At 43.5% G+C, this 72,089-nt stretch overlaps 1 long non-coding RNA gene across 1 annotated transcript; it reads left to right on the forward strand.

Annotated features, from left to right (window-relative positions):
* Positions 1–38,821: 38,821 nt before the first annotated feature.
* LOC109027707 (uncharacterized) lies at positions 38,822–51,105 on the forward strand. Its single transcript, XR_002006732.2, has 6 exons — positions 38,822–38,909; positions 42,169–42,217; positions 43,055–43,124; positions 44,702–44,775; positions 49,958–50,086; positions 51,006–51,105. It is a non-coding gene; the product is annotated as an uncharacterized lncRNA (long non-coding RNA).
* Positions 51,106–72,089: the final 20,984 nt, after the last annotated feature.

Below are 72,089 nucleotides of genomic sequence, written 5' to 3' on the forward strand. Positions count from 1 at the left end.
AAAGCCATAAAATGTTTCAGGAAGTTGACATCTGCATCTCATTATAATAACTAATGCTATGATTTAAAATTTCTACAGAATGCCAGACCTGATGCATGATTTGACACATCAGAACACTTACAAAAATCAATCTTGGCTGGGCTTAGTGGCTCACACCTGCAATCCCAGCACTTTGAGGGAGGAAGGAGGGAGGATAGCTTAAGTTCGTGAGTTTGAGACAAGCCTGGGCAACACAGTGAGACCCTATCTCTAAAACAACAACAACAACAACAACAACAACAAAATCCAAGTGTGCCTGTCTGTAGTCCCAGCTACTCAGGAGGCTGAGGTGGGAGGATTGTTTGAGCCCTGGAGTTCGAGGCTGCCATGAGCTATGATTGCACCATCGCACCCCAGCCTGGGTAACAGAGCAAGATCCCGTCTCTAAACAAACAAACAAACAAATAAAATAAAATAAAATAAATCCTTTTGGTAATCTTAATTCTGGGGTTGCAAAAATTGAAATACTGCCCAGTACAATCTTGTAGACATTGTACAAAAGTGGATCACTTAAGGTTATCAATAATTGTTTCCACTATAAATATCATTCCTTGGAGAAATACAATTTATTAGAGCTAGTGGATTTAAGTGTTTGTTAATTTATTGAGGTTGAGGAAAGAACTGGTTTAATTCTACTCAAAAATTAAAAAGCATAAAACACTCATGTAGTTTTGAGTGGCCGAGAATCCTGTTGAGAGAAAAAGAAGGAAGCCAACCCAATTTATGATTTTATAAAATCTGCTCTTGGTGATTCAGAATAAAGGCAGCCAAGCTGCTTCCAGCCAGTTGAGTCCCTAATCCAAGGACATTGCGTTTTGTTTCTAAAAATTAGCAATTGTTTCTATTAAGAAAATACTAGTTGGAAGGTCCATGCTAAGCACATTGTGAAGTGCAAACAGGGGTGACATAGGGGATTGCGTTCAAGGACTTAGCAGTCTTGGAGGATATCAGGCCCACAGAGAGTGAGGTGGGTCACGGGAGCTCAGTGCATTACGAGGATTTTAAGAGCAAGAATTTCCCGTATGCTTTTGGAGTGGAAGAGAAGGTTTTAATTAATGAAGTGACAATTGAGTGGCCTGTAAAGGAGGAGTGGGGTTTTAGGATGAAGAGGCATGTAAAGGAGAAACAACTAACATTTATTGAGCATCTACTATCTACCGGGTAACATGCTAAGGATTTGACACTTTATAGAAAGACCCTTGGATAGGTCTGAAGCAGGAGTTTCCAGGGTTTGCTGGAGGAGGCTACAATGTTAGAATTGTTACAATGACTCTGTTACATAATAATGTGGTTGATAAAAAGAGTTTGTTGACCCAGTTATATTAATAGATACAAAGTTACTTTAAAGCCTGGGTGTAGTGGCTCACACCTGTAATCCCAGCAATTTGGGAGGCTAAGGTGGGAGGATTGCTTGAGGCCAGGAGTTTGAGACCAGCCTGGGCAACATAGCAAGACCTTGTCTCTACGAAAAATTAAAAAATTGGTGAGGTGTGGTGGCACATGCCTATAATCCCAACTACTCAGATACACCTGGGAAATTGCCTTGTGCTTCATTCATTCTCACAGTAATTACTTAACAATGGGTTGGAGTTGCTGTTTATTGCTTACCTGCATGGGTTAGACAGGCACACCTACAGGTGCATAAGCAGAGTCAGGTGATCAGATGGGTAGAAGTCAGGCGTGATTCCCACCTAGGGAATCCACCCGCTGAGTGACTGCTGTGGTCTACAGGCCTAGATTCCCATGGAAATGCTAGAGGTGCAGGACATGGTATTTCTACCTGGGAATACTGTGTCCATATCTGCACATTCCCATGTTTTTGCCACTAAAGAAATCTTATTTTATTTTTTTAGAGACAGGGTCTCACTCTGTCACCCAGGCTAAAGTGCAGCAGTGCCATCATAGCTCACTGCAGCCTCGACCTCATGGGCTCAAGCAATCCACCCACCTCAGCCTCCCGAGCAGTTGGGACTACAGGCATGTGCCACCATGCCTGGCTCATTATTAAAATTTTTTGTAGAGGCAGGGTCTCGCTATGTTGCCTAGGCTTCTCTCAAACTCCTGACCTCAAGTGATCCTCCTGCCTCAGCCTCCAAAAGTGCTGAGATTACAGATGTGAGCCCGCAGCTTTAAAGTAACCTTATATCTATTAATATAACTGGGTCAACAGACTCTTTTTATCAACCTATAGATTTTATCAAAATCTATAATATACTATAAGGGTGTAAGGTTACTATATGCCCAGGTTTTAAAGTAACCTTATATCTACTAATATAACTGGGTCAACAGACTCTCTTTCTCTCTCTCTCTTTTTTTTTTTTTTTTTTTGAGATGGAATCTCACTCTGTTGCCCAGGTTGGAGTGCAGTGGCATGATCTTAGCTCACTGCACGCTGCAATCTCTGCTGCCCAGGTTCAAGTGATTCTCCTGCCTCGGTCTCCAGAGTAGTTGGGATTATTGGTGCCTGCCACCATGCACTGCTAGTTTTTGTAGTTTTAGTAGAGATAGGGTTTTACCATCTTGGCCAGGCTGGTCTTGAACTCCTGACCTCGTGATCTGCTGGCCTCAGCCTTTGAAAGTGCTGAGATTACAGGCGTGAGCCACCACGCCTGGCCCCACAAACTCTTTTTTTCAACCACATTATCATGTAACAGAGCCATTGTAACAATCACGAATCTGAATTATTTTATTAAATGTACACAAAAATAATTCTACCTACTGCTGTTGGCCAACAGCCAAAGACCACCAAGAACACAGAACAAAGTTAGATTTATTACTTGCAGCAGCAAAGAAGGCAGCACAGCATGGAAAACCATGAGGTGTCTCAAAAGTTGGGTGGATCACCTGAGGTCAGGAGTTCGAGACCAGCCTGACCAACATGATGAAACACCATCTCTACTAAAAATACAAAAATTAGCTGGGCATGGTGGCACGTGCCTGTAATTTCAGATACTTGGGAGGCAGAGACAGGAGAATTGCGTGAACCCAGGAGGCGAAGGGTGCAGTGAGCTGAGATCGCACCACTGCACTCCAGCCTGGGCGGCAGAGGGAAACTCCGTCTCAAAAAAGAAAAAAGTACGGTGTTAAGGAAGGCAGCCTCTTCAGTACAGTCAGCCGCCTCATCCTGAAGACATGTGAGTCCATACAACGTTTGTCTGTGGCTTTATTTTGGAACGTACAGATCATAGTAAGCAGGTGTTCATAGAGTTTATGTTTGGATAGGTTATGATAGACATCACAGTTTGGGCTTGGTACAGTTCTATTTGGTCTGCGAGTCACAGAGTGATCTGTTGTGAAAAACTGTAGTTTGTTTCTTCTTCTTTTTTTTTTTTTTTTTTTTTTTTTTTTTTTTTTTTTTTTTTTTTTTTTTTGAGATGGAGTCTCGCTTCTTCACCCGGCTGGAGTGCAATGGCATGATCTCAGCTCACTGCAACCTCTGCCTCCCGGATTCAAGCAATTTTCCTGCCTTAGCACCCCCAGTAGCTGGGATTATAGGCATGCGCCACTACGACTGACTGATTTTTGTGTTTTTAGTAGAGACAGGGTTTCACCATGTTGGCCAGGCTGGTCTCAAACTCCCGACCTCAGGTGATCCATCCGCCTTGGCTTCCCAAAGTGCTGGGATTATAGGCATGAGCCACCGTGCCTGGCCGATCTTATTCTTTTTAATGGTATGCAGTATTCCATGGTGTATGTATGCCACATTTTCATTATCTAACCCACCGTTGATGGACATTTAGGCTGATTTCATGTCTTTGCTATGGTGAATAGTGCTGCAATGAACATATATGTGGATGTGTCTTTATGGTAGAAGGATTTATCTTCCATTGGGTATATACCCAATAATAAGATTGCTGGGTTTGCGGTAGGTCTGTTTTGAGTTCTTTGAGAAATCTCTGAACTGTTTTCCACAGTGGCTGAACTAATTTCCATTACTATCAACACTGTATAAGTGTTCCCTTTAATCTGCAACCTAGCTGGTGTGATGGCTGACACCTGTAATCTCAGCAGTTTGGGAGGCTGAGGTGGGAGGATCAGTTGAGCCCAGGAGTTCAAGACCAGCTTGGACAACATAGTGAGACCAAATCTTTACTAAAAATAAAGAAAATTAGCCGGGCGTGGTGGGGTATACTTGTAGCCCCAGCTACTTGAGAGGCTGAGGTGAGAGGATCACTTGCACCCAAAACTTTGAGGCTACAAAGAGCTATGATCGCACCACTGCACTCCAGCCTGGGTGACAGAGTGAGATCCCATCTTTTCTTTTGTTTTTTTTTTTTGAGTCAGGGTCTCACTGTGTCTCCCAGGCTGGAGTGCAGTGGCACGATCTCAGCTCACTGTAACCTCCACTTCCCAAGTTCAAGCAATTCTCCACCCTTAGCCTCCTGAGTAGCTGGGACCACAGGTACACACCACTACACCTGGCTAATTTTTGTATTTTTTGTAGAGACAGGGTTTCGCCATGTCGCCCAGGCTGGTCTCAAACTCCTGAGCTCAAAGTGGTCTGCCTGCCTCAGCCTCCTAAAGTGCTAGGATTACAGGTGTGAGCCACTGTGCCCTGCCCTGTCTGTGATTCTTAATGTGGGAACAGTAGTTGTGAAAGTGAAGCCCTGGGATCAGCAGCCTCAGCGTCACCTGGGAGCTTATAAGAAATGCAGATGCCCAGGCCCCACCCAAACCTACTGACTTGGAAATGCTAGGAGTAGGGCCCAGTAATCTGTTTTAACAAGTTCTCCAGGTATTCCAATGCATGCTTGCTCAAGTTGGAGAACCACTGCGTTTGTGTGATGTCTGCAGGTCCAGCAGATATTGAGTATGTATAGCTTTTTTTTTTTCTTTTTTTTTGAGATGTAATTTTACTCTTGTTGCCCAGGCTGGATTATAATGGGACGATCTCAGCTCACTGCAACCTCCGCTTCCCAGGTTCAAGTGATTCTCCTGCCTCAACCTCCCGAGTAGCTGGGATTACAGGTGCCTGCCATCATGCCTGGCTAAATTTTTGAATTTTTAGTAGAGACAGGGTTTTGCCATGTTGGCCGGGCTGGTCTTGAACTCCTGACCTCAGGTGATCCACCAGCCTCGGCCTCCCAAAGTGCTGGGATTACAGGCGTGAGCCACAGCGCCCTGCCAAGTATGCATAGCTCTTGACAAGTGTTAAGCTGTTTAAATAAAATAAAATCCCTTCACAGCTTAACAAACTCAGTAGCAGTCATGGCCGGGAATTTAGTGCTATCGTTGCAGATTAGTCCAGCCTTGTCTTATATTAAAATATGTTTCCTTGTGTCTTTGGAAATATTGAAAGCCACTATGTACAATTAGAAAATATCAGTTTAGAAATGTACAAATCACAGTGAACTTTTTTTCTTGTATGAGACACAAGGGACAGAGGAGGGAGGCACCTTGAGAAATTGCATGCATGCTAATTGTGGCCTGTAGCTTCCTGGTGACAATGTTTTATTTTGCAGTCCTTTACAACTTTTATTAGAAACAAGACCTTTTTGTTACTGTTTGTTGCCCTGGGAGTTTTAAAAGAACTGATTTTCTGTCAGAAAAGATTGGAATCAATGGCAGTCTTCCCTTCTAGATAGTGCTAAAACATTTATTTAAGAGTTTAGCTGCTTGCCTGGCCTTATCTGTATTCTGAACAGCTTGTCCAATGAAATAAAATTCATTCATGCCTCTCCTCCCTGTGTTATTGACAAAGCACACACTTTATGTGACTCAAAGCCGGAATCCTGTCTTTTGGGAAAACTTCTCTCTAAAGTTGTCTGAAAGAATTATTTTATTACACTTTTTTCGTGCTAGCTCAAGAAGACCTGAATGAGAAATTCCAGGGGCAAAGGGAAAGCAGGGGCCAGGCCTGCTCTGGTGGTTTGAGAAAGGCCAGTGGGGCTGGGCATGGTGGGTGGCTCATGCCTGTAATTCCAGTGCTTTGGGAGGCTGAGGCGTGGAAATCACTTGAACCCAGGAGCTTGAGACCAGCATGGGCAACATAGCAAGTCCCCATTGCTCAAAAAAAAAAAAAAAAAAAATAGCTGGGCATGGTGGTGCACAGCTGTAGCCCAGCTACTCAGGAGGCTGAGGCAGGAGGATTGTTTGAGCCCAGGAGTCTGAGGCTGCACTCAGCTGTGATTGCACCACCGCACTCCAGCCTGGGCTACATAGCAAGACCCATCTCTATAGAAACAAACAAACAAAAAAAGCTGGGCATGGTGGTACATGCCTGTGATCCCAGCTACTAGGGAGGCTGAGGCAGGAGGATTGCTGCAATTGCACCACTGCCCTCCGTCTCCTCTCTGACCTGAGTTTTTCTTCAGAATATAGGGGTTGAGTAAACTGCTTTCCAGAATAATGAACTCTGTGTTTCACCCCTCCTAGAAAGCTTAGAGGCTTGTTTGCATTTCTAGATACAACAGCATTTTTAATAGATCCATATAAAAGAATAGAGCTTGCTTTCTTGATGACATCTGTTCTTCATTAGGTGGTAATAGCGTTGACTTCATTTGTTGTATCTTTACTGGGTGCCAAGAACTTTATACCGTTTCTAATCCTGAAAACCACCTCCCAAAGCAAATAATGCTGTTTTTACAATTTAGGAAAAACAAGGGAGGCTTAAGAGAATGAGGGATTGACTCAACACGACATCCTTAGTAAGAGCAGATACAGGGTTTGACCCTAATTCTGGCGGGTTGAGGAAAGGGTCTTTGAATAAAAAACATTCTAACTGCAGCAAATTATGAATGAAGCAAGCTGTTACACATAGCTACAGCAAATTATCAGGCAGTCTGCTTGTCCAATAATTGTGCTGTTTATAAATTAAACCATGATATGGTTTGGCTGTGTCCCCACCCAAATCTCAAATTGTAGCTTCCACAATTCCCATATGTCATGGGAGGGACCTGGTGGGAGGTAATTGAATCATGAGCCTGGGTCTTTCCCATGCTGTTCTCATGATACTGAATAAGTTTGATGAGACCTGATGGTCTTATAAAGGGCAGTTTCCCTGCACAAGTTCTCTTGCCTGCCACCATGTAAGACGTGTCTTCCTTCCCCTTTGCCTTCCACCATGATTGTGAGGCCTCCCTAGCCATGTGGAACTGTGAGTCCATTAAACCTCTTTTTCTTTATAAATTACCCAGTCTTGTATATGTCTTTATTAGCAGCATGAGAACAGACTAATACACTCCAAGAAGGCCCCTTCTAACATACCATCCTGGGTGATACAGTTTGGGTATTTGTCCCTTCCAAATCTCATATTGAAATTGATCCCCAGTGTTGGAGGTAGGGCCTGGTGGGAGGCCTTTGGATCATGGGGTTGGCTTGCTTATGAATGGCTTGGTGCCATCCTTATGGTAATGAGTGAGTTCTTGCTCTATTAGTTCCCAGGAGAGCTGGTAGTTAAAAAGCACCTGACACCTTTCTCCTGTCTCTCTTTCTTCCTCTCTTGCCATGTGATTGATCTCTGCACACGCCAGTTCCCCTTCACTTTCTGCCACAAGTGGGAAGCAGCCTAAATTCCTCACCAGCAGCAGATGCTGGAGCCATGCTACCTATACAGGCTACAGAACCATCAGCCAAACAAATAAACCTCTTTCCCTTTTTTTTTTTTTTTTGAGATGGAGTTTCACTCTTGTTGCCCAGGCTGGAGTGCAATGGCACGATCTCGGCTCACCGCAACCTCTGCCACCTGGGAGCAGGGGCCATTCTCCTGCCTCAGCCTCCCAAGTAGCTGGGATTACAGGCACGCACCACCACACCCAACTAATTTTGTATTTTTAGTAGAGAGAGGGTTTCTCCATGTTGGTCAGGCTGGTCTCAAACTCCTGACCTCAGGTGATCCGTCTGCCTCGGCCTCCCAATGTGCTGGGATTACAGGCGTGAGCCACCACGCCCAGCCCAAATAAACTTCTTTTCTTTATAAATTACCCAGCCTCAGGGGATTCCTTTATAGCAACGCAAAATGGACGAACACACTGGGAAAACACCATCTTTATGTCTGTAAGGAAAGCTAGTCCCTGCTCTCTTGCAGATGTCTGGAATACAAAGTTGCTTAGTCACCTTGAGGAAATGGATCACAGAGTGTGCTGCAGGGGAGGGCGGCTGAGGTGCAGCTGGAAGTGCCTGACTCATCAGTGAGAACATCCTTAACATTAGGCAGAAAAGACTCCCAGAGTCTTCAGAATTCTTTGTTAGAAAACAAACAAAGGCTGGGCACGATGGCTCATACCTGTAATCCCAGCACTTTGGGAGGCTGAGGTGGGTGGATGGCTTGAGACCAGGAGTTCAAGACCAGTCTGGCCAACGTGGTGAAGCCCCCTCTACTAAAAATACAGAAATTAGCGAGGTGTGGTGGCAGGTGCCTGTAATCCCAGCTACTCCGGAGGCTGAGGCAGGAAAATGGCTTGAACCCGGGTGGTGGAGGTTGCAGTGAGCCAAGATCATGCCACTGCATTCCAGCCTGGGTGACAGAGCAGGACTCTTTCTCAAAAAAAAAAAAAAAAAAAGAAAGAAAGAAAAGAAAAGAAAATGAACCAAAAAACAGGTACAATTTAAAAAATCAAAGTTAGTGATTTTTTTGAAACTAAACCTCTAGACAAAGATATTTTCTCATAGTTTGGATCAAAATTTCCTGTACCTGTACAAGTATTTTTTGAACAAACAAATGATGCCAGTATACTAAAGTGTGTGAACTGTTCATGAGACAAAAGATAGGAGCATTAGAGACGACCAAGCTGATGGATAACTTATGTTTGCCATGTGTATGGAGGACATTGGCATGTTGAGGAAAGGGTCTTTGAATAAAAAGCATTCTAAGTACAGCAAATTATGAATGAAGCAAGCTGCTAAACATAGCTATAGCAAGTTATCAGGCAGTCTGCTTGTCCAATAATTGTGCTGTTTAGAAATTAAGTTAAGCAAGCGGCACCTAGCTAACGATCTGGAAGAGTCAAAGAGTGAGGCAGGCCGGGTGCAGTGGCTCACGCTTGTAATCCCAGCACTTTGGGAGGCTGAGGCGGGCAGATCATGAGGTCAGGAGATTGAGACTCGCCTGGCCAACACAGTGAAACCCCATCTCTACTAAAAATACAAAAATCAGCTGGGCATGGTGGCGGACATCTGTAATCTCAGCTACTCAGGAGGGTGATGAACCCGGGAGCCAAAGGTTGCAGTGAGCTGAGATTGTGCCACTGCACACCAGCCTGGGCAACAGAGCTAGACTCCATCTCCAAAACAACAACAACAAAAAACAAAGAGGCAGAACTTACTTTCCCATGATTTAGAAGAAAACAGATGTGTCCAGCCCAGCCTCCTCCCCTTTGTGAGTCTATGGCTCAGCCAGGAAAGGAGGCTGGGATGACCCAGCCAGGGTTGAGGGTTGAGTCCATAGATTATTCTGAGCCATCTGCTTCTCTCTGACATTGCTTTTGTCTGAGTGTTTCCTTGATGTGGAGCTTAACCAATACCTTGGTTCTTTTCTCTGCCTGATATCTCTTGCTGACACCAGAATATTTTATTCTCAGCTCCCAACAGCCAGGACTGTTCTTCAGACTTTCTTATTGGAGTGACTGTTTTTTGTTGTTGTTTTTTTTTTTTAATGAGGTAGTCTCACTTGGTCGCCCAGGCTGGAGTGTGCAGTGGTGTGATCTTGGCTCACTGCAACCTCTGCCTCCCGGGTTCAAGAGATTCTTCTGCCTCAGCCTCCCAAGTAGCTGGGACTACAGGCGTGCGCCATCACACACAGCTAATTTTTGTATTTTTAGTAGAAACGGGGTTTCACCATATTGGCCAGGTAGCTCTCAAATTCCTGACATCAGGTGATCTACCCACCTTGGCCTCCCAAAGTGCTGGGATTATAGGCGTGAGCCACCGTGCCCAGCATGAGGTGACTCTTTCTTGGAGAACAAGTGTGGCAACTCCTCCCCTTTTAAGTCTATTCTCAGCTCCCCAGCCTCCTGCACTATCTTTTTTTTTTTTTTTTTGAGACGGAGTTTCTCTCTTGTTGCCCAAGCTGGAGTGCATTCTTGGCTCACTGCAACCTCCACCTCCTGGGTTCAAGCAAGTCTTTTGCATCAGCCTCCTGAGTAGCTGGGATTTCAGGCATGCACCACCATGCTCAGCTGATTCTTATATTTTTAGTAGAGACAGGGTTTTACCATGTTGACCAGGCTGGCCTTGAGCTCCTGACCTCAGGTGATCCACCCACCTCAGCCTCCCAAAGTGCTGGGATTACAGGCGTGAGCCACCGCTCCCAGCCTCCTGCACTGTCTTGACAGAACACCACTGCTGGTCATGGTCCAGCCTCTGCCCAGATCAACAGCAGGCCCTGGTGATGTCTAGGAAGCTCTCTGCCTCTTACCTGCAGCTTCAGAGACTCTCAGTTAGGAAATGATGAGGAATTTAGAGTCTAGTGGGCTAATAAGTCAGAAAGGGGAGACCAAGCAGATCCCTAAAACAAACGGGGTCCAAGCAGGTCTCAAATGGCAGGAATCAGAACAGTAAACAGAGGAGCTGCTGCTTGATAGGAATTGGGAAGCAGGTCTGGAATTTGTCTGAAATAAGAAGTGCTTATTCCTGGCCGGGCGCAGTGGCTCACGTGTGTAATCCCAGCACTTTGAGAGGCCAAGGCGTGCAGATCACTTGAAGTCAGGAATTTGAGACCAGCCTGGCCCACATGGTGAAAACTTGTCTCTACAAAAATGAGCCAGGTGTGGTGGTGGGCGCCTGCAATCCCAGCTGGTTGGAAGGCTGAGGCAGGAGAATCGCTGGAACCTGGGAGGCAGAGGTTGCAATAAGCTGAGATCGTGCCACTACACTCCAGCTGGGGTAACAGAGCGAGACTCTGTCTCAAAGAAAAATAAAATAAAATAAAATAAAATAATAAAATAAAATAAAATAAAATAAAATAAAATAAGGAAGAGCTTATTCCAGTGACCTGGCAGTTGCATGGGTTTGAAAAACCAAATGTGAACGCAAATGCACCAGGTGTATAGCCAATGACCTCAACCTACAGACGCCTTATAAAACCACGATGTTCCTTTTTCTTCATACCAGGTGATGGGATAAAACAAAAACAAAACAAACAAACAAAATCCACAAAAACCAGAACTAATAGCAAGCTTCTGGCCAGGGAGACATAACACTGCTATTTTCCTCTGGCAATTCTTATTGTTTTCCTGGTGTTCCCAACAGAGAGCTCCTTATTTCTACCTGCTCAGAAATAAGTAGCTGGAGGCACTTTGATGTCAAACTAGCCTAAAGACAAGAAAAAGAGCTTTCGAATCCAAGTGAAAGTAAATCCGGTGATTTTAAAATAAATGTTCTAATCAGGGACTATGTGTAGGGCTATGCTTTGAATAATGCAGAAAAGGTAAAAGCTGGTGAAAGAGGAATTACTGTTGTAACTTGGATTTAGTTTACGTTGTGTTATTCTAAAGGAAAAATTTATATACTATAAAAATTATAAATATATATATTTTAAAAACTAGGAAACTTCACAAGCACCAGAGTTATAGTTTATTTAATTTAATTTAATTAATTTTAATTAATCCAGCTCTGTCACCCAGGCTGGAGTACAGTGGAGCAATCTTTGCTCACTGCAACCTCTGCCTCCTGGGTTCAAGCAGTTCTTCTGCCTCAGCCTCCCAAGTAGCTGGGACTACAGGCACCTGCCACCTATTTTTTGCCTGGCTACTTTTTGTATTTTTAGTAGAGACAGGGTTTCACCATGTTGACCAGGCTTGTCTCGAACTCCTGACCTCAAGTGATCCGTCCACCTCAACCTCCCAAAGTGCTGAGGTTACAGGTGTGAGCCACTGCACCTGGCCAGATAGGGTTTAAATCTTGGTTTTGCCACTTACGAAATGGGTAATTTTGGAAAAATCCTTCTCTACTGTAAGCTGCAGTTTCATTTCTTGGAGAAAATATACACTTCGTGTATTTCAGATAACAAAGATGAAATAAGATAAGCAGACATCTCTGACTTAGCATGTCACTTGAAGTAGGTATTGGTTTTTCTGATGGCAGCCTTTATAAGTAAAGCTTGTTGCATCTGATTCTTTTGTTAGGCCAAAGGGTTAGGGATGCTTGGGGAATAAATATGCCAGTGTTCTTGAGCAGGAAAACAAGGTTTTAGCTTATCCTTGTGTAGCATCAGGCAACAAATGACAAAAGAGACAAAGAGAGAGAGAGTGTGTGTCCTCATTGACCCATGAGCCATTTTTTGGCTCATGGGTCAAAGTCAGCTGACTCCTGCTTTGTATGTAAGAAATGTCTTCTGTAGGGAATCAATTTCAAAAGTTTCTTTTTTTTTTTCTTTTGAGACAGAATCTCTCTCTGTCACCCAGGCTGGAGTGTAGTGGCACAGTCTCGGCTCACTGCAACCTCCACCTCCTGGGTTCAACCGATTCTCCTGCCTCAGCCTCCCGAGTAGCTGGGACTAAGGTGCAGGTCACCGCACCGAGCTAATTTTTGCATTTTTAGTAGAGACAGGGTTTCACCGTGTTGGCCAGGATGGTCTCGATCTCCTGATCTCGTGATCTGCCCACCTGGGCCTCCCAAAGCACTGGGATTACAGGCGTGAGCCACTGCACCCGGCCCACTTTAAAAGTTTTAATAAAATCTCATATTTGTAAATGGCTAGATTGATTATGAGAAGAAAAGATCATTGAAATTCATGGCTGTGTGTATGTTTTAGAATCTAATTTCATGGACTTCCCTCCTTGGGAGCAGTGTACTGAAACTGCCAAAGACCCCTTTAAGGAAAATCCTGTGTCTCAGTGCTTCAAAAACGTTATCTCTGTTACGTGCAACAGTGCCATAAAGTTATCCTTACCTCCATTTCTCAGGGCATTTAAAGGACTTGCCTAAAGTTCTGCAGCTAGTAAGTGGCAAAGTTCTGATGAAACATAAGTTATCTAACCCACAGTGGACTGAGTTAACCTGCTTTTTTTGTTGCTGTCTTTGTTGAGATGGAGTCTTGTTCTATCACCCAGTCTGGAGTGTAGTAGTGTGATCTCGGCTCACTGCAAAGCTGCCTGTTTTTGAAAGGAGCATGTTAGAGAGGCATGGGGCTTAGGGGAGAGGTGAGTTCCTAAAAGAAGGGGGACACAAGACTGGATCCCTGGAGGCCAGTGATCAGCTGAGTCTACCAGGCACATTATTTAGTAATATAAATACAGCTAGCCCTTGGGGGAAGTGATTGATTCCAGGGCTGGAGCAAGAAACTTACAAGAGAAACTTACAACATCACGTTCTACAGGAGAATACAAAATTTTTCAAAAAGGCAGGCGGACACATAAAAAGATATAAGTACCAGCTTAGAGGAATTCCCACTGGCCGAATCTGGAACAATGTGAGCATCAAATTGAGTAACATCAGAATTCATGCATCCACAATGACAATATACAAGCAAACAGGCTGGGCACAGTGGCTCACCCCTGTAATCCCAGCAATTTGGGAGGCTGAGGTGGGAGGATTGCTTGAGGCCAGGAGTTTGAGACCAGCCTGGACAACATGGGGAAACCCCATCTCTACAAAAAATTAAAAAAAAAAAAGGCAAGCATGGTGGTGCATGCCTATAGTCTCAGCTACTCAGGAGGCTGATGTGGGAGGATTGCTTGAGCCTGGGAGGTTGAGACTGCAGTGAGCTATGAATCTGTCATGGCACTCCAGCATGGGTGACAGAGAGAGATTTTGTCTCAAAAACCAAAACAAAACAAAAAAGATGAGCAAACAAACAAGAAGATAAAACTCTTTCTTGGGTGGATGCGGTGGCTCACACCTATAATCCCAGCACTTTGGAAGGCTGAGGCGGGTGGATCACGAGGTCAGGAGATCGAGACCATCCTGGCTAACACAGGGAAACCCCTTCTCTAGTAAAAATACAAAAAAATTAGCCTGGCATGGTGGTGGGTGCCTGTAGTCCCAGCTACTTGAGAGGCTGAGGCAGGAGAATGGCGTGAACCCGGGAAGCAGAGCTTACAGTGAGCCGAGATTGTGCCACTGTACTCCAGCCTGGGTGACAGAGGGAGACTCAGTCTCAAAACAAACAAACAAACAAACAAACAAACATACATACAAAAAAACTCTTTCTTATAGTAGGAAGCCACTAACAAACGGAGAGAGAATTAAGGTAGAAAATCATCAGAGTAGTAACTGGCTGAGTTACAAAGTAACAATAGATGCTAAAACTAGGCTGAACATTTAATGATGAATGAGATATTTACATAGTGTCAAAGTATCCCTTCACCAAGTCTCTATGTATTACAATGAAAAAATAACTTGGGGGAAACCTGAAGGATGCCACCTTAAACCAAGTGCTTCAAGTTCACATCACAAATAAAGGGAGAACCTAGGCTCCCCAGTGGGATTAGGGAACACAAATCTACCGGGGGAACTAGACTCTTACTTGGGGGATATTTTCAAATGCCCAAGGTCACGTGGCTAGCAGATAGTAATATAAGATTTTAATTCAGATTTGTTTAGCTTCAAAGCAGAAGTCATCTCTGCTTTGTGATTTCCCCTACGTCCTGGATCCAAAGGGTCTTGCTGGCCCATAACCAACTCATCGTTGTAGAGGGACTCATGTTGGTGGAGGGAGAGACCGGGAAGCAAAGACAGATATAGTTAGAAGTCACTGGCCAGGTGTGGTGGCTCACATCTGTAATTCCAGTAGTTTGGGAGGCTGAGGCAGGTGGATCACGAGGTCAGGAGTTCGAGACTAGCCTGGCCAACATGGGGAAACCCTGTCTCTACTAAAAATACAAAAATTAGCCATGTGTGGTGGCGGGTGCCTGTGATCTCAGCTACTTGGGAGGCTGAGGCAGGAGAATCACTTGAACCTGGGAGGCAGAGATTGCAGTGAGCTGAGATGGTGCCATTGCACTCCAGCCTGGGTGACGAGAGCAAGACTCCATTTCAAAAAAAAAAAAAAAAAAATGTCACTGAAATGCCTGGAAGGAAGTGAGCTGCCACATGGTTTGAGAGATGGCACAATGGTGTCCTAGCTCCTTGGGTATGGAGATGCCCTCTTCCATCATGTTCATGTCCTGATGACTTTTTGAATTTCAAAAAAATGTTAAAGGATCATCCTAAAAATTCCTTGCTTGTCGTACAATGTACTGCGTTAAGATATGGATTTACTGACAGACACACTAAGAAACAAACTAGATGTAGCAGAAAGAATGGGTAGTTAATTACATGGTCAATTGCTCATCCATATTTACACAGTGATATTACAGGATTGTTTTCACCTTGCAAAACAAATCCATTTGGATAAATCAATATTATTTCCCCATACAGCCCTTAATCTCCACTCAGGGAAAAAGGTACTAAGAGACAGGCAAATCTTGGACTCTTGTTAAAATGATTGGTGATAATCATATCCAAGAACAGCCTTTTAAGAAAAAGTCTGGTTAATAATTATTTGACAGCAATTGGAAAATACTACTAAAGATTTTTAAAAGGCCCCTGAAGAAGGTATATTAATATTCTTAATAAAATGTGATTTTTTTTGTTTTTTTTTTTGTTGTTGTTTTGTTTTGCTACATAGAGAGCTTTTTTGACTAAAACTTCTTCCATCTTTTAGTTGCAAATTAAGCCATTCTTTGCACTTGGGTTCAACTCAGCAGAAATGCCTAGAGAAAATAAATGTCCTCTACACGGGAAAAGCCAGTGACTTTACAAATTATTCAAATGCTTGGTACCTGCGTACATTTTTTTCCCAAACTATAGAGGCATGTCATTTATTTTAGGTGGCCATGGGAAGACATATTCCACCCAACTGAATTAGATAACTAAAGTGTAAATTTTGAAAACCATTTGAATATAAATCTTCCTAAAATATGTTATGCATTTCATTAGATTCTTCGATGGAGTTTGCAGATCACAATTCAACTTTCTTTCTCTTCCTTCCTTTCTTTTTTCCTTCCTTCCTTCTTTCTTTCTTCTTTCCTTCTTTCTTTCTCTTTCTTTCGTTCTTTCTCTCTCTCTCCTTCCTTCCTCCATTCCTTCCTTCTTTCTTTCATTCTTTTTCTTCCTTCCTTCCTTCTTTCCTTCCTTCCTTCTTTCCTTCCTTCCTTCCTTCCTTCCTTCCTTCCTCCCTCCCTCCCTTCTTTCTTTGTCTCTCTTTCTCTCTCTCTCCTTCCTTCCTTCCTTCCAACTCTTGATCTAATAACTGGTATTTTAATAGACCATCTAAGTGGAGGATACTTGGACTAAATATGTGTCTCTCTCTGCCCCCTGATAGGCCTCCTGTGGGCCTTTGTTTACCTGTGATGATCCTGGATTCTTGCACACCAGGATAATGGAGTGGATGTGGGATACCTCTCCCTTGGAGGAGCACAGCACTGAAAATATGGCACTCAAGTGTTGGGGGAATGCCCAGGTTCAGCCCAGAGCTGGAGCCTGAGTCAAGCCAAGGCTTCAGTATGATAAGAGAAACTCCAGAAGGAGGCCATGGACTGGCAGAAACTAATTCACAGCACATAAAAAGGAAGGAGAAGTTGGAAAAGCGGCTCAGCTGGAGATTGGACCATCATCCCAGCTATGCTCATTCACAGCTAAATAAGGCAGGTAAAAATGCTTCTGCTTTTTCTTCCCCACATATCTCCACTGACTCTACTCCAATCCCAACCAAACCGTAGAAGTGTCCAAAGATGGAGGGGAAGACAGAGAGGAAGTGGGAAATAGCAGATCAGGCTACAGGTGAGAGGTGAGAAGCTTTGCACTGGATGCAAGAATGAAGGTGCTGTTTTTTCAGACAGGGTCTCTGTCATCCAGACTAGAGTGCAGTGGCAAGATCATGGCTCACTACAGTCTTGAATCCCTGGCTCAAGTAATCCTCTTGCCTCAGCCTCCCAAGTAACTGGGACTACAGGCCTGCACCATCAATCTTGGCTAAGAATGAGGTTTTAAATATGACTCAACAGGACTTTTAAGGCCTGAAGATAACTAAAAAGCGATAAAATTGACCTTCCATGTTGACAGTGATTGTAGAAAGGACACCTCATGATTATGAATACAGATAACGATTGGAGGAAATAATGAAGCATTTCCTTTTTCTGATTTCCTGAATCCAACTGCCCTCTAAACTGCATTGTGTCTCTATGCTCATACTGGTTTGATCAGTCCTTTGGACTGATCAGAAACAAAAACTACTGAAATAATAAAAAACTTGCTAAATGCTCAAGGAAAGTCCCAGGTAGCCAGACAATACTATGAAAAGAGCAAGGACTTTTGAGTCACCAACTTAGGTTCAAATTTGAATTCTGTCACTTCCCAGATATGTGACCTTGGGCAAATCTTTTAACTTAGGTTTGCCTCAGTTGCCCCATTTGTCAAAAGAAAGTAATAATGCCCATTTCACTGGTCTAACATTAAAAATCAAATGTTATCATAGGCATTGTATGCACTAGTATTCACATCTGTTCATTTATCTTCTTCCTGTTAGAAAAATCTATTCCTATTGCTAATCATTCAGTAGTTCCTTGTTATAACAAACTAAAGAATAATAGGGATTGTGTGTATCTCTATCTCTGAATTTGTATGATTTCTATTTATCTACTTATTTTTAATTGAAGTATTACAAACACTTAGAAAGTGCCTAATGTACGTATGTATATACCTGTTCTAGTTATCTGATTATCTGCTGGTAAGTAACAACAAACTCCAAAACTTAGTGGCTAAATAACTTCTTTCAAGTTCTGTGGGTTGATTGGATGTAGCCAAGTGGTTCTCTCTTGTGATCTTTCACTGAGCTACAATCAGGTAGTGGCTGGGCTAGAGGCAGCTGAACACTTCTTTACTTACATATATGGTGCTTGGGTTGGGATAGTGGAAAAACTGGAGGCTGTCATACATCTCTGTCTCCTTTTGTGTTCTCCATGGGGCTAGCTTGGGCTTCCTCACAACATGGCAGTCTCAGAATAGTCAGACTGTATTGGCATGGATTTTTCTCTGAAACAAACATTTGAAGAAACCCAGGTGGAAGTTGTAAGGTCTCCAAAGTGCCAGAATGTCAATTGCATCAAATTCTTTTGCATGAGCAAGTCATTAAGATTGTCCTTTCAATTTGTGGTCACCTTTAATCTATAGTAACGCCAGTGTAATCACCATTTAGGTCAAAATACAGAAAACTTTCAGCACCCAGAATGTTCCCTTGTACACCTTCCAACTCAATTTTTCTCTCTTCCTAGTGATACTTATTTTAACTACATATATTTATTTTTAACATTTATTATCCGAAACACATCCTTCTGAATCTAATAGATGACTTTAGAAATTTTTCTCCTGCTGATACCATGTTCAATTAATTGTGCATAAACCCAAATTAGCATTTTAAGTAGCATTTTGTGATACCACTGAACAGCTCAAAACTTTGTATTGTTTCTTAGTGAATACAAAATCAAATCCAAACTCCTTAGCATGGTTTTCAATGCCTTTCACATGTATGAAGAAAAATATTTTAAATATCAATGGACGTATTTTTGTGCATTTCCTGTACTTCTTATTATTCAATCAGGGCTATTTATTGCCTTAAAATAGGAGTGGGTACATTTTTTCTGTAAAGAGCCAGGCAGTAAATATTTTAGGGTTTGCAGGCCCCATGGTCTCTGTTACAAGTACTCACCTACCCCATTGTAATGTGAAAACAGCTGTAGATAATTCTTACATGAGTGAATGTGACTTGTTCCAACAAAATTTTATTTACTGACTCTGAAATTTGAATTTCATGTGAAGTTAACCCTTGAGCAACATGAGGTTAGGGACACCGACCCCGATACAGTAAAAAACCTGAGTGGTGGCTCACGCCTGTAATCCCAGCACTTTGGGAGGCCAAGAAGGGTGGATTACCTGAGGTCAAGGGTTCAAGACCAGCCTGGCCAACGTGGTGAAACCTCATCTCTACTAAAAATACAAAAATTAGCCGGGTGTGGTGGCGGGCGCCTATAATCCCAGTTACTTAGGAGTCAGAGGCAAGAGAATCGCTTGAACCCAGGAGGTGGAGGTTACAGTGAGCCGAGGTCACGCCATTGCACTCTAGCCTGATCAACAAGAACAAAACTCCATCAAAAAATAAAAAAAAATCTGTGTATAACTTTTGACTCCCCCCAGAACTTAACTGCTAATAGGTTACTGTTGACTGGAAGCCTTGTTGATAACATAAATTGCCAATTAACTCATATGTTATATCTTACATGTATTATATGCTGTATTCTTACAATAAAGTAAGCTAGAGAAAAGAAAATGTTATTAAGAAAATCATATGGAAGAGAAAATACGTTTACTATTTATTAAGGGGAAGTGGATCATCATAAAGGTCTTCATCCTCGTGATCTTCATGTTGAGGAGGCTGAGGAGGAGGAGGAAGGGCAGGGGTTGTTCTTGCTGTCTCAGGGGTGGCAGAGGCAGAAGAGGTGGAAGAGGTGGAAGGGGAGGCAGAAGAGGCAGTTACACTCAGTGTAGCTTTTACCAAAAAAATTCATGTATAAGAGGACCCGTGCAAATCAAACCAGTTTACTTCAAGGGCCAACTGTGATTTTCATGTGTTGTGGAATGTCTTCATTTGATTATGTATTCAACAATTTAAATATTACAAAAAACCACTGCCAACAATCTGGCTAGGTGCAGTGGCTCATGCCTGTAATCCCAGCATATTGGGAGGCTGAGTGAGGTGGGAGAATCACTTGAGGCCAGGGGTTCGAGACCAGCCTGGGCAACTTAGTGAGCCCCCCTCAGTCTCCACAAAAAAATAAACAAAATTCACTGGATGTGGTGGTGCCTATGTGTAGTCCCAGGTTCTTGGGAGGCTGAGGTGGGAGGATCTCTTGAGCTCAGGAGGTTGAGGCTGCAATGAGCTATGACTGCACCATGGCACTCCAGCCTGGGCAACAGAGCTAGACCTTGTCTCTACAAAAAGAAGAAATCTTAGCTCATGAGCCATACAAAACAGGATAAACAGCATTTGTCTGCCAAACCTGCCTTAGAAGTTAGAGAATAAGCCAGACACCCAACACTGGGACTCTTAACAATCACCGGCAGGGGAGAAGACACAATGCAAGAGGTGGCCCAGGCTCTGTCCAAGGAAGGAGCAACTGTCCTGAGTCTTGGAGAGCCCAGGAGAGCCCAGCTAATCCCATTTATTTAAGGGCACTCTAATTACTGACCACAGGGAAAAGCTACATTCACTGTCTTCATTTTTCCTTAGTAGGACGATCTATCAAGACCTGCACCTCACTTACAGACGTCAGGCAGGAATGATGCCTCTTTGTACCTCTGGATGCCTCTCTGCTTACCCAGATGGCCCTGGATAGACAACCATGCCCAGAACACACATAACATCCCAAATGGACAGTGCCGGAGAGCAACCGTGAGCCACCCCCAGGGATGCTACCTGAATGATACTAAGTGGAGACATCCAACTGTTTCTCCAAGTTGAGGTGATGTTGGAAATCATGTCCAGTTCTCATTCCCATTACCTGCTTCTTCAACTCACATTCCCTTTATTTATATTCTGTTCATGCCTAGAATAACTTCCTCTCTCCTCTCAATTTCTTCCAGCCTTTCTCTTCATTCAAGTCCTATCCAGATCTCATATTTCCCATGAGATGATTCTTGGATACCGTGGTGTTTAGGAATAGATAGCATTTGCTACAGTCATAAGCAATTGCAAATAAACTGTGCATTATCTACCTGCGGCATCTACCTTGCTGTCTTGAATGCTTATATAAATCCCTTCCTGATCACCTTATCTATGCACATGCAACTTCTTTCTCAACATTGTCCTCCAAGAAACCTCAGTAATTTACTTTGATATCTCCCTTCCCCTGCCATGCCCATGGGCAAGTTCAGTTATTTCAAAATATATCTTGAATTCCTTCATTTCTCTCCATCTCCATGATAACCTAAGCCACTCTAATCGCTTATGGAACAGTCTCCTTCCTGATCTCCCTGTGTCTACCATCTGTTCTGCCCCCACAGGCCAAGTAATCTCCTTAACATATAAAGCAGAGCAGAGTGATCTGAGCTTGGCCCATCTCTTCAGCTTCATTTACCTTACTTCCTTCTCTTATCTGGCTCCTGATGCTCTGGTCATACCAGCCCCCACTAGGTCCTCCAACAGAACAACTTTCTTTACCCTCTGTACTCTTGGGATGTGCATTTTTTCTCTGCCTGGATCCCTAAATCTTTCTGGATGTCCACCCTCTACCTCAGCAGTCTCCAACCTTTTTGGCACCAGAGAACTGTTCCCTGGAACATAATTTGTCCAAAGACTGGTGGTGGAGGGTGAGGGGGTGGGGGATGGTTTTGGGATGATTCAAGTACATTACATTTATTGTACACTTTATTTCTATTTGTATTAGTTAGGGTTCTCTAGAGGGACAGAACTAATAGGATAAATGTATATATAAAGGGGAGTTTATTAAGGAGTATTGACTCACACGATCACAAGGGGAAGTCCCACAACAGACCATCTGCAAGCTGAGGAGCGAGGAAGCCAGTCCAAGTCCTAAAGCTGAAGAACTTGGAGTCCAATGTTTGAGGGCAGGAAGCATCCAGCATGGGAGAAAGATGGAGGCCAGAAGACTAAACCAGTCTAGTCTTTCCACATAATTCTGCCTGCTTTTATGCTGGCTGTGCTGGCTGCTGATTATATGGTGCCCTCCCAGATTGAGGGTGGATCTGCTTCTCCCAGTCCACTGACGCAAATGTTGATCTCCTTTGGCGACACCCTCACACACACGTTCGGGAACAATACTTTGAATCGTTCAACCCAAACAAGTTGACACTCAATATTCGCCATCACACTGTTACTATTACATTGTATAATAATATATAATGAAATAATTCTACAGCTCACCATTATGTAGATTCAGTGGGAGCCCTGAGCTTGTTTTCCTGCAACTAGACGGTCCTGTCTGGGGGTGAGAGGAGACAGTGACAGATCATCAGGCATTAGATTCTTATAGGAGCGCACAACCTAGATCCCTCGCATGCACAGCACAATAGGGTTTATGCTTCTGTTGGAATTTAATGCTGCTGCTAATCTGACAGGAGGTGGAGCCAGGCGGGAATGTGAGGGATGGGGAGCGGCTGTACAGGCAGATGAAGCTTCACTGTCTTGCCCGCTGCTGTGTGGCCTGGTTCCTAACAGGAGTGGACAATTACTGGTTTGTGGCCTGAGAACTGGGGACCCCTGGTCTACCTGACAGGTCTCCAGTTAAATAGCTCTTCCTCAGCAAGACCTTCCCTGTCTAATTTCTTGAAAGCAGCTCTCCACCCTCTCCTTCCCCTAGGGTTTTTCCTTAGACTCCTGTTTGTCTCTTATGAACACATATATGTGTTTTTCATTTGTGATGAATTTGTGAGCTTATGTATTTACTTGCAGTGTACCTCCCCTGTCGTTCCCACTAGTCCCAAGCTTCGGGGGACAGACACATTGCCAGTCGTGTTGACCACTGAGCCCTTTGTGCAGAAATCAGACAGCTCCTAGGTGACAGCAGGTGTGCAGCAAACATTTGTTAAATGAGTGAATGGGCTAGATAAATAATGCTCTGAAGGTCAGAAGTTGTGCCTTAAACTTCCTTGATGCCTTCATCTGCCTAGTAATTGGAAATATTGCAGAGATGCTAGTTTATTGACTTTTTAGTAAAGATAACAATTATATTTCTTATTATATATTATAATTATATTAGTTATAATTATATATCATATTTAATAATTAATAATATATAATATATTTATAATAATATATAATTAATGTGTCATTATTAACATATTATATTAATTATATAACTATGTAATATAATTAATATAATACTTATTATAATATATAATATATAATTATGTGAACTATAAGTTAATTATATATTATATGTAAAGATAGTTTATATTTTCATTAAAAGATTTTATAATATACAGTAACATATATTTTATAATGTATATATTTTATATAATATTAAAATATTTGTATATTATATATTTATATATAAATATATGTTTTACAACATATATAACATATATAATTATATATGTTTATAATGTATAAACAAACATTATATATAGATATTTTATATATAGATATATAAAATGTAATATAATTAATTATATACTATATAATTATATAATATAATAATGATTATCACCATTATTATTATTTATCAGAGACAGAGTCTCACTGTTTTGCCCAGGCTGGAGCACTGTGGCATAATTCTAGCTTGCTGCAGTCTCCAATTCTTGGGCTCAAGTGATCCCTCACCTCAGCTTCCCCAGTAGCGGGGACTACAGGTATGAGCCACCATGTCTGGCTAATTTTTACATTTTTTTTCAGAGACAGGGTCTTGAATTAAATAAAGCAATGTGAATCCCTGTTTTCATACCCTCTGATTGCCTCCTTGACCCGAAGATCATGTAGTTTTACTTCAAAAGTCCTGAAATCTCTGGGAGCCTTTCAACTTTCATGACAAGAAATCTACTTTCTTTTTTCTTTTTTTTTTTTTTTGAGATGGAGTCTTGCTCTGTCACCCAGGCTGGAGTGCAGTGGTGCAATCTCAGCTCACTGCTACCTCTGCCTCCTGGGTTCAAGCAATTATCCTGCCTCAGTCTCCCGAGTAGCTGGGATTACAGGCATGCGCCACTATGCCTGGCTGATTTTTGTATTTTTAGTAGAGACAGGGTTTCACCATGTTGGCCAGGCTGGTCTCAAACTCCTGACCTCAGGTGACCTGCCCGCCTCGGTCCCCCAAAGTGCTGGGATTACATGTGTGAGCCACCGTATCCAGCCCTATTTTCTATTTTTTTCCCTTTTTTGACATTATGTCCAGGCATGGCTGACAGAGAGCCCTCCTGGTCTCTGTCTCTATACATAAAGAGGTTTAATTTAATATTTATATCTGCTTGCGGGAAAAATGAAAACTTCGGGGAAATATATAGACCTGCCAGTTACTTCCAAGCCAGGTGTTAAAGAACAGAGAAACAGAGTTACAGGCTACTGCTGAAAAGTACTCCTATTTTAGGCTAAAGTGTTTATTTGAGACAGGAAAAACTAAAGTCGAGAGTTGGTATGATCTGAGGCCTTAGCAGAGAATGTCTGTTTTGATCCCCTGTCTTAAGTCAACTTACATGTCTGTCCATGAAGTGCAGGGAGCCCCTGCCTCCCCATCCCCTTCACAGCCATAGTCTTGCAAGCTTGCATTTTGCTCCTGTCCAAGTCCAAGCACTCTTTGGTCCAGCCCTTCTTGTTTCTAATTTTCTGCTCATCTCTTTGAGTTGGCAAAGTTCAGCATCTCTGGTTTTCGTTATTGGTGTTCCCTATAGGTTGGATATGCCCACGCATTTGGTATTCTTATCCCAAGGAACTTCGGGAAGCCCCTCTGTAAGATGGACACCTGGTCTGGGAACTGTCCCCACCTCCCACCTCAAAGTATGCCAGTTAGGAAGCTGCAGTCTCTTAGCCCTAAAGCCTCCCTTCTAAACTTTCCTTTGTGATGCTTGGGACAGGGCTTTGCAAACCACATTTATGCTCCATGAATGGGCTTCTTATTTATTTATTTATTTATTTATTTATTTATTTATTTATTTATTTATAAATTGAGACGGAGTTTTGCTCTTGTTGCCTAAGGTGGAGTGCAATGGCACAATCTCGGCTCACTGCAACCTCCGCCTCCAAGGTTCCAGCGATTCTCCTGTCTCAGCCTCCTGAGTGGCTGGGATTACAAGTACATGCCACCATGCCCAGCTGATTTTTTGTATTTTTAGTAGAAACGTGGTTTCAGCATGTTAGCCAGGCTGGTCTCAAACTCCTGACCTCAGGTGATCCACCCACCTTGGCCTCCCAAAGTGCTGGGATTACAGGCATGAGCCACCGTGCCCGGCAGAATGAACTCCTTATTAAGCTCTGCCCGTAAGGGGCACTAGTGGAAATATATCAGGCTGGAGGATTAAGGAGGTGCTGGCTGCCTCACATGGTTTTGTTAAGTTAGAGAAATGGAAACATAAAAGAGATAGAGATATTGGGATGGAGAGAGAAAGCTGGGAGGGCAAGCAATCTAGGTCATCAGGCCATCCCTGCAATGTGGATGAGTCTTAACACTTGTTAGGTGAGGGATCTGCTGACTTCCAGTAAGATGACGCACCTGCCTAGGTGGCTGAGCTGGCCTGTGGCAGGGCTCTGCATAACACCTAGCTTCAGCTTCACCGTGTGTAGAGCTATCTGTGGAGAGGTGAGAAATTGCTGTGAATGACACAGAGGCCAGAGCAGGTGCTAGCTTCAGAGTCTACTACCAGCAAGAACATAAGCTTTACTGTCACACATGCTTATGCCAACCTTGGTGCAGGAAAACCCTTCACCCCAATCTCTTGTCCAACTACCAAACTGGCCTCTTCTGGTATATCAGTCAGGGTCCAGGCAAAAGAAAGAACCACACCAGTCATTTAAACAGAGATATGTTTAATCTCTGGAATATGAGGAGTTAACTAGGCAACTAAAATGGCAAGAAAAATATTACAGAGAATAGCAATGTGAATAAATAAATAAATATTGCTACCCTCTGTGGCTGGGAACAAAAGGAAGAGGTTAAAGTGATTTGAACATATTAGCTGGGGAGCTGGACCTCACACCCCTGAGAAAGGGTGACACAGGCTGGTGCTGGTGCTATCCATCTTGGTGGTAGGAGTGGGAGGGAAATTAAGTGATGAGGCTAGTTCCGCAAAAGTTGAAAAAACTACTAACTGGATTCAATCATTGCTACAGAAAAGAACTGCCACTGCCAAAGTGAAGAAGCACTTCCAGAATAACTTATACACACAGGAACAGGAAGAAAAAAAGCCAATGGGATACAAGTACAAAGTCAAATCCACTCTGGTGCTGTCTCTAGGTGGAGAAAGGACTAGAGTTGTTACCAGTAATTAATTTCTGTCCTTCCTGGTAGAGTCGGGAGGTGAATGTCTATTTTTTTTTTTTTTTCGAGATGGAGTTTCACTCTTGTTGCTCAGCCTGGAGTGCAATGGCATGATCTCAGCTCACTGCAACCTCTGCCTCCCGGGTTCAGGCGAATTCTCCTGCCTCAGCTTCCCGAGTAGCTGGGATTACAGGCATGTGCCACCACGCCTGGCTAATTTTTGCATTTTTAGTAGGGACAGGGTTTCTCCATGTTGGTCAGGCTGGTCTCGAACTCCTGACCTCAGGTGATCCATGGGAGGGGAATATCTTTACAAAGTTAGATCCTACTCTTAGGTAAATAGGGAGAGGGCAAAGAGCTTTTCTTTCACAGTGGTCTCCCCTTATCCATGGGGGATAGGTTCTAAGACCCCCACTGGATGCCTGAAACCATGAATAGTACCAAACCCTATGTATACTATGTTTATTCCTATGCATACATATTTATGGTCAAGTTTAATTATAGATTAGATATAGCACAATGGAATTTGGGGCCATTATTAAGTAAGATAAGGGTTACTTGAACATAAGTACTGTGATACTGCAACAACTGATCTGATAACTGATGCAGCTACTAAGTGGCTAACAGGTGAGTAGTATAGACAGTATAGGTATGCTGGACAAAGCATTCACATTCCAGGTGGGGCACAGCTGGTCAGTGTGAGATTTCATCACGCTACTCAGAATGGTGTCAACTTTGGGAGGCTGAGGCGTGCAGATTATGAGGTCAGGAGATCGAGACCGTCCTGGCCAACATGGTGAAACCCCATCTCTACTAAAAATACAAATATTAGCTGGGCATGGTGGTGTATGCCTGCAATCCCAGCTACTTGGGAGGCTGAGGCAGGAGAGTCCCTTGAACCAGGGGGTCAGAGGTTGCAGTGAGCCGAGATCACGCCACTGCACTCCAGCCTGGCGACAGAGTGAGACTCTGTCTCAAAGAAAAAAAAAGTATGAATTGCTTATTTCTTAAATGTTCCTTGTAATACTTTTGGGCTGCAGTTGAACATGGGTAAATGAAAACACAGACGGCAAAACTGTAGATAAGGGGGAACTCCTATATCTGCTTCTTCTCAGTTGCCTTCTGCTCAAAATAATCCTTATACCAAACTGGCATATTTTGAGGGGGCACACTCTGCTACCCTTCAAAATGTCATCAACAGCATCCCTGTAGTTATAAAAACATGCCTTTGAGACATTCTTTGAGAATATGCAATGCAACATTAATATAAGGAGGGAAAATTCTGGCTACAAATAGGACACCCATGGAGTAGACCGTGTGACTTTTGGAGCATTAAGCGCGCTCAGCTCAGCTCTGCGGGGCAGAGATGATGGGTAAGAACCCTTGTAGTTGGCTGGGTTTGGAGTGTGCCCTGCATAGAGAGCATACATCTTCCTTCTCCTTCAAACAAGAAAGAGAGAAGAGTTACTGCAGTGGAAAAAAGTATCTCTCACATCTAAGGGCAGGTGGTAACTCATGTTACCCACACAGTAGGTGGGTTTGATTGCTTTGCAGGTTGTGGTACAATGATCAAAACCAAGGAGGATTTAACAAGAGGACTTTACTCCTTGCAACAAGTAAGGAGGTTACTGGCAATAGTTCCCAAAACACTGCCTCCCCTAACAAAGATGAAAACACGTTGGGAGGCCGAGGCAGGCAGATCACGAGGTCAGGAGTTTGACACCAGCCTGGTCAACACAGTGAAACCCCGTCTCCACTAAAAATACAAAAAATTAGCTGGGCGTGGTGGTGGGCGCCTGTAATCCCAGCCACTCGGGAGGCTGAAGCAGGAGAATTGCTTGAACCTGGGAGGCAGATGTTGCAGTGAGCCAAGATCGCGCCATTGCACTCCAGCCCGGGAGACAGTGCGAGACTCCATCTCAAAAAACAAAGATGAAAACATGGCTTTTGTTGGGATGGCTGGTTGAGTCATTGTATGTAGAGGTGAAGCCAAGGCAGGGCAGGTGCAGTGGCTGGTCATACTTCTATGTATGTTGCATATGGAGAAAATAGTGCTTAAGCTCCTCCCTGGGTGGAGTTTTTGGTATAGTAATGAAGGAAATGGGTCAATGCCCAACTCGCGCATCTCTGGATCAAACTGGTTTTTGTTTTGCCAGGGCTGGTCTTCTTTCTGGAACTTTCCTGAAATAACAAGAACTCAAGATGCCACAGTCACCAGTAGGCACTCTTTGACAGTGCGTGCCTGAAAACCCAAGGATTCTGAGTGACAATGTCAGCGTTCCAGCTTAGGGGCATGTCTGAACAGATAGTTCCCCAAAGGAAGCAGCTGAAGGTCTATTTGAAAGATCTGGCTGCCCACATTTAAAACAACAGCCAGTGATTCCTGACCCTGTGTGATTAAGTGCTGCATCACACAGCATTGATGGCAAGTGATACACAAGTCAGGAAGAAAGAAAACTTGCTACACCTCGTGGTCAGCAGGTCAGCAGGAAATGGGAGTTAGAAGGGCCTTGGCAGGGGAGGAGATGGCAAACTCAAGGGAGGTAATAAAAACAAGCCAAGGAAAATCCTCCCTAGGAATTGAAAATCAATTGGTACGTATTTATTGAGTTCATACTATTTTCTCAGCACTGTGCTAAAGGCTGTGGATGGCTAAGGAGCTTTCAAAGAATTTACATCCTGGTTGGGGAAACAGTCAAGGCTAGGGCGAAAAAGAGACAGGAGGATATTCTTTTTTTTTTTTTTTGAGATGGAGTCTCACTCTGTCACCCAGGCTGGAGTGCAGTGGCGCGATCTTGACTCACTGCAAGCTCCGCCTTCCAGGTTCATGCCATTCTCCTGCCTCAGCCTCCCAAGTAGCTGGGACTACAGATGCCCGCCACCATGCCCGGCTAATTTTTTGTATTTTTAGTAGGGACAGGATTTCACCATGTTAGCCAGGATGGTCTCAATCTCCTGACCTCATGATCCACCTGCCTCGGTCTCCCAAAGTGCTGGGATTACATGCATGAGCCACCGCACCTGGCCAGACAGGAGGATATTCTGAATGGCAATGAGGTCCCTGTGTGCCCCAGCCAGCTTAACTTTGAGACCTGCTGTAGCCATAATATTGAACAAATTATTGTTTCCCTTCTGTCTTGAGGGGAAGCAGTTCTCAACTGCAGAGAATACAGAATTAGAATATGCAATCTCTGTTTCTTTGAACTGTGTTAATGGAGACACAGCATAAGCTGATGGAAAGAGAACTTGATGAGAAAGTCAAAAAACATGGAATTTAGGCTGTCTGTGGTGGCTCATGCCTTAATCCCAGCCCTTTGGGACACAGAGGTGAGTGGATGGCTTGAGCTCAGGACTTCGAGACCAGCCTGGGGCAACATGGCAAGACCCCATCTCTACCAAAAATACAAAAAAGAAAAGAGCCGGGCATGGTGGTGTGAACCCATGGTCCCAGCTGCTAGGGAGGCTGAGGTGGGAGGATCACTTGATTCTGGAAGGTAGAGGCTGCAGTGAGCTAAGATCACACCACTGCACTTCAGTCTGGGTGACAGAGCAAGACCCTGTCTCAAACAAACAAACAAACAAACACCCCAGCAACAACGAAAAACAAAACCTGGATTTTTAATTCCAATTCTTACCTGTCTAGTCTGTTCTGTAACCTGGTGTTCTCATATCCCTATGACCTCTGATGTCGTATTTGAAAAGTCTTATCTGGAGGTCTGAGTCAATGCATGAAATATTGATGAATCCAGTATAGATAGCACTCTGTTTTCTGTTATAGGTATACTGCCAATGTTTGTTGTTGTTGTTATTGATGTTGTTTTTTGTGTGGATTTTTTTTACACTTGTTGGCTTTAACTGGCTCTGATTTTGTCTTATAAAAGAAATAAAATTACCTGGTCCTCCAGTGGCTAAGATTTAAAAAAAGAAAGGAAGAGAGAAAGAAAGCAAGAAAGAAAGCAAGAAAGAATGAAACAAAAAAATAGAGAAAAAGACAAGAAGGTCAGTGTGGGTGTGAAGTAGAAGGAAGAAAAAGAAAAAAATGGCAAGTGAGTCAGAGAAATTGATTTGTAAGCTTAGCAGGCAGAGAGCTAGGAAGGAAAAGAAAAGGATGAGGAAGAATCAGAAATGTGTGTATATGAATAGAAAACTATGTTTGAGTGAAATCAACTGAGCGTGATGGGTGTAATAAAGCCACATAGTGAGGGTGAAGATGGCTGGTTGATGAAAAGCAAAGTGAATAAGGGAGGAACATTTCATATGAGAGTAACTAAAGGAGATGGAAGAAGAAAAACACTGGGTTATAGGGATCATTGCCTCTGCTCAATGTCCTTGCTCATGTATTAGTCAGAACAAGCACCAAGCTGCTGTAACAAAGAATCCCAAAATTACCATGACATAAAGAAGAGAGAAATTGATTGTTCTGTCAAGTAACAGACAGGAGTTAGCAGGTGGTGGAGGTGTGCGGGGAGCTCTGCTCCAGGAAGTTGTAGGATCTTTGGTTCCTTCTCTCCTGGGCTCTAGAGTCCCCTAAAATGTCATTCTCATCAGAACGGCCAAGTCTAGATGACCATGGTCCAGTCTCTGGAAGGCGAGAGTCTGTGAAGGACAATAGTTTCTTTTTAAGGTGGTGACGTAGCACCTCTGCTCACATTTCATTGGTGAGAATTTAATAACACAGCCCTAGGGAAGGCTGGAAAATGTGGTCTGACATTAGGCAGCCATGGTTCCTGCTGATTTAATGTTTTAAAATTTCTATGGCTCCCCAGGCATGGGTAGCTCATGCCTGTAATCTCAGCACTTTGAAAGGCTGAGGTGGGAGGATCACTTGAGCCCAGGAGTATGATACCAGCCTGGGCAATGTAGTGAGATGTCATGCATACTAAAAAAAAAAAAAATTAGCTGGGTGTGGTGGCGAGTGCCTGTGGTCCCAGCTACTAGGGAGGCTGAAGCAGGAGGACTGCTGGAGCCTGGGAGGTCAAAGCCACAGTGAGCCATGATTACACCACCGCACTCCAGCCTGGGCAACAGAGTGAGACCGTGTCTCAACAAAAGAAGGGAAAGAAAGCTTATATTACTCAAAGAAGAAGGGGAGAATGGATTAAGAATGATTTGCGATCATGGCTCTCTGTGGCTTCAACCTCCCAGGCTCCAGCAATCCTCCTGCCCCAGCCTCCCTAGTAGCTGGGACTTGCCACCATACCCAGGCAATTTTTTTTTTCTTTTAGTATGCATGACATCTCAGTATGCTGCCCAGGCTGCTATCATACTCCTGGGGTCAAATGATCCTCCCACCTCAGCCTCCCAAAGTGCTGGGATTACAGGCATGAGCCACTCATGCTTGGAGAGTCATAGAAATTTTAGATTATAGCAGGAATCATGGCTGCCCAATGTCAGACCACATTTTCCAGCCTTTCCCGGGGCTGTGTTACTAACAGGGAAGGGGGCGATTAGTCTCTGATTCAGACCAATTCTGCTTATCTTAGTCAAGATATATTATAGCCAATAAGGCCAGGAGTGACCTTCGGAAGGCATTCATTTATAGATGGGGAGGTATGAGTCTAGCTATAGTGAGAACACATCCACATATTCATATGCAGAGAGGGCAATTGAATGATTTAGAAAGCTATCATGTATTTATTGCCTCATGTGTGAAAGGCACTGGCTGAGAACTTAGGTAAGTATTTTGTGTATAGCTTATTAATATCATACTATTATTTTCTTTTTTCCTTTCCTTTTTTTTTTTTTTGAGATGGAGTCTTGCTCTGTTGCCCAGGCTGGAGTGCAGTAGTGCCGTCTCAGCTCACTGCAACCTCTGCTTGCTGGGTTCAAGCGATTCTCCTGCCTCAGCCTCCCAGTAGCTGGGATTACAGGCATGTACCACCACATCTGGCTAATTTTTTTTGAATTTTTAGTAGAGACAGGGTTTCACCATGTTGGCCAGGCTGGTCTCAAACCCCTGACCTCAAATGATTCGTCCGCCTTGGCCTCCCAAAGTGCTGAGATTACAGGCGTGAGGCACCGTGCCCAGCCACATACTATTTTCATTAAGTGAGGTTCAGCAAAACGATCTTTGGATCACACAGCAAGTACTTTGCAGCACTCAGCAGGCCTGCGCTGGGACCCAGTAGAGCACCTCTATTCATAATCTGGCTGCACTGCCTACAATAGCCCTATGGGATAGGAATTTTTTTTTTTTTTTTTTTTTTTTTGAGACGGAGTCTCGCTCTGTTGCCCAGGCTGGAGTGCAGTGGTGCAATCTCGGCTCACTGCAAGCTCTGCCTCCCGGGTTCACGCCATTCTCCTGCCTCAGCCTCCCGAGTAGCTGGGACTGCAGGTGCCCGCACCCATGCCCGGCTAATTTTTTGTATTTTTAGTAGAGACAGGGTTTCACAGTGTTAGCCAGGATGGTCTCGAACTCCTGACCTTGTGATCCGCCTGCCTCAGCCTCCCAAAGTGCTGGGATTACAGGCGTGAGCCACCGCAGCCGGCCGGTATAGGGATTGTTAACATCTCCATTTTACATGAGCAAAATAAGGATCTGAATGGCTAATTAACTTGCTCAAGGTCATACTCCCAATACGTAGCAGTGATGGGATTTGCACCTGGCACACAGGTGTAGCACTCATCCCCTCACCCATTGGCTGTGCTACCACCTGGGGCAGCTCCACTGTGGTCACTGAAGGCCTCCAAGGGGTGGAAGGTTTAAAATTAGGTCTTGCATCACATTTAGCTAGCGGCCAGGTGTTAGGTCTTGGGCAGCTCCGCCCTCTGCCTAAAGGGTTCACAGGTGGAAACACGCAGGGCATATTTCAGACAGCAACTAATTCCAATCTGTTATTAATAAAAACAGTTCAAAAAACATTTGGCAACAGACCGCAGGATCCGGTGCTATTTATGAGAAGGGTTTAATGGGAGAAGGCTCAGCTGCAGCAGATGGATGTCGACGGGGCCTCTCCAGAGTGTCTCACTCTGTTTTCCTTTGTGTTTGAATGAATTCGGAGGGTGCCATGTGCGAGCCTGGACGGATGGTTTTGAACCACAGCTCATTAAAAGCAGGTGCTTCCCTGAAGCTTAACTGTAAAGGGGAAGTGGAATTACCCAGGCAATTCCCTCTTAGTTTGGGCTGATTCCTCCTGGAACAGAAAGGCCTTTGGCCAACAAGCAAATGTAGCTACTAACCCCTTAGGTATCGAGCCAGTGTTGGAAATGAGACACACAGCCCCTTTATCCCACTATCCCCATGTTGGTTATTAAGAGCCCTGCCCTTTGTTTTTTTTTTTTTTTTTTTTTTTTGAGATGGAGTTTCACTCTTGTTGCCCAGGCTGGAGTGCAATGGCGTGATCTTGGCTCACTGCAACTCTGCCTCCCAGGTTCAAGCGATTCTCCTGCCTCAGCCTCCCGAGTAGCTGGGATTACAGGCATGCACCACCATGCCCAACTAATTTTATATTTTTAGTAGAGACGGGGTTTCTCCATGTTGGTCAGGCTGGTCTCAAACTGCCGACCTCAAGTGATCCACCCACCTCGGCCTCCCAAAGTGCTGGGATTACAGGCATGAGCCACTGCGCCTGTGCCCCTTGGTTTTGATGTGGCTGTGCCACGCCAAGTGTCTAGGTGCTTCCTTTCCTGGCCTTGACCCTTAGCATCAGTGGAGAAGGGTCAAGTCCAAGACCACAGGATCCTCCATGGGATCAGTGACTTTCCAATTCAGACCACACCTGCTTCATGGGGTCAGTGACTCCCCACTTCACACCACACTTGTCTGCAGCTGATTTCTTATGAATGGCCCTGGACCTCCAGGAAGATACAGACCTGTAATGACAAGCCTTTTAGGACCTGGGAAGTCCTCTGGGAAACGCATCTTTTTTTTTTTTTTTTTTTTTTTTTTTTTAAATTTTAATTCTTGTGGATGAAGCTAGCAGCTTCTTAGCACCTTACTTTTGCATATGAAAGGCCTGGTAATTACTACTTTCATCCTTAAAGCATGCAAGTGACATGCAAAATTAGCACTTGAGAAGATGCACTTTTAGACCTTGTTGTAAAGCAAAACTTATTATTTGAAGATAAATCAATTTCTGTTGCCTGTATTTGTGGTTTTCCCCCAGATGGCTAATTACCAAAGATAAATGTGTATAAACACAAGCCTTATTCCTCTCCATCCATCTTCCCTGCCTGCCTGTTTATCCAGAGGTTAATAATCGCAATCCTGTAGTGTATTGCCATAGTAATGGCTTTGATGGGCCCGGCGAGTTTATGACCTTTTGTTACAAGCTGAAGGACACGCATTTCAAAAAAGGAAGGTCATTTTAGAGATGAATGTGCGGATAACTAGCCTCTCTGAAACTGAGCCAATAGGAAAAAGAAAACAGAAAACAAAATAAAAAGAACGGGGAGAGAAAAACCCACACACAACTGCACAAAACAAACAGCATAAATGTCACGGAAATCGGTTCACAGTAAAATTAAATAAGGTTCCTGCAAGCATTAATTTTCATATTTCCTGTTTATGCACTGTTAAAATTATTCCCTGGCTTTGATTTATGAGGCAGTAAGACCATGGCCCATCACTCAGCCACTAACCAAATTCAGTTAAGGACTGGAACATCCATTCAGATAGAACTAACTTCCTCTGTGGTCAAAAGGGCAAGTGGTAAGTGATGTGTTTCTGGAGAGAAGCTTAGGACATCTGTACAAGGACTGAGGTTTAGATCGTCTTCCTTCCCTTCCTTTCCTTTCCTTTCTTTCCCTCCCTCCCTTCCTTCCTTTTTTCCTTCCTTTCTTCCTATTCCCCTTCCTCTCTCTCTTCCTCCCTTCCTCCCTCCATCTTTCCTTTCGTCCTTCTTTCTCTCCCCCTTCCCTCCCTCCATCCATCTTTCCTTTCTCCTTCCTTCCTTCTTTCCTTCCTTCCTTCCCTGTTTCCTTCCTTCCTTCCTATTCCCCTTCCTCCCTCTCTCCCTCCCTTCCTCCCTCCATCCTTCCTTTCCTCTTTCTTCCTCTCCCTCTTCCCTCCCTCCATTCCTCCTTCCTTCCTTCCTTCTTTCCTTCCTTCCTATTCCCCTTCCTCCCTCTCTCCCTCCCTTCCTCCCTCCATCCTTCCTTTCCTCTTTCTTCCTCTCCCTCTTCCCTCCCTCCATCCTTCCTTCCTTCCTTCCATTTTTTCCTTCCTTCCATTTTTTCCTTCCTTTCTTCATTTTTCCCTCCCTCCCTCTCTCCCTCCCTCCTTCTGTCCTTCTTTCCCTGCTAATTATAAAGTGATACATACTCAATAGAACAACAAACAACACAAAGGAGTTAAAATCTGCGCCAATCTCCCACCAACCTTTTGGAGATAAACAGTGCTAAGAAATGACTAATTAAAGATAGAGCTCTGATATGTCTAAGACATTGTTCTAAGCTGTTTACAAACACTAATTCATGTTATCCTCATAAAAGCCCCACAGAGGTATCACTGTCCCTATTTTACAGGTGAGAAAATAGAAACTCAGAGAAGTAACCCCTTCAAAATCACACAGGCAGTAATAGACAGAGGAGGGCATCAGACCCCTGTCTGCGGGCCTCCTGGGCTGTGTGCTGTGATGACATACTGAATCTAAGGCCAGAACCACCAGTGCCCTCTAAAGCCAGGCACTTTATTGTGCTGGCAAAGTGTTGAAGGACCTTAACTGACATTGAAGACGCAATATTCTGACCACTATGGTGCTGAAAACCCTGGATTGTGTCAAAGGAAAGTTGTGTCAGACAGACTTAAACAGACAAGAATGACTTTATTGGAGAATGTTGCAATAGGGAAGAGAGAGTGAGTCCAACTCTAAATACAGATGCCACTCATTAAGAGGCAAACACATGTACTTTTTTTTTTTGAGACAGAGTCTCTCTCTGTTGCCCAGGCTGGAGTGTGGTGGTGCAATCTCGGCTCACTGCAAGCTCTGCCTCCCGGGTTCACGTCGTTCTCCTGCCTCAGCCTCCTGAGTAGCTGGGACTGCAGGCGCCAGCCACCACGACTGGCTAATGTTTTTTTTGTATTTTTAGTAGAGAAGGGGTTTCACCATGTTAGCCAGGATGGTCTCGATCTGCTGACCTTGTGATCTGCCCGCCTTGGCCTCCCAAAGTGCTGGGATTACAGGTGTGAGCCACCGCTCCCGACCCACATGTACTTTTAAAGTGGTACGATTGTATAGAGCTGAATTGTCATGTTGTAGATTATACAACGCCAAAGGAACCCAAGATCAGAATGCAGGGTGAGATTCTTGAAGAGAAACATCCAAAGCTTTCCCGCCTCTAAGTTCTGCTTTGCTTGTTAATTGCTCTCTTTATTATAGGGTGGTGCTTGTACATGGGTGACATGGGTACAAAATAGGAATAGAATATTTTGTTTTTCCCAGTTGTCTATTGCTATGTAACCAACCATCCCAAAACTTAGCTGTTGAAACAATAACATTTATTTTGCTTACAAATGTATTACGTGTGCAGGGTTTAGGAGGGACAGCTTATTTCTTCTCCACTTGGTGTCCCCCAGGGCAGCTGAAAGTTTGAGGACTGGCATCATCCGAAGGTTCCCTCTCTTACCAGCTAATAGCTGATGATGGCTGTTAGAACTTACCTGGGTCTTACCTGGGCTGTGGGCTGAACACCTAGACCGTGGCCTCTACCTATGGTCCAGGCTTCCTCCAAACATGGTGGCTGGGCTTCACAGATACATTTATCCTGGAAAGAGAAAAAGCCAGGTAGAAACTATATTGTTTCTTGGAATCCAGCCTGGGAAGAAGCCGCATAGAGTCACCTCTGCTGCATTTTATTTTTTAGGCATACACAGCCTGTATTCAAGGGGAGCGATATTCCATTTGGGAATATCCCTTTGGATAAGATGACTTTATTTTTTGAGGCAGAGTTTCGCTCTCATTGCCCAGGCTGGAGCTCAATGGCACGATCTCAGATCACTGCAACCTCAGCCTCCCGGGTTGAAGCGATTCTTCTGCCTCAGCCTCCCAAGTAGCTGGGATTACAGGCACCCGCCACCACACCCAGCTAATTTTTCTATTTTTAGTAGAGACAGGGTTTCACCATGTTGGCCAGGCTGATCTTGAACTCCTGGCCTCAGGTGATCCACCTGCCTTGGCCTCTCAAAGTGCTGGGATTGCAGGCATGAGCCACCGCGCCTGGCCGAGATGCATATTAAACACTTTGCAGACATATTTTAAAACCACCACGAGCATGATCTGTAGAAATCTGTGAATGTTTCCTCCTCTGATTTGGGCTGAAGATGGTGCATTGTCTATTCCCAGGTTTCCAAAGGGCATCAGAGTCATAAGAATAATTCCTGAGGCCAGGCGTGGTGGCTAACACCTGTAATCCCAGCACTTTGGGAGGCCAAGGCAGGCAGATCACGAGGTTAAGAGTTCAAGACCAGCCTGGCCAACATAGTGAAGCCCCGTCTCTACTGCAAATACAAAAAATTAGCAGGACGTGGTGGGACCTGTAATCCCCTCTACTCGGGAGGCAGAGGCAGGAGAATTGCTTGAACCCAGGAGGCGGTAGTTGCAGTGAGCCGAGATCGTGCCATTGCACCCCAGCCTGGGCAACAATGCAAGCCTCCATCTCAAAATAGATAAATAAATAAATAATAAAATAAAGAATGATACCTGACTGAGTGCTGAGTGCAAGCTGGACTGGTCTTTGCCTACATTGGGTGACCCTGAGTGATAGGGAGTTTCCAAGCATGAAGTGGAGATCCTGGGTACCTCTGTGTTTAGCTCCTGATGCTGCCAAGCATGGACACAGAGGGAAATTCAGCTCCTCCACCCCCTTCTCTGCTGGTCCTGAAAATGAGCCAAAGGCTCTTCTTGATTGAACGGTTTTGCAGTCAGTCACTACAAGAATCAGAGAAGACATAAGTAGCATGGGCTGAGTGCGGTGGCTCATGCCTGTAATCCCAGCACTTTGGGAGGTGCAGGCAGGCAGATGGCTTGAGTCCAGGAGTTTGAGACCAAACTGGGTGACATAGCAAGGCTCCATCTCTACACATTTTTTTTTTCTTTTTAATTAGCCAGGTGTGGTGGCACATACCTGTAGTCCCAGCACTCTGAGAGGCCAAGGTAGGAAGATCACTTGAGCCCAGGAGTTTGAGACCAACTCGGGTGACATAGCAAGACCCCATCTCTACAAAACATTTTTAAAAATCTAGCTGGGCACGGTAACATGCACCTGTAGTCCCAACTATTCAGAATGCTGAGATGGGAGGACTGCTTGAACCCCAGAGTTCAAGGCAGCAATGAGCTATGATTATGCCACTGCACTACACCCTGGATGACAGAGCAAGACCCTGTCATAAGAAAAAAAAAACTTCAGGCACACTGGCTTATGTCTGTAATCCCAGCCACTTTGGGAGGCTGAGGTGGGCCGAGCACCTGAGGTCAGGAGTTCGAGACCAAACTTGCCAACATGGTGAAACTCTGTCTCTACTAAAAAAAAAATAAATAAATAAATACAAAAATTAGCCGAGCATGATGGTGGGTGCCTATAGTCCCAGCTACTTGGGAGGCTGAGGCAGGAGAATCACTTGAACCCAGGAGGTGAAGGTTGCAGTGAGCCAAGATAACACCACTGCACTCCAGACTGGTCAACAGAGCAAGACTCCGTCACACACACAAAACAAAAAAAGAAAGAAAGAATGAAAAAAGAAAGAAAGAAAGGAAAAAGAAAGAAAGAGAGAAAGAAAGAAATAAAGAAAGAAAGAAAAAGAAAGAAAGAAAGAGAGAAAGAGAGAGAAAGAAAGAAATAACACATACACACACGTAGGGACGGACAGTCCAGAGGCTCTAGAGTTCTTGCGTGCTGACTGAACAGTGGATTGTTGTTACTGATTCCCTTCTAGGTGGTGAAAAGTGACAGCTGCTCTGTGCAGTTACGGTGCTGCACTGCCACAGTAAACTTCTCCCTCTGTGGTGATCCAATATTCTACCATATGTCAGCAAAACTGTAAGTGCATACCTTATCTTTCTTAGAACATTCAAAGCATACCCCACCCAGGAAAGCAGGCCTGTACCCTCAGGACATTTTCTCACAAAGGTGCCTTACTCTCTGCCTGAAATTTCACTGCTAAAGCTCCATTTCCTTGGCCTTTAAGGACTTCTCAGTATTCAAGGGTCTCCTCTTAAAGAAGTGCTGGAATAGGCTGGACATGGTGGTTCACGCCCATAATCACAGCACTTTGAGAGGCTGAGGCGGGCGGATCACTTGATTGAGGTCAGCAGTTCAAGACCAGCCTGGCCAAGATGGTGAAACCCCGTCTCTACTAAAAATACAAAAATTAGCCGGACGTGGTAACGTGTGCCTGTAATCCCAGTTCCTCAGGAGGCTGAGGCACAAGAATTGCTTGAATCTGGGAGGTGGAGGTTGCAGTGAGCTGAGATTGCATCATTGCACTCCGGCCTGGGCAACAGAGCAAGACTCCATCTCAAAAAACAAGCAAGCAAACAAACAAACAAACAAAAAAGAAGTGCTGGAACAGGGCCTATTCCCTGGAGCCTGGGCACAGTGGCTCACACTTATTATCCCAGTGCTTTGGGAGGCCAAGGTGGGAGGATTATTTGAGGCCACGAGTTTGAGACCAGCCTGGGCAGCATAGCAAGATCCCATCTCTACAGAATAATATAAAAAATATATATAGCCAAGCACAGTGGCACATGCCTGGAATAGGGCCCATCTTAAACCCTCAGCAGCTAAAAAAATTGGAGTTCAACCAGAAGAGGGCAAGGCCTGGGACCAAATGCACCATGAGCAGGTTGGAGGAACTGACCATGGCAAAGCATTTTTTTTTTAGAGACAGGATCTTGCTCTGTCATCCAGGGTGGAGTGCAGTGGCCCTGTATTAGTCAGAGTTCTCTAAAGGGACAGAACTAATAGGATATATGTATATATGAGAGGGAATTTATTAAGAAGAATTGACTCACACAATTACAAGGTAAAGTCCCACGACAGGCTGTCTGCAAGTTGAGGAGCAAAGACAGTGGTGGATCTGTCCAAGTTCCAAAACCTCAAAAGTAGGGAAGCTGACAGCAGCGCAGCCTTCAGTCTGTGGCTGAAAGGCCCAAGAGCCCCGGGCAAATCACTGGTGTAAGTCCAAGAGTTCCAAAGCTGAAGAACATGGAGTCTGACGTTCAAGGGCAGGAAGCATCCAGCATGGAAGAAAGATGAAGTCCGGAAGACTCAGCGAGTCTGCTTTATTCTAGCTGCGCTGACAGTTGTTTAGATGGTGCCCACGCACATTGAGGGTGGTCTGCCTCTCGCAGTCCACTGACTCAAATGTTACTCCCCTTTGGCAAGACCCTCATAGACACACCCAGGAACAATACTTGGCATCCTTCAATGCAATCAAGTTGACACTCAATATTCATCATCACAGGCCCGATCGCAGCTCTCTCCAAAGCACCAGAGAGACCTGCCATGGTGGTGGGGGCTCCCAGAGACCAGTGGTCCTTACCGCCCTTCTCCTCTGCTTCTCTTTGGCTCTCAGCACAAATGCAGAGGCAGTGGTTGGATCATGTTGCAGCTCTTGCCAGCTCTTACACCCGAGGTGGGAAGCCTGAGAAATCTTGGTTCTCATCTGTCAGTAAGGAGCATGTTCTCACCTGCTCTGCGGGGCTCAGTATCCCAAAGTCTTGGTTTGTCCTGTGCAATTTTTGGGCAGGCAGGGTGGCTTTGAGCTTTTCTGAGAGATTTCAGCTTCCTGTGGCTCCCAAAGCCATGTACGTCCTGCCTGGGCTGGAGCCTGGACACCCACAGACCCACAGAGCTGCACTCCCTCCACGCCTAGCGAAGCATGTCACTCCCATCCCCACGGCTAGGCCTGATCCTCATCAGTCCCCTCTCAGACCTTAGTCCTGGCTCCAGCGTCTCTTCTTGGAGCCAAAGCCATGACCTGCCTCTTGACTCTCCATTCAGCCCAGAGTTTTAACTCTGTACCCCTAACCACTGACTGGCTTTGGGTTTCCAATCTTTAATCTGAGCCTTTGCAACTTTTATTATTATTATATTTTGAGATGGAGTTTCACTCTTTTTGCCCAGGCTGGAGTGCAATGGCACGATCTCGGCTCACTGCAGCCTCCGCCTCCCGGGTTCAAGTGATTCTCCTGCCTCAGCCTCCCGTGTAGCTGGGATTACAGGCATGTGTCACCATGCCTGGCTAATTTTTATATTTTTAGTAAAGACGGGGTTTCACCACGTTGCCCAGGCTGGTCTCGAACTCCTGACCTCAGGTGATCTGCCAGCCTCGGCTTCCCAAAGTGCTGGGATTACAGGCGTGAGCCACCGCGCTCAGCCAGCAACTTTTGTTACTGTCAATGCCTTAAAACTCATCTGTCAGCCTGCACTCACCAGGTCGGTGCCCCTTGGCACCGAGCAGAATCGTATCTGAATTCTTCTCTGTGTCTCAGTTTACTCATCTGAAAAATGAAGAAATGATAGTATCTATCTTATAGGATTGTCATGGGGAATAAATGACTTCATGCATGCAAAGTACTTATTTTGTTGTTGTTGTTGAGAGAAGGTCTCGCTTTGTCACCCAGGCTGGAGTGCAGTGGTGCAATCATAGCTCACTTCAGCCTTGAACTCCTGATCTCAAGCCATCCTCCACCTCAGCCTCCTGAGTACCTAGGACTAGAGGCATGCACCACCACACCTGGCTAGTTTTTTAAAAATTATTTTGTAGAGATGGAGTTTTGCTTTGCTGCCCAGGCTGGTCTGAAATTCCTGGCCTCAAGCGAAACTTCCACCTCAGCCTCCCAAAGTGCTGGGATTACAGTCGTGAGCCACCTTGCCCAGCCTGTAGGGTACTAAATACAGTATCTGATGTATAGAAAATGCTTGATGGCTAGGCGTGATGGCTCACACCTATAATCCCAGCACTTTGGGAGGCTGAGGCTGGTGGATCACCTGAGGTCAGGAGTTCGAGACAAGTCTGATTAACATGGTGAAACCCTGTCTATACTAAAAATACAAAAATTAGCCAGGCATAGTGGTGGGCACCTGTAGTCCCAGCTACTCGGGAGGCTGAAGCAGGAGAATTGCTTGAACCCAGGAGGTGGAGGTTGCAGTGAGCCAAGATGGCGCCATTGCACTCTAGCCTGGGCAACAGAGTGAGACTCCATCTAAAAAAAAAAAAAAAAAAAAAAAGAAAGTGCCTGATAATGTTAGATATTATGATTACTACAATGACTGGTGGTATTGCTCTCTCCAGATTCCAGCCCGGCCCTTTCAACTCTCCTGAATCTAAGCCAACAGTCAAGGTGAATTTCCTGTTTGCTCCCAGTGGCTCTCCCTCCTGAGTTCCTTTCCCTCCTCCCTGAGTTTGCATCGCTGGTGGGTGCCTGCAGGTCTCCAGGCTGTGCTGACTCAGATTTCAAATGGGGCTGGGGCACAGTGGTTCATGCCTGTAATCCCAGCACTTTGGGAGGCCAAGGTGGGCGGATCATTTGTGGTCAGGAGTTCGAGACCAGCCTGACCAATGTGGTGAAACCCTGTCTCTACTAAAAATATAAAAATTAGCTGGGCATGGTGGCGGGTGCCTGTAATCCCAGCTACATGGGAAGCTGAGACAGGAGAATTGCTTGAACCTGGGAGGCGGAGGTTGCAGTGAGCCGAGGTTGTGCCACTGCACTCCAGTCTGGATGACAGAGTGAGACTCTATCTCAAAAAAAAAAACAAGATTTCAAATAGACAGAGGCCTGGTGTCCCCATGACACCCACTAGCTCCTCCCTACTCTAGAGGAGCCGGGGATGCTTTGGGATCTCTCGGAAGGGCAGCCCTGAGCTCATGTGAGGATGATATACGAGGTAGGATGGTGGAAGTGACATTGCAAATGAGGGAAATTAACTGTTCCAAACAGAGCTGGAATCTAAAGATGGAGATGACAGGAAGTCCAATGAATGTATGGTCCTGACCACAGGCCTGCCAGAAATCAGCCTCGGCTGGAAAATTGAGCTGTGATTATTACAAAGAGTCAGAATGATGGCTTCAGTCATGATGCTTCGTTTCATAAAGAGCAGCCCAAACAATGTCGACATTAAGTATTTAGAGAGAGAAGGATGGTTTGTAAAGGAGCGTCTTCTTATTCCCTGAAAAGCTACTATGAAGACGTCAGGCGTATGGAAATAACAGATGGGAAAGGCGAGTAGAGATCATTACTCTGAACTGTAAGTGCCATTATTGACAAGCGCAACCCACATCACTGAGCAAATAGATGTGCCTGAGAGTAGGAGGGAGATGCATGAAGAAAAGGAAGCATAAGCCGGATATTTCCCAATATTGGGGGGTGAAGAGAAATTGCATTAGGATGCTAGCATTCTTCAAAGTTAAAAAAATAAAAAGGTTTGAGCTGGAATGTGAGCAAGGAAGATCCCCTCAGCAGTTAATTAATAGGCTAATTTATTTTTCATTTCTATATGACATATTTGTTCTGAGTGTTAGGGGGATCACTCTGAAAATCTGATGAAAATGGTGCCTTCTTTTCTTTATTATTATTATTGTTATTTTTTGAGACAGAGTCTTGCTCTGTTGCCCAGGCTGGAGTGCAGTGGTACGGTCTCGGCTCACTGCAACATCTGCCTCCCAGGTTCAAGCGATTCTCCTTCGTCAGCCTCCCTAGTAGCTGGGATTACAGGTGGGCACAACCACACCAGGCTAATTTTTGTATTTTTAGTAAAGACAACGTTTCACCATGTTGGCCAGGCTGGTCTCGAACTCCTGACCTCAGGTGATCCAATGGCCTTGGCCACCCACAATGCTGGGATTAAAGGCATGAGTTACCATGCCCAGCCAGTGCCTTCCTTTTCTAAAAATGTCTTTATGAATACACGATCAATTTTTCATTTGCTTGTTTTTATTTTAGGTTCAAACACATGCAGGTTTGTTACATGAGTATGCTGCAAATTGCGAGGTTTGGATTTCTATCAAGCCCATCGCCCAAATAGCAAACATAGTACCCAATAGGTAGGTTTTCAGCCCTAGCCACTCTCCTTCTTTCTCTCTTTTTGGAGACCACTGCCACCTCCCCAGAGCTACCCCATGTTGACCATTGGATGCATTGGATGCAGGCTGTCTTGGGAAGGGAGTGTGGCTTTGAATAAGGCAGTTCTCTTCAGCTGAGGGCAAGTTCTGGAGATGGAGCAGCTGAGGGAATGGGTGCCTCTGTCCAGGAGCTGAAGTTCTGGGTAGCACATGACAGTGTCCACTACACCATGGAGCCCTGCTTTGAAGAAGGCACTTGTGCCTCTTGTGCTCTATGGAACATGCTTTGGGAATGCTGCCTATAAGACTGCAGTTTAGAGATAAGCAATCTGTGATTGGAAGCTATGGGTCTAATTGTATTTATCCATCCAGAGCATCTAGTATAGCAAACTGTGATACTACATGAGCCTACCTAGTTTAGGCACTTTGGGCAAGTTTAGGCACAATTTAGGCACAATCTGTAAGGCAAGCTTAGAACATCTGTGTATAGTATCTAGAAATAAATGATGTTGAGTGTCTTACAGTGTAATGCAGACTTAAGCTAGTTAGTGGTGGAACTGAGACTTGGAGAGGTGCCTGGCTCTCAGATCAGTTTTGTTCCATTGCACCCACAAGCCCTTGGTTCTGGAGACAGAGATGTGAAGAAATTATACTAAGGAATCCCTTCACCAAAAGGGCAGACAACCTTATGATTTGGACATTCTATTTTGAGACCAGTTAAAAGAGAGAAATTTCAATTCATTTCTCATTTGTCATTCACCAGGTCTGGGATGTCCCTGGGCAATGCTAAGCTAACATTCAGCAGTGTCTACAAGATGACACACAACATGTTGAAAGGTAGGCATTAAAGACCTTTGATGGCATTGGAAGAGGGTAATAACAGCCTCCCAAGAGTGATAAGAGCAGGAACAAATGTGAACTGAAGATCAAACATCAGCCAGCTACATAAGACAAGATTGAAATGGGACGCCAGGCAGCCTCCGGGGGAAGAGGCGATAGGCAGGATCAGTGTTCTGAAACAGGAACATGACTGATCTCCAAAATAAACAGATGGACAGATCACAGCCTAATTTAGATACTACCTTGAGGTCGCTGCCACTGAGGTTTTGATTTTTCTTCTATAAGTAGTTCACAGCTTTGCCAGAATATAAATAGAGTACATTGAGGCAAAGCTTAAAAAGACCTAAAAGAAGGTATAGCCCAATGTCTTTATTTTCTTTATCAGCACACCAAAGCCCAGAATAGTTTATTGATTTGCCTAAGGTGACACAGCAAATTAGTAACAACACAAGAAGAGAAACCAGGTCTTTATAAAAAATTTTTTTAACAAAATTATTCATTTATAGACATTGAACATTTCATGTGCATGGTCCCTGGGTTTAAACCCAATAGACTGTGCAGTTGATTGGGGTACAGTGCTTGATTTGAGGAAGTTCTCAATCAACTAAGCAAAGAGATCCATCAACAAATAATAAGAGGACAGGCCGGGTGTGGTGGCTCACGCCTGTAATCCCAGCACTTCGGGAGGCCGAGGCAGGCAGATCACCTGAGGTCAGGAGTTTGAGACCAGCCTGGCCAACATGGTGAAACCATGTCTCTACTAAAAATACAAAATCGGCTGGGTGTGGTGGCACGCACCTGTGATCCCAGCTACCCCAGAGGCTGAGGCAGGAGAATCGCTTGAACCCAGGAGCAGAGGTTGCAGTGAGCCGAGACTGTGCCACTGCACTCCAGCCTGGGCAACAAAGTGAGATTCCATCTCAAATAAATAAATAATAAGAGGACAGACTAGAAAGTATACCTTGAGAGCATTTTCACAATGCTAAATGATATGATATATACAAAGTGCGGAAAGCCTCTGACTAATCCTGAGATGCTTAGAAAATTAGTAGAAGTGGCTGGGCATGGTGGCTCACACCTGTAATCCCAGCACTTTGGGAGGGCGAGGCGGGCAGATCACGAGGTCGGGAGATCGAGACCATCCTGGCTAACACAGTGAAACCCGTTTCTACTAAAAATACAAAAATTAGCCAGGCAGGGTGGCACGCACCTGTAAGCCCAGCTACTCAGGAGGCTGAGGCAGGGGAATCGTTTGAACCCAAGAGGCAGAGGTTGCAGTGAGCTGAGATCGTGCCACTGCACTCCAGCCTTGGTGACAGAGCGAGACTCCATCTCAAAAAAAAAAAAAAAAAAAAAAAGAAACAAAGAAAAGAAAATCTGTAGAAATGCTGTGCTTGTATGATTCTGGAAAGTGAGTTAGTGTCTTTAATTTTCAGCCTCAATTCTGTCAATTGTCCAGAATCAGTTCTGAATAGGCAAGAGGGTGTGTTAACTGTTTTAGGTTCAAAGCAGTTAGGGTCTGGATTGCCTCTGTCAGCACTGGGTCCAGTGTTCCACATGCCTGGCCACCCAGTACAGCCAAACAGCTCAGTATAAAGAAATAGATTTGGCCGGATGCAGTGGCTCATGCTTGTAATCCCAGCACTTTGGGAGTCCAAGGCAGGAGGATCACTTGAGCTCCAGAGTTCGAGACCAGCCTGGGCAGCCTAGTGAAACCCCATCTCTAGAAAAAATACAAAAATTAGCTGGGCATGGTGGTGCATGCAGGTAGTCACAGCTACTTGGGAGGCTGAGGTGGGAGGATTGCCTGAGCCTGGGAGGTCAAGGCTGCAATGAGTTGTGATGGTGCCACTGCACTCCAGCCTGGGTGACAGAGTGAGACCGACCCTGTCTCAAAATAAAATAAAATAAAAAATTTAAAAAAATGGATTAGAAGAAGAGAAGGGAGTCTCACAGTACCCTTTGCAGGAAGTACCCCCAGGTCTCTGTCTTTATACCTCTGCTCTCTCTCCCCCTGCATTTCAGAATACGATATGGGCATCTCTTAGAGTATCTGTCTCATGATCCTGCTATCTTTGTCCTGATTTTTTTTTTTTTTTTTTGGTGGCTTATTTGTCATCATGCATATGTTCCAGTCAAGTCAGCTATAACTTCTGGGATTATGTGACCACGGAGCTCTGGTGTCTACAGCTGTTTGGGCTATGTATAGGTTCTCTGATTCTTCAGAAAGAGAAGTTAAATTCATTTGGCACAAATTAGATCAGCTTCCCACCCCTCTTCCCATCAACTGTGGTCAGGGCGGCAGTCAACTACTATAGTTAAAAACCCATAGGCTTTCTCTACCGTCAATGGCTGTGAGAGGCATTAGTCCTGGAGTGTCAACGGCTTGAGTAGGTACTCTAAACATGTCTAATGATCGTCAACTCCCAAACATGCCTTCTTCTCTGTCATTCAGATTTGGGGAGATTCAGCCTCAGTTCTTCCATTTCCCTTCCTTCCTTCCTTCCTTCCTTCCTTCCTTCCTTCCTTCCTTCCTTCCTCCCTCCCTCCTTCCCTCCCTCCCTCCCTTCCCTCCCTCCCTCCCTCCTTCCTTCCTTCTTTCTTTCCTTCTTTCCTTCTTTCTTACTTTTTTCCTATTTTTTTTTTTAGATGAAGTCTCAGTCTGTCACCCAGTCAGTGGAATGATCTCGGTTCGCTGCAACCTCCACCTCCTGGGTTCAAGCGATTCTCATGCCTCAGTCTCCCAAGTAGCTGGGATTACAGGTGGCTTGCTTGCTTGCTCTTTCTTTCTTTCTTTCTTTCTTTCTTTCTTTTTTTCTTTTTCTTTCTTTTTTCTTTCTTTCTCTCTCTCCCTCTTTCTTTCTCTCCCTTCCTTCCTTTTCTTTCTTTCTTTCTTTCTTTCCTTCCTTCCTTCCTTCCTTCCTTCCTTACTTCTTTCCTTCCTTCCTTTCTTTTCTTTCTTTTTTCTATTTTTTATTTTTTTTTGAGACAGAGTCTTGCTCTGTCACCCAGGCTGGAGTCAGTAGCATGATCTTGGCTCACTGCAATCTCCACTTCCCGGGTGGGTTCAAGCAATTCTCATGCCTCAGCCTCCTGAGTAGCTGGGATTGCAGGTGCCTGGCACCACGCCTGGCTAATTTTTGTATTTTTAGTAGAGATGGTGTTTTGCCATATTGGCCAGGCTGGTCTTGAGCTCTTGACCTCAAGTGATCCGCCTGCCTTGGCCTCCCAAAGTGCTGAGATTATAGGCATGAGCCACTGTTCCCGGCAGTTTTTCCATTTTCAACTAAGCTCTCCACCACAGTGGTGTTAGGCTTCATTGATTATCCAGTATAATCCTGCTCACGCTGCCTTAGCAAAATATTACAGACTAGGTGGCTTCAATGACAGAAATTCATTTTATCACAGTTATGGAGGCTGAAAGTCCCAGATCAAGGTGCCAGCAGGTTTGGTTTCTAGTGAGGTCTCTCTTGCTGGCTTTTAAACAGCTGCCTTCTGACTGTGGCCTTCCCTCTGTGTGCAAGTTCTACTGGTGTCTCCTCTGCTTCTAAGGGCACTATGCCTCTTGGTTAGGGCCACACCCTTGTGACCTCATTTATCTTTAATTACCTCCTGTAAGGTCCTATTTCCAAATACCATCATGCTGGGGATTAAGGCTTCCAAACATGAATTCTAAGGGGATGTGGTTCAGTCCATAGCACACAGCAATCCTCTTCTAACTGGGAACCCTCCCAGAGGCAGGAGTTCCTTGGCTGGGATCTTACCTCATTGTCCTGGGCAAGTTGCTGCTAATGGGGTCACAACAACCATGTGACAGCTTTGGTCAATACTAAAATAGGCAAAAAAGAAATTTCACTGGGATAGGCAAAAACATTAATTAGGCAAAAAATGTTAGGATGGTAGCTATCTTTTGGAGGGAGGACCAGAAGAGTAATGAGGCTTCTGAGAAGCTATTTTTTTGATCTGAGTGCTGGTTACATGGCTATGTTCAGTTTGTGAAAATTCATCAACCTGTATAATTATGACATGTGTCTTCTGTGTGAGTGTTTGTTCTAGTCACCCAGTAATGGGTAACAAATCACTGCAAAACTTGGTGGCTTAAAGCAACATTAACTTTTCTCATGAATCTGCAATTTGGGAAGAGCCTGGCAGGGATAACTTGTGTTCACTACATTCATCATCAGCTGGGGCTGCTGGAAGGCTGGGGGCTAGGATTATGTGAGGCTTTCTCACTTCCATGTCTTCCAATTGATGCTGGCTAAAATTGAATTGAAATGGTGCTAGCTTTGGGTGAAACTTTAGTTGGGGCTTTTGCCTGGAACACCTACATGAGGCCTCCTCATGTGGTCTGGGCTTCCCCACAACATGGCGACTGGGTTTTAAAGATAAGCTTGGAGAGTCAGGTGGAAGCCATATTGTCTTTTATGACCTTGTCTCCAAGCTGTGTAGTGTCACTAGCCCTGAATTTTGTTCATCAAGACAGCCACAAACGCCCATCCAATTTCAAAGTGAGGAAAAAATTTACTCTATCTCTGGCTGGGGATTGGCAAAATTCTGAAAGACTACTGGGGACCAGATATATTGCTGTGGCAAATTTTGGAAAAAAAAATACATCATGCTGTAATGTTGTACTTTAAGAAAATATTTAAAATTGTAAGTACAATAAAATTGCAGAAAAATATAGTGGATTGTTTGGAAGAAACAAGTGGAGACAAATGACAAACCAGGCCAAAATCAAAAAGTCTAAAGTCAGATCACATCTCTTTATCCACTCTTGATCTTCTAAAAGCCTCCAACATTGTAAAAATCTTTGACATGTAACCGTCTTACATGGAGTAAAATAGTAAACAAAAAGCACTCAGCAACCCATATTGTGGCAGTAGGCAGGTTATTACATGGGGCTGGTTGAGACTTGTATATTTTTTTTCCAGTCATTTGGAATCATAGTAGAAAAAGAGAACATTATCTACAAAATAAGAGGCTGTAGTGTCCAGGAAATGGAGCATGAAAAGGATTTTGCTGTGATGTAGAGATTAGAAAGAACAGCCCATGTGAATTAGTAAATGGCAGGCAAATACAGTACATTCAAGTGTAACTTCAGTGCAATTTCAAAGGATTTGTTACATGAAGAACTAGAAATTCTCCAAAGCAATATTAAATACTGATTTTTTTTTTCCAGAATGGAGCAGTGATTCCCTTGGAAGGATGTGAGAAGCTTTCCAATCTCGAGGTGATATCAGAGCTCTTTCCCATAGAAATACTTGGATGCTCTTTCTCCAGCTATCATGCTCTCTTTTTTCCACTCAAGGTGATGCCTAAACGTACGTGTGTCCACCCTTACCCCATGACATCATCCAAAAGCCAATCTATCCATCTGTGCATTCAGGCTTAATACTGATGACGCTCCATCTCCATTTTCAGAAACTTTCTTGGCTCCTTTTTGCTCAATTTTTGGCTTATTCTGGGCTCCAGCCATGCATCATTGCACCTTCTGACTCTCTCCATTTTGTTATGCATGATCTGCCCTGCTCCACGCCTTGAATTTGGGGGCAGACTTAGTTCTTCCATTTTGTGTCTCTGAGAAATGGATTTCTTTTTCTTTTTCTTTTTCTTTTCTTTTCTTTTCTTTTTTTTTCTTTTTTTTTTTTTGAGATGGAGTCTTGCTCTGTCATCAGGCTGGAGTGCTGTGGCACGATCTCTGCTCACTGCAACCTCTGCCGCCCAGGTTCAAGTGATTCTCCTGCCTCAGCCTACCAAGTAGCTGCGACTACAGGTGCCCAACACTACGCCCAGCTAATTTTTGTATTTTTAGTAGAGATGGGGTCTCACCATGTTGGTCAGGATGGTCTCAATCTCTTGACCTCATGATCTGCCCGCCTCGGCCTCCCAAAGTGCTGGGATTACAGCCATGAGCCACCGCACCTGTCCAAGAAATGGATTTCTTTTGCCCCAGGATTTTGTATCCCTGGCCACTTTAAATAATTCTATCGACACAAGGGCTGGTCCTTGGATCCCATCCTTAACATTCAACTGAAAGGTCTACAACCCTAACACGAGACAGCAGGACCATCTGGGGTTACAACTTGCTCAGACTGGTTATGAATAGGGTGTGCATTCTGGCTCAAGCAGTGTGGAAGCCACTCAGGATAACCACACTGCTGACATCTTCATAGGCACCTCATCATAACAAAATTTTAAAATTGAAATATAATTTTAATGATTTTCAGAGAAGAAGAGAATGCAGGTTCCCACAGATACTGCAAGCCCCCTCAAGCTTAGGCAGTGGCCCTAACTTAGATCTCTCTTCCTTCTAGATCAACACAGCTGGTAAGTCAGGTCTCAGCTCATGTAACACTTTCACTTCAACATCCCTAGGGCACAGTTTCTGGGTTCTCAGCTAATATTTGTTAAATGAATGAAAAACTGTCTGTGTATCTTTTTTATCATCAAGTGATTCAGACCCCAAAGTTGTATACCCTCAGAAAAAAAGTCAAGCGTTGCCAAAATGGATTTATATTTGCACTGTATTTTTCATTCCAGTGGCAGCTCAAAGTACCATTTGGTGCTGTAAGCATGAATGAAAATTGTGCAGGGCTTCTCACGGGCAGAATAATAAGTCACATCAGCTCTCCATCCAGACTGTATCCATCTGGGTCCTTCATCCTCATCTCCCAATAGCATCTACTCTTCTTACTCTGAAAAAGATGACAGCTATATTTGTGGTTCAGTTGAGTGAATTAGAGATAATTTCTCCTTACTCTACACCAGCTGTTTTCTTAAGATCAAGAGGGTGGTAAATTCTCATTGTGTTCTCTTCTCAGCACAAGAGCACCCAACCTTAGGATTAGTCTCTTCTGTTGAAGAAGAGCAATCATTTGCCACTTGACTTTTCACTTCCTTCTGTCAGAGGGGGTCAGTATTTTTTAACCAACTGCGTGTCAATTGCTTCCCTGTCAGCATTTCATCATTACTAGGCTGACCTCTCTTTAAAGAGCCTTTCTACTTCAAAAACATAGAGATGTATTTGAGAATGTGGTGCAGAAAGGCCATTGGAGGGATATATAATAAGGCATCATTAATGAATGCCAGTTAAAAAATCTAACACGCATTTTTATCTTTGAGTTCTTAGGGAAACTTTGAAAAGTTACATTTGAATAAACAGCCCTTGGAAAGAAGCACAATTTAATTAATTCCTTAGACGTTTATTATGAGCCTACAAAGGGTAAGACCCTGTCTGTCTTGATCCTGTCTTGCTCAGCAATGGAGGGTTCATAACGGCACCTGCCTGGTTGGAGAGAGGTTTAAGCAGATGACAAGGAGGAAGTGCCTGATGCAGGATAAGGCCTCAGGAATGTCCCAGGTTGTCCCTGCTTGGAGCTTCAGGTAGATTACAATCTAGCAAAGAGGCAAAACAAAGCAAAACAACAACAAAGATTTTGTCCTAAGGTAAACACATTTTGCCTTAAGACAAAATATTGGAAAATGCCATATGTCTTTTGTCTAAGGTCAAACCATGCCTTATGGGAGGGCAAAGGTAAGGGAGGTTGTACTAATCTGCTCTCACACTGCTAATAAAGACATACCCGAGACTGGGTAATTTATAAAGGAAAGAGGCTTAATGGACTCACAGTTCCATGTGGCTGGGGAGGCCTCGCAAACATGGCAGAAGATGAATGAAGAGCAAGGGTACTTCTTACATGGTGGTGGGCAAGAGCACATGTGCAAGGGAACTCCCCTTTATAAAACCATCAGGTCCCATCAGACTTATTCACTGTCATGAGAACAGCACAGGAATGACCCGCCCCCATGATTCAATTATGTCCCACTGGGTCCCTCCCATGACATGTGGGAATTATGGGAGCTACAATTCAAGATGAGATTTGGGTGGGGACACAGACAAACCATATCACAGGTTATCTGTGCATCAGAGATTCTCCTCATGGCCAAGGTTATATTTGCTCTAGGTGTTGAAGAATAGGTAGAATTTCCATATGTGTGGATGTGGGTAGGATATTCTAGACTATAAACAAAAAGTAGGGGTTTCAACCAGTGCCAACTGATACTTTATACTGCCTGGGCATGCCAGGAAAGGTGGAAGTCAATGCATTCCAAGGACTGAGGGGTTCCTGGGTGGTCTTTTATCTTAAGAGGTGAAGGAATGAGACATGGCGAGCCCTAACCACCCAGTTGGAGTCATGATGAGATCACAACTGCATAACTAGAAAGATTGGTCTGCAGGACCTATAAGAGATATTGAGGGGAGAGACTTAGGGTTGGGAAGGTGTAAGGAGGACGTTGAGAAAGTTCAGGTCAGGGGTCATTATGTCTTTGACTAGGGCTGTAGCCAAGGAACTTGAACGTATGAAATAGTGGCTGTAGAACTTGCATGTAGGAGGCACTTGGGGCTGGCAGTTGGCTTGGAGGGATGCCTAGAAGACTTGGCTTGAAATGGGTGTGCAGATCCAGATCAGGGCTCTAACTTAGATTCAACATCTTGGTTATTTACAGAAGCTGTGTATGTGTATGGCAGGGAGTGCTCATGGAGAGATAATGAGAGGTAGAGTAAATTACCCCCAAGATACACTTTTAGCATTTTCACTAGAAAAGAGGGTGGAGATGAGTTTGAAATCAAAATTGTTATCAACTTCAATGTCTTAATTAGGTTTCAGACTTCTCTTTCTTCCCTTGTAAAATGAGAAGAATCTAATGGATTTTATGCAATGTTACTTTAAACATTATGAATCTATGGATTTCATGCTTGTTTCCCTTGAGAGTCTGTCAATTCTGTGGTTTGATTCATAAGAGTAGATCTTGCCAATTTTTGTCATTTTCATGGTTGCTACCAGAGGCTTCAGGAAGCCAGAGGATGGTTGTAGCTGTAGCTTTGAGGTGGTTTTTCTTTTCTTTTTTTAATTTTAATTTTAATTTTATTTTATTTATTTATTATTATTATTATTTTTGACATGAAGTCTTGCTCTGTCACCCAGGCTGGAGTACAACTGCGTGACCTCAGCTTAATGCAAACTCTGCCTCCCAGGTTCAAGCAGTTCTCCTGCCTTGGCCTCCCAAATAGCTGGGACTACAGGAGCGTACCACCACGCCTGGCTAATTTTTTTATTTTTAGCAGAGATGGGGTTTCACCGTGTTAGCCAGAATGATCTCAATCTGACCTTGTGATCCGCCCACCTCAGCCTACCAAAGTGCTGGGATTACAGGCATGAGCCACCGTACCTGGCCGCTTTGAGGTGGATTTTCTAAGCATAACTTGCTGGGCTGTGCTTCCATAACCTCTATTTACGCAGAATTTCTTCTATGTCCCTAAAATTCCTGGTGTCTCTGTGGAATACATAGTCTGTTTTATATTCCAAATTAAATTAGAGTCTGCTGTGGTTTGAGTATTTTTCCTTTCCAAAACTCATGTGAAATGGAGACATTTAATTCCAGTGTGGCAGTATTGAGGGGAGGGGACCTTTAAGAGATGATTAAATCATGAGGGCTCTGCTCTCATGAACAGATCAATCAATTCATGGATTAATGGTTTAATGGGTCAATAGATTAATGGGTTATCATGGGAGAGGAACTGATGGCTTTATAAGAAGAGGAGGATGGGAGACCTGAGCTAGGATGTTAGCACACTAAGCCCCCTCTCCACTTGCCCTCTGATGCCTTGGGACTCTGAAGAGAGTCCCCACTGTCAACAAGGCACTCACCAGATGTAGACTCTCAATCTTGGCCTTCTCAGCCTCCATCATTATAAGAACTAAATTTATTTTCATATAACTTACTCAGTTTCAGATATTCTCTTATAGGCAACAGAAAATGGACTAAAAGCGGTTGCCACATAGAATGCACATGACCCATTGTGATAATATTTCATCCATATTTTTCCCCGGCAAATAATGTATAAGACAAGAGAAGTTTGTATTGGATGCTAATAATTTCAAAGTAACCTGTTGCCAATTCTGGAAGTTAAGGGGCAGGGAGGTGCTCTATAAGATTTTTAAATTCCTAGGATCCTGTCCAAGGCAGATTTTAAGCTTTATGTATGTCTTAGGTATGTCTGGAGAGGGCAGGTGAAAGGTATAAACCTACAGATATCCTTCAATGTTTTTCTTATGAAAATACTTAGACATACAGAGAAGTTGAAATAATTATACAGTGAATATCCATATACCCACCATCTGGATTCTACTGTTAACATTTTACTGCATTTGCATTTTCACATCTCTATCCATCTACTTGTTCATCAATCTAGCTTATCTTTTTGTACAATATAAATTGCAGATATTAGAATGCTTCTGCCTAAATACTTTAAGCTTGCTGATTTTAATAACCTGATAATAAGAATTGATAACTTTGTTGAGTGCTTACTGTATTTCAGGCACTGAGCTAGATACTTTACACTTTATTACCTCATTTCCTTCTCACAATAATCCACAAAGCTAATATAATCTCCATTTGTCTCTTATCTCCATTGGACAGATGTGGTTTGAACCCAGGTCTGCATGATTCTCAAGTCATACTTCAATAAACACAATAAAACTCATATCAAATGTTGGACAGCATTACTTGGCATTATCAGGTTGCAAAACCCCAAGCCAGTTACAGGATTAGGTTTGATTCTAGCCTGGAAATAGGCTTATCACCTAAGTCGAGGATGGTTATAGATAAGACCTATGTTTAAAATGAACTGAAGAGGAAAAGTAACAAAAACAGACTAAGACCCAGAGTCCCAGGGAATCTGAGGCCATAATTAGCAAGGACTGATACAGGGTAAATACTAAGAAATTAGACATATGTGTTGGAAGTTTAGGTGAGGAAAAGAGTCTCTTGGTATCCTTTTTCCTCTCTCCTCCACTCACTTGTAGTTCCAGTAATCTGTGCCTTAAATCTAAATGACATTCATAAGTGGAACAAGTGATGCCACCATTATGATCAATAGGCATGTACCAAGATCAAGCTTCCAGATCAAAAAAAGTATAAGGCCTTTGAGATTGATCCTTCAGTAGAGAGATTTCATGTGGTAGAGAAAGTTATAGTTGTCTTCATACTCTTAGGCAACCCTTCGCCATCCCCTACATCTTCCTAATTTCCTTGCAGTTAGACAGATTGGCGTAAGAGTGGTTTTGGCAAATGGGCTATGAGTGGGAGTCATGTCATCATTTCCAGGCTAATGTGTTTAAGAGATGGCACAGAACTGTCCAAGAGCCTCTTCCCTTGCCACATATGAGAGGACTTCAAAATCTGGAAAAATGGAAATTAAATTAAATGGAATTAAAAGTGTGAAAATATAAACTTCATGTCTTTACATAAGCTCCATCAAGTTCAAGACACTTTTGTAAGTGTTGAGACCAGTACTTTAGTTCATCTCTAAAGAACCAAGAGTCTTGAAAATTTAACCATGTCAATGTAATCTTTTTTACATTATTATCTGAAGAAAAATGGGTGCCCTTCATAGAATTTTTTAAGATTGGGAAACAAAAAGAAGTCAGAAGGGGCCAAGTCAGGACTGTTACATGAAGCCTAATGATTTTCTATTGAGACTCTTGCAAAATTGGCCGTGTTTGATGAGAGGAGTGAGCAGAAGCATTGTTATGGTGGAAGGAAACTCACACTTCCACCTCCTCATAGCCATTGCTTTGATTTTGCTTTGTCTTCAGGATCGTACTGGTAAAGCCGTGTTTCATCTCTTATTACAATTCTTTGAAGAAATATTTCAGGATCTTGATCACACTTATTTGAAATTTCTATTGAAATCACTGCCCTTGTCTGCAGCTTATCTAAGTGCAATTACTTTGACACCCATCCAGTGGAAAGTTTGCTTAACTTTAATTTTTCAGTCAGAATTGTGTAAACTGAACCAGTTGAGATGTTCATGGTGTCAGCTATTGTTTCTGCTGTTATGTGTGACTCCTTTTCAATGAAGGCACAAACAAGATTAATCTTTTTTTTGCAAATCGATGTGGATGATCTGCCATTGCAGGCTTCATTTTCATCATCTCATCTTTTCTTAAAATGATGTATCTATTTGTAGACTGATGATTTCTTTGGGGCATTTTCTGCATAAACTTTTCGTAAAACATCAATGATTTTGCCATTCTTCCACCCAAGCTTCACCATAAACTGTATATTTGCTCCTTCTTTGATTTTAACAGAACTAATGTTGCTCTGATAGAGGCTCTTTTCAGGATGATTTATCTTTAGTGCCTCAAAATAGATCCTGTTCGGATATGTCATAACAAGTCAGTATGAATTTATTTTGATGCAAAAAAATAAAATAAAATCTGTGCATAATTTTTCCATAATATGTATTTTCTGTGAACCTTTTGAAGACACTTCATATACCATATAACCCTGAGTTGGTGGAGCCACAAAAAGGAATCCCCGAGTCACTGCTTAGTCACTGGGCTGCCTTGGAGAGTTGATGAGACCTCAGCAAACTTTGTGTGAATAAAGAAATGAACGCTTACATTTTAACTACCGGAACTTGGAGGTTTGTTTGTTACTGCAACAAAGGTTAGCTTTATTGACTAATGCACTGTAACAATACAATGGATAATGAATGCCAAGAGGTGGAAGAATAATCAGGAGTAGAGAGGGAAAACTTTGTAATGAGCTAGAGAATTAAAAATATGAGAAGGTTTATATAAATAGGAAGGAGGGAAATTCAATTAAAAGGATAATGGGAAAAGAGGTACAGAGGTTGTAACATAAGTCAGTGTTTCCTGTGGGCTACCAGGCTGCAGCTACAGACGAGTATCATAAACCATCCCATGCAGTTGCTTATCCCTTATTAAAAATCTGGAGAGGGTCAGGTGTGATGGCTTATACCTCTCATCCCAGCAATTTGGGAGGCCAAGACGGGAAGACTGCTGTAGCTCAGGAGTTTGAGACCAGCCTAGGAAACAGCAAGGCCCCATCTCTTCAAAAATAAAAATTAAAAAAAAAATTAGCCAGTCGTGGTGGCATCACTGCACTCCAGCCTGGGTGATAGAGTGAGACTCTGTCTCAAAAAAAAAAAAAAAAAGAAAGTGTAGACAGTAATACCATGATCTTCCTAGGTGCTGATTTTCTTCATTCCCAGACATCTACTTTTGAAACTCCTACTTTAAATCCAGTCTGTCTTGTTCTAACATAAGGTCTTCTTGTTCTTAGAATAAAAAATACAGTTGCTCACGATCACCCATAAAATATTGCTTCATTAACTTGAAGACTGTAATTAACTACATATCAGCCTGTGGCTCCAGGCAAATATCCATAATTTCTTTAGTCTTTCCTTACAGTCTGCTTCTAACCTGTTAATCATTTCCCATGTCCTCTTACTATCATCAGCAGAAGGAAAAGAAAAACAAAAAGCCCCTTAAATAAAAGCTAATCACACATGAAATTCTATTAAACACTTTTCAGATGCTTCCATATTAAACAATATCAGATTTACACACAAGCACACACAAGCACAGGGACGTGTGTGTGTGTGTGTGTGTGAACAGACTCTATTTTTAAAGATAGATTAGCAGTCTATATAAGCAAGAAAAAGAGATTATTTATTTCAAAAAAGGTTTAACGTGATTATTTTGTCTTTTCCTTTTTTTTCTTACAGAGACAGGATCCCAGTCCTTCACCCAGACTAGAGTACAGTGCTGTGATCATAGCTCACAGCAGCCTTGAACTCCTGGGCTCAAGCAATTCTCCTTCCTGAGCTTCCCAAGTAGCTGGGACTGTAGTTGTGCACTATTTCACCAGGCTAATTATTATTTTTTTGTGGAGATGGGATTTTCCTATGTTGCCCAGGCTGGTCTTGAACTCCTGGTCCCAAGCAACCCTGCTGGCTCAGCCTCTCAAAGTGCTGGGGTTGCAGGCACGAACACCTAAAACTGCACCCAGCCAATATGTGATTATTTCAAAAAGCAAACCCTCCTAGGCACCTTTAAAAATGAGATTTAAGGCCAGGAACAGTGGCTTATGTCTGTAATCCCAGCACTTTGGGAGGCTGAGGCGGGTAGATCACTTAAGGTTAGGAGTTCGAGACCAGTCTGGCCAACATGGTGAAACTTTGTCTCTACTAAAAATACAAAACTTAGCTGGGTGTGGCAGCACATGCCTGTAATCCCAGCTACTCGGGAGTCTGAGACAGAAGAATCACTTGAACTTAGGAGGTGGAGGTTGCAGTGAGCTGAGATCACGCCACTGCACTTCAGCCTGGCTGACAGTGTGAGACTCTGTCTCTCTCTCTCTCTCTCTCTCTGTCTCTCTCTCTCTCTCACACACACACACACACATACACACACACACACACAAAGAGATTTAGTTTATCCTCCTTTAAAAATGCTTATTGTTGCTTATTTTGCCAAGGTGTTGACTGCAAATACAACTCTGTTTGAAGAAGGAGTTCCCTGATCTCTGAAACCAATTTTATGGAATATAATTATAGCAAAACAAAAAATTGAAGATATAGGAGAAGAAAAGGGATGCCTAGACTTTAATCTATTAAGGGTGATGAGATTTGTCTGGAAGAGGAGAAATCAAAGCTGCTATTAGGAAAAGAGAGGTGAGGTGGTTGCCAGGAGAAGGGAGTTTATTTCTCTCAAATAGAGGAAGATGAATGAATGAAAAGTGGAGGCAGGTGAAGGGCAGGAAAGGTTCTCTATATAAGCATATGATCGTTACAATATACTGCCTGGTATGGTATATTTGTCAGGACAAGCTGGCCAATGTGGCAGTAACAAGCTCCTGGCTTGCAGGAGTCTTGACCTTGCCTAGGGACTAGATCCAAGGGCCTTTAGCACCCTAGTATAATGTATTTAAGAATCACCTGGTTAAGTTTTCTTTTTACCATCCCATGAATTCTGATCCTTTGGTTTAGGGGTGGGCCCATGGATTCAGTTGAACAAAACTCCAGGTGACTGACTTTTTTGCTGGTGCCCCAAGGAACAGAAGGATAAGCAGAAGTTGGAAATAACAATGGGGCTGGACTTTATGGCTGCAGTACTTTTTCTGAGCAAGAAAGAAGCGTCTCCGTATCACTGGGGACAATGACACCTGCCAGGATAGTGGTGGCTCCAGCAATGAATGAAGTCTTGGGAAGCAGACAGGGGTAGAATGCTCTGGAAATGGCATCCACATGAATCAGCGACCCCCTCCACTTTATGCAGACTGTAAACTCCAAGAGGGTGGAAGGTGACATGGCCATGGTCACTGTTACTTCCTAATGCCTACCACAGTGCCAGCGCATGGTAAGTGTGCAATAAACATTGCTGAATTGAAGTGGAAAATCACCCAGGGACCTGGGAACTCGGGACAAATGTGAAAAGAGAGAGGAAATGTCAGAGGAAGGAATTCACTCGGGAGGAATGTTCCAACCATTCTGTGAGTAGAACGAGCTGTGGAATTAACTGCTTTGCTTTCGTTTTATGCCATCTCTACTAGTAAGCCTGGAATGGCCAAGAGAAACACCCCTTTCCCAAAAACCAGAAGGAACAGATTACGTGTTGACTTTAAAAGAAAAGTTAGAAAAGTGAGTTTTGCCAAATTGCTTGAATTGGCCAAGTTCCCTTAGCTTCCCCAGGTCCTAATCAACAATAGGTCCTCTGGGAACCTCCTCTCCCAGCAATCGATGACTTGACTCTAGATTTGGTCTTTCCAATGCTCATTTTTAATCAATGAACTTGGCCCCCCATACCCCAAACAACTGTTTTAAGGCAGTGGATAATTCTGTCATCACAAAGTGGCCAGTATATAGTTCCATTAAAGATTGGAACCAAAGATACCCTGAAATATGACCATTTAACCAAAATATTCCACTTGTCATCTGGTGAATTCCTCTATGTACGTGCAAAAGTTAAGCATTACGATGGTGAATATTGAGTGTCAACTTGATTGGATTGAAGGATGCAAAGTATTATTCCTAGGTGTGTCTGTGAGGGTGTTGCCAAAAGAGAATAACATTTGAGTTTGGCCGGATGCAGTGGCTCACACCTGTAATCCCAGCACTTTGGGAGGCTGAGGTGGGTGGATCACGAGGTCAGGAGATCGGGACCATCCTGGCTAACATGGTGAAACTCCATCTCTACTAAAAAAAAAAAAATACAAAAAATTAGCTGGGTGTGGTGGCACAGGCATGTAGTCACAGCTACTCAGGAGGATGAGGCAGGAGAATCGCTTGAACCCAGGAGGTGAGGCAGAGGTTGCAGTGAACTGAGATCACGCCACTGCACTCCAGCCTGGGCAACAGAGCAAGACTGTCTCAAAAAAAAAAAAAAAAAAAATTTGAGTCAGTAGACTAGGAAAGGCAGACCCACCCTCAATCTGGATGGGCACCATCTAGTCAGCTGCGAGTGGCCAGAATACAAAGCAGGCAGAAGAATATGGAAAGAGTAGACTGGCTTTGCCTCGCAACCTACATCTTTCTTCTGTGCTGGATGCTTCCTGCCCTCGAACATCAGACTCCAAGTTCTTCAGCCTCGGGACTCAGATTGGCTTCCTTGATCCTCGGCTTGCAGACACACTATTGTGGGACTTTGTGATCCTGTGAGTCAATACTCCTTAATAAACTACCCTTTATATATACATCTATCCTATCAGCTCTGTCCCTGTAGGGAACCCTCACTAATACAAGCATATAGCACTAAACTTCTATGGCCGTCTTTGTAGAGATGATCTTTGTCTTTGAAGCAGAGGACATCCATTCTGCTGAATATGCAATGCACAGAAGTTAGCAAGGTTGAATGGAAAAGACAAGGCCATCCACTCTTAAACCACACATTAATCCAGCCTTAGGCTCACACGATTACTCATTCCTCTCATTTGGGCTTATTAAGTAATTACTACGTAAATTATTAGGATAATGTAATATGCATGACTTTAAGGAATGACAAATTGTAGCTAACTTTTTAAATTTGTTGCCATAGTTACATTTCTAGAAATTCTAAATTGTTCTTCTTCCCGTGTATAAATTACTGCCACCCTGCTATTTGATTAGCTTTGATTGGTGGGATGGTAAACGCATGCCAGTAAAAGGACTGCAAGTCTAGTGTGGAAAGCTTTGCTCTGATTTCTCCTTCTGTGTCAAGTGTGATGTCCATCTGGGTCAAGGGTCTGAGTGACCTCAATCAGAAGGTGAGAAAGGTCTTGAAAGATAAATCAGAATTAGGCAGCCCGTCTTCAAGGTACCTTGATGCTACCTTCTTTCCTTTGGGCCACTGTGATGGTTAATACTGAAGGTCAACTTCATTGGATTGAAGGATGCAAAGTGTTGTTCCTGGGTGTGTCTGTGAGGGTGCTGCCCAAGGAGATTAACATTTGAGTCAGTGGACTGGGACAGGCAGACTCACCCTCAATCTGAGTGGGCACCATCTAATAAGCTGCCAGCACGGCTAAAATAAAGCAGGCAGCAGGAGAACGTGGAATGACTTGACTTGTTGAGTCATCCAGCCTTTATCTTTCTCCTGTGCTGGATGCTTCCTGACCTTGAACATCAGACTCCAAGTTGTTTAGCTTTTGGACTCTTGGACTTACACCACTGGTTTGCCAGGGGCTCACGGGCCTTTGGCCACAGACTGAAGGCTGTACCGTGGGCTTCCCTACTTTCGAGGTTTCAGGACTTAGACTGATCCACCAATGACTTCCTTGCTCCTCAACTTTCAGACAGCCTGTTGTGGGACTTTACCTTGTGATTGTGTGAGCCAATTCTCCTTAATAAACTCCCTTTATAGATATGTGTATCCTATTAGTTCTGTCCCTCTAGAGAACCCTGACTCATACAGCCACCGAGTTGGTATTTAACCAGAAGCAAGAGGCTATTGTGGAAACCCAGCATCATTTGCTCCCACAAAAACTAAAGAAAGATAATCTCTGCCCCGTTGGATTAGGTGTCAAGTAAAGGTGTGAATATCTCTTTTTGCTTTCTATAAAATATTAAAGGACGTATTAGTCACATCTGTGCCAAAAGGTAGATTTGCCAGAATACAAGGGAAGGTATGAGGTTGGAGTTTTCTAACTATCTGCCTGAGGATACAAGACTCATTTTTATCACTACATATTTTTTCTATCCTATCTTTTGAAGGGTGAGCAAAAATATATTGGACATTATGGGGAAAGTACAAACAAAACAAAAGCAAGAATGAGAAATCTCATTTGAAAAAGCAGAACTCAAGGTAAAAGGCGTTAGAAACAGTCAAGTTCAAGGCAAATACATTAAATAATATAAAGCGGCACTCCCCAGCCATTTTAGTACCAGGAACTGGTTTTGTGGAAGATGATTTTTCCACGGACTGGTGGGAAAATGGTTTTGGGATGATTCAAGTACATTACAGATATTGTGCACTTTATTTCCATTATTATTGTAATGTCTAATGAAATAATTATACAACTCACCATAATGTAGAGTCAGTGGGGCCAGGCACGGTGGCTCACGCCCGTAATCCCAGCACTTTGGGAGGCTGAGGGGGGCCGATCACGAGGTCAGGAGATCGAGACCATCCTGGCTAACGCAGTGAAACCCCGTCTCTACTAAAATTACAAAAAATTAGCCTGGCTTGGTGGCGGGCGCCTGTAGTCCCAGCTATTCTGGAGGCTGAGGCAGAGAATCACCTGAGCCAGGGAGGCGGAGGTTGCAGTGAGCCGAGATCGCACCGTTGCACTCCAGCTTGGGCGACAGAGCGAGACTCCGTCTCAAAAAGAAAAAAAAAAAGAATCAGTGGGACACCTGAGCTTGTTTTCCTGCGGGTAGACTGTACCATCTGAGGGTGATGGGAGACAGTGAAAGGTCATCAGGCGTTAGATTCTTGTAAGGAGTGTGCAACCTAGATCCCTTGTATGCACAGTTCACAACAGGGTTGGCGCTCCTATGAGAATCTAATGCCCTCACTGATCTGACAGGGGACAGAGCTAAGGCAGTCATGTGAGCGATGTGGAGAGGCTATAACACAAATGAAGCTTGGCTCACTTACCAACTGCTCACCTCCTATTGTGTAGCCCAGTTCCTAACAGACCACGGACCAGGTACCAGGGATTGGGAACCCCGGATATAAAGGCACATGTCATTTTCATAATAAGTATAATATTGAATAGCATCAAATATATACAATCACAGCTATTAGAAATAGAAAAGAGGCCAGGTGAGGTGGCTCACGCCTGTAATCCCAGCACTTTGGGAGGCTGAGGCGGGCGGATCACCTGAGGTGGGGAGTTCCGGACCAGCCTGACCAACATGGAGAAACCTCGTCTCTGTGGAAAATACAAAATTAGCCAGGAGTGGTGGCAGGCGCCTGTAATCCCAGCTACTGGGGAGGCTGAGGCATGGGAATCGCTTGAACCCGGGAGTCGGAGTTTGCGGTGAGCTGAGATCACGCCATCGCATTGCACTCCAGCCTGGGCAACAAGAGTGAAATTTGATCTCAAAAAAAAAAAAAAAAAAAACACCAACCAAACAAACAAACAAACAAAAAAGAAATAGAAAAAAAATTACCAGAAAAACATTGTGAAAGAAGATGCAACTCCTTAAGCGTTTCTGTGGTTTAAGATTAAATACAGTATTTGAATACTAAAATAATTAAGATTGGAATCATTGATATCTATGTCATCTATCCACTTCTGTCACATCTCTATGTATCTGTAATGTAAACCTTTCCAATCTACAGAGAATTAATTTCTGACTAAGCGTTCATGAAAGAGTTGGCTGTATACCAGGCCTTGAGGAAAACGTAATAAATTTCAAAAAGCAGAAATTGTAGGGTTCAGATTTTCTGATCACAAAGCAAATAATAATAATGATTATAAATGCTTAAAATACCCACTTGCTTAGAAATTAAAACAAAAACTATAATAAGTTTTTGAGTCCAAGAGGAAATCAGAGCCATAATTATAGGCCATTTAAAAAAATAATGACAATGAAACAGTGTCTATCAACTCTTATGGAATGCTGTTAAAGTAGAAGCGAGAGATAAGTGTACACTTGTGAACACTTAAATTTTTAAACAAGAGAGAAGGTAAATAAACAAACCGCACATTCAACCCAAGAAATCAGAAACTCCCATCCCAGCACTTACAAGAAAGGAAGTAAATAAATAAACTGCTTATTCAACTCAAGAAATCAGAAACTCTAATCCCAGCACTTTGGGAGGCCAAGGCAGGAGGATCACTTGAGCCCAGGAGTTTGAGACTAGCCTGAGCAACACAGTGGGACTCTGTCACTACACAAAATTTTTAAAAAAATTAGCCTGTTTTGGTAGTGTGCTCCTATAGTCCCAGCTATTTGGGAAGCTGAGGTGGGAGGATGGCTTGAGCCCTGGAGGTCCAGGCTACAGTGAGCTAGGATCGCACCACTGCCCTAAAGCCTGGGTGACAGAGCAAGACCCTGTCTCAAAAAACAAAAACAAAAACAAAAACTCCTTTTCTCAGAAGCAGTGCCTGGAGAAGGGGAGGAGGAAAGGGATGGAGGGAAGGGATGGACTTTGCCTGCTTCTTCTGTAATTAGCTAGATCTGTCTGCAAAGATGGGCACAGAAGGAGGGGTGCAGAATTGCAGGCTATTTCTATAAAATCTCCAGTTCTTTATGTTTGCCCAACCAAACCCTGGCTTTCCCCTTACTTCTTTATTCAACTGGAACTTTATACCTTTTTGCCTCCCTTCCTGCACCCATTCACATATGACATGGTAACCTAAGGTATGATTATTTGGAGGGGTTTCAAGTCTAACTGCCCCATGTTTATAGAACAACCTATAATTACAATTAATAGCAGATACCAATTCATGGCACAATTAATTCAAGCACAGAGGGACATCTGGGCAATGAGGTTTTTTTAAGATGACAAATGGGTTCAAGTGAACTAATGCGTGTGAAGTGTAGTGCTTAGCTAGTACATTTCAAGTGCTCATTACACATCAACTATTAGATCATTTACTTCATTACATATATTTGTGCACATAGAAAAATTATAAAGCTATTAGAACTAATAATGGAGCTCAGTTAAGTGTCTGAATAAAAGGCAAATGAACTAAAATAAATATATTTACTATGTTCTATCAATATGCTCAAAGATGTAGTGAGAAAATTCCACCTAGGAAAGTTTTTTAAAAATGAAGCAAAACAAAATAGAGAAAAGCAAAAATGAGTAATGCACATAATAATATTTCTGATATGCATGACCTATATGAAGGGAAATATAAAACCTTATGGAGAAAAATACTGATGAATAAATGGAGAGATTCTTTGGTTAAAAGACTTCCTATCTTAAAACTGTAGATTATTCACAACTAAAGGTATATTTTAACATAATCCAATAAAAATATTAATGGAAGTTTTTGGGGAATCTTTGGATCATGTTCATCTGGAAAAAATTAAGAGATAAGATTATTCAATATCATTGGCAATTAGGAAAATACAAATCAAAACTACAATGTCATTTTTTACTTTTTAGAGAGTCACTCACTTTACTTTTTAGGGTCTCACTCTGTGATATGGTTTGGCTGTGTTCCTACCCAAATCTCATCTTGAATTGTAACTCCCATAATACCCATGCATTCTGGGCAGAACCTGGTAGGGGGTGATTGACTCATGGGGGTGGGTCTTTTCCATGCTGTTCTCATGGTAGTGACTAAGTCTCACAAGATCTGATGGTTTTAAAAGATGGGAGTTTCCCTGCACACGTTCTCTTGTCTTGTCTGCCACCATGCGAGATGTGCCTTTCACCTTCTGCCATGACTGTGAGGCCTCCCCAGCCACATGGAACTGTAAGTCCAATAAACCTCTTTCTTTTGTAAATTGCCCAGTCTCAGGTATACCTTTGTCAGCAGCATGAAAATGGACTAATACCCTCTGTCATCCAGGCTGGAGTGTAGTGGAGCGATCATTCCTTTATGCAGCCTTGACTTCCTGGGCTCAAGCAATCCTCCCACATCAACCTCCCTGGTAGCTGGGACTACCAGCACCTGCCACCAGGCCTAGCTAATTTTTAAAAAAATATAATGTAGAGACAGAGTCTCACTCTGTTGCCCAGGCTGGTCTCAAAATCCTGGACTCAGCCATCCACCCGCTTCAGCCACCCAAAGTGCTGAGATTACAGGTGTGAGCAAAAATCACAATGTTATGGCACAGCTATGAGAACAGCTAAAATAAAAAATAATCATGGCAAATGCTGAGAGGAGGCAAAGAAACTGTATCTCTCATACATTGTTGGTGGTGGCAAAAAATGGTACAGCCTCTGTGAAAAGCTGTTTGGCAGGGTTTTGTCTGTTTGTTTGTTTGTTTGATTTTTGACGGAGTCTCACTCTGTTGCCAGGCTAGAGTGCAGTGGCATGATCTCGGCTCACTGCAACCTCCACCTGTCGGGTTCAAGTGATTCTCCTGCCTCAGCCTCCTGAGTAGCTGGGACTACAGGCGCCCATCACCACACACCCAGCTAATTTTTGTATTTTTAGTAGAGACGGGATTTTGCCATCTTGGTCAGGTTGGCCTCGAACTCCTGACCTCAGGTGATCCACTCACCTCGGCCTCCCAAAGTGCTGGGATTACAGGCAGGTTTTTAATAAAACTAGACATACATTCACCATACTATCCAGCAATTGCACCATTGGGCATTTATCCCAGATAAATAGAAACTTGATGTTCACACAAAAACTTGAACACCAATGTTCATAGCAGCTTTGTTTGTAACAGCCCCAAAGTGGAAACAGTGTCCTGCCATAAATGAGTGGTTAAACAAACTGATACAATGGAATACTGTTAAGTTATAAAAAGGAATCAGCTGCGGATACACACAAAAACCTGGATGCATCTCAAGGGCATTATGCTTAGAAAAAAAAAAAGTCAGTCTTAAATGGTTATATAGTCCATGACTTAATTTATAGAATTTTTTTAAATGTCAAAACTATAGAAAAGATTAGTGGTTGCCAGGTGACTCTGGTGGAGATGGTACAAATATAAATGGTAAGACAGGGGAGAGAGTTCCTTTGTGGGATGGGGCAGGTCTGTGTCTTTTTTTTTTTTTTTTGAGACAGAGTCACCTTCTGTCTCCCAGGCTAGCGTGCAGTGGCATGATCTTGGCTCACTGCAACCTCCACCTCCCAGGTTCAAGCCATTCTCCTGCCTCAGCCTCGTGAGTAGCTGGGATTACAGGCACCCACCACAACACACGGGTAATTTTTGTATTTTTTAATAGAGATGGGGTTTTGCCATGTTGGCCAGGTTGGTCTCAAACTCCTGACCTCAGGTGATCCACCCGCCTCGGTCTCCCAAAGTTCTGGGATTACAGGAGTGAGCCACCGTGCCTGGCCAGCTCTGTGTCTTGAGTGTGGTTATGTCTCATGAATCTGTGCATGGGATAAAACTGCATAAAACATCACACACACAAGCACACATGAGTGAATGCACGTAAAAATGGTGAAACAGAATCATGTTGGTTGTCTACTTAGCAGTATTATAACAATGCCAATTTTCTGGCTTAATATTGTCCTATGTTATATAAAATGTCACTGTTGGGAGACGATGGATAAAAGTTACGATATGTATAACTTCCTGTGTATCTATTATACAACTATTATAAAGTAAAAAGTTTTGGGCCAGGTGCGGTGGCTCTTGCCTGTAATCCCAGTGCTTTGGGAAACCAAGATGGGAGGATTGTTTGATTCCAAGAGTTTGAGGTTACAGTGAGCTATGATAGCATAGCACCACTGCACTCCAGCCTGGGCGACAGAGCAAGACTCTGTCTGTGCCCCCCCGCCCCCCCAAAAAAAATTAAGTGGGCATGATGGTGCACACCCATAGTCCCTGTTACTTGGGAGGCTGAAGTGGGAGGATTGCTTGACCCCAGGTGTGTGAAGTTTCAGTCTGCAGTGAGCTATGATGGCACCACTGCACTCCAGCCTGGGTGAGAGAGCAAGACCCTGTCTCTAAGAAAAAAAGAAAAAAAAGAAAAGAAAAAAGTTTTAAAATAAATAAAAAGGTAAGAATTATGTTGGGCCCAATGGCTCCTGGCTGTAATCTCAGCACTTTGGGAGGTTGAGGCAGGAGGATCTCTTGAGCCCAGGAGTCTGAGACTAGCCTGGGTAACACAGTGAGACCTCATCTCTACAAAAACTAAACAAAAAATAGCTGAGTGTCGTGGCATGCCCCTGTAGTCCTAGCTACTTGGGAGGCAGAGGTGGAAGGATCACTTCAGCCAAGGAGGTAGAGGCCGAAGTGAGCTATGATCATGCCACTGCACTCCAGCCTGAGAGATAGAGCAAGACTATCTTAAAAAAAAAAAAAAAGAGTGGTAAGAATTACAAAGAATTATGAGATTCAAAAAAATTATGAAGTTTAAAATAAGAAGATTGGTGTGATCTGATGCACCCTGGCACAGACAGTGCATATCATAAAGCCACATGATGAAAATGTATTATGGAGTAATGAATCAACACACAGATCAGGGAGATAGAGCAGACAGAATCCTGAATCAGGCAACGGCACAAATGATGAAGAAACAACTGCAATCGATGGTGAAGAGAGGTCATGACCCAACAACTGGTGATAGAAATTTGGGAAACTCTTTCTTTCTTTTTTTTTTTTTTTGAGACGAGTTTCATTCTTGTTTACCAAACTGGAGTGCAATGGCGCGATCCTGGCTTACCGCAACCTCCATCTCCCAGGTTCAAGCGATTCTCCTGCCTCACTCAGCCTTCCAAGTAGTTGGGATTACAGGCACCCGCCACCACGCCTGGCTAATTTTGTATTTTTAGTAGAGACAGGGCTTCTCTATGTTGGCCAGGCTGGTCTCCAACTCCCAACCTCAGGTGATCTGCCTGCCCCGGCCTCCCAAAGTACTGGGATTACAGGTGTGAGCCACTGTGCCCAGCCAGGAAACTCTTTCTATATATAAGATAATGACGAAAGAAAAAGAAATTTGGGAAACTCCTTTGGAGCAAAATTTTGTTAAGTTTTTACCTTATAATACACTCCCCAATAAATCCCAGATGTATTAAGGTGTCAAAGAAAAAAGTAAGTTCACAATAAATTTGAATAAGTTAAATGATTGCTATATAAAGAAAAAAACTTACTATTCTAATCATATAAATCGATAGGTCAAACATTCAGACCATAGCCATCTGTATACAAAACAGTATATATATATATATATATATATATATATATATATATATATATATATTTTTTTTTTTTTTTTTTTTTAATGGGGTTTCACTCTCATCACCCAGGCTGGAGTGCAGTGGTGCAGTCTCGGCTCACTACAACCTCCGCTTCCCAGGTTCAAGCAATTCTCCTGCCTCAGCCTCCTGAGTAGCTGGGATTACAGGCACCTGCCACCACACTGGCTAATTTTTGTATTTTTAGTAGAGATGGGGTTTCGTCATGTTGGCCAGGCTGATCTCGAACTTCTGACCTCAGGTGATCCACCCGCCTCGGCCTCCCAAAGTGCTGGGATTACAGGTGTGAGCTACTGCGCCTAGCCAAAACAGTATTCTATAAATATCTCAAACTTATATCTGTGCAAAACATCATAAAAAACAACATAAATATTAAGGGGAAAGGGCTATTATCATTTCTTTATTTAAAATGATATTTAAATCTGTAAGGAACAGAACATCTCAACGGAGAAATGTAAAAAGAACATAAATAGACAAATAACAAATGAGAAACAATTAAAATTGTTCAACCTAATGAGGAAACAAAGACATAAAAAATTAATGAAACACAAAAGATGATTTTTCCTGATCAAATGTATGAAGAAATAAAACACAGACAATAGTATCGGGCAGTTTATGGTGAGATTGTAGTTCTCCAAACAGCTGTTGAGAATATAAATTAATACCAATTCTGAAAAGCTTTCTGGCAATATGTATGATGATGTTTTAAATTGTTTATGCCCTTTGCAGAGTGATTTAATGCTGAGGAATCTGTCTCAAGAAAATAATCAGAGAGGTGGACAAAGATGTATGAACAAGACTACTCATATTTCTCTATTATTAATAAGCTAGTAGAGAAAATTAGAGAGAAACTAAATGTTCAACAGTAGAAGAATGGTTGGCTAAATTGAACATGTTCAAACAATGGATTATCACCCAGCCCCTAAAAATCAGATTTTCTTGTTGAGTGTGTTTTTTCTTTTTTCCTTTTTTTTTTTTTTTTTTTTGAGGCAGAAGTTCACTCTTGTTGCTCAGGCTGGAATGCAGTGGCATGATCTCAGCTCACTGCAACCTCCACCTACCCGGTTCAAGCAATTCTTCTGCCTCAGCCTCCCAAGTAGCTGAGATTACAGGCACCTGCTACCACGTCCGACCAATTTTTTGTATTTTTAGTAGAGATGGGGTTTCATCATGTTGGCCAGGCTGATCTCGAACTCCTGACCTCAGGTGATCCACCTGCGTTGGCCTCCCAAAGTGCTGGGATTACAGGTGTGAGCCACTGTGCCCATCCAAAAATCAGGATTTTAATGACCATGGAGTGACCTGGGAAAATGTTCCTGGTGAACAATACAGTCATCACTAGGTATCTGTAGGGGATGGGTCCCAGGATCCCTTGAGGACACCAAAATCCATGGATGTTCAAGTCCTTTACATAAAGTGACATAGTATTTGCATATAACGTACATACGTCCTCCTGTATACTTTAAATCAGTGGCCCCCAACATCTTTGGCACCAGGGACCCATTTCACAAAAGACAATTTTTCCATTGATGGGTTGGGGGCATGGGTTCGGGGCGACACCGTTCCACCTCAGATCATCAGGTATTAATTCTCATGAGGAGTGCGCAACCTAGATTCCACGCATGCGCAGTTCACAGTAGGGTTTGCCCTCCTATGATAATCCGGTGCCAATGCTGATCTAACAGGAGGCAGAGCTCAGAGGGTAATGCTCTCTCACTTGCTGGTCACTTCTTGCTGTCTGGCCCTGTTCCTAACAGGCCATGGACTAGTACCAGTCGGCAACATGAAGGTTGATGACTCCTGCTTTTTTTTTTGCTCGTCCCCCAGGCTGGAGTGCAGTGGTGCAATCTTGGCTCACTGCAACCTCCGCCTCTCGGGTTCAAATGATTCTCCTGCCTCAGCCTGCTGAGTAGCTGGGATTACAGGCACACACCACCACGACTGGCTAATTTTTATATTTTTAGTAGAGATGTGTTTCATGATGTTGACCAGTCTGGTCTTGAACTCCTGACCTCAAGTGATCTACCCACCTTGGCCTCCTAAAGTGCTAAGATTACAGGAGTGAGCAGTGGCGCCCGGCCTGGTGATCCCTGCTTCAAATCACCTCTAAATTACTTAAAATACTTCATATAATGTAAGTGCTATGTAAGTAGTTATTATACTGAATGTTTAAA

The sequence above is a fragment of the Gorilla gorilla genome, chromosome 6 (genome assembly GCF_029281585.2).
Source record: "Gorilla gorilla gorilla isolate KB3781 chromosome 6, NHGRI_mGorGor1-v2.1_pri, whole genome shotgun sequence".
Lineage (NCBI taxonomy): Eukaryota > Metazoa > Chordata > Mammalia > Primates > Hominidae > Gorilla > Gorilla gorilla.